Source organism: Choristoneura fumiferana, chromosome 23, assembly GCF_025370935.1.
Source record: "Choristoneura fumiferana chromosome 23, NRCan_CFum_1, whole genome shotgun sequence".
Taxonomy (NCBI): domain Eukaryota; kingdom Metazoa; phylum Arthropoda; class Insecta; order Lepidoptera; family Tortricidae; genus Choristoneura; species Choristoneura fumiferana.
In genome coordinates this window covers 8,500,350-8,572,438 of record NC_133494.1, presented here as the reverse complement: position 1 = coordinate 8,572,438, position 72,089 = coordinate 8,500,350, and the positions used below count along the sequence as shown (strand labels likewise).

Here is a 72,089-nt window from a genome sequence, read left to right as displayed (position 1 = left end):
GTGTGAAAAACTACCATTGCTGAAAAAAACAATTGTTGTGTTATTTAACTAAAGAACCTTTCACAGTAGGTAGGTAAATATGTCATTACATATTTCAATGCCTCACAAAGAAAATCAGTTTGGCGTTTTGAGAACGTTCTACGGTGAACAACGTTCAAATGGTTTGAGTGTACATTTTTACAATAACAATTTTGAGGCTTAACACGGCGCTTACGGGACAATTTAGGCGGCCGACAGTGCAAACAGAGACCAAGGCCAAATAAATGTATCATGGTAGTCTCTCGTATACGAGACCTGATTTTTCCATGTTCCGATAAGTCACTTTTCAAACGTACGAGTTTTTTGGCAAACATTAAGTTTCTCGAATAATATAATTTGTGTTTTTGTTAAAGAGGTTCTGATAATGGCATTATTACCGGAGCTCTTGGCACACATCCATTAGAAAATTGAAAGTGGATAAAATTCGAGTCGCTAGATTAGTTGCTTTGTATGTTACCTACCTATACTTACAAAAAAGGTGTGATAAAGAAAAGTTCTTACGTGACCCGATGATTGATTAAAAAAGTTTATTTGGACATGTGTTACGGGCGGAGCGCGTAAATTCCGCAATATATTGGAGGGCGTTGAGAAGCGCATGGTTATTTGTAGAAATTGGTACAGATAACGTAGTAAGCGAGTCCGGATTTGAAAATATTTGTATTCGCGAAAAAATTGACGCACACACGGTTGGAAAGTGATTTGTTGATGTGCGTTGCCTACGGTACGCTCGTGATATTTTCGTAATATGATGAATGACGCGGCGAATGGCGTCGTCATACATAACTACTATTAAATTGCCTATGTCGCGACGACGATGTACATACCTCTCGGCTAATCTCACTAGGATTCAGCTTTACAAGTTCATGATATTTAAATTGTCTAGCGGCCTGACCACGATTGCCCGCGAAAGGTGGCCCCCGCCCAGTGGCTTACATGCAATAGACGACAGCGGCCAGGCTGCTACGCCACAAGTTTGACGCTTGCTTGGATGGGGTGCAGAAAGGTCCCTGTAAATTATTCCTCCAATCATTCTCCTGCCAGCGCTAAGATCCAACACTTTAATACGAACACTTTAGTACAGTCACTAGCACCAATATCGGACACAGCAAAGTGTGCATAAATATCTGATACTACTCTATTTCTAGGGCCAGTAGGACGTTTCAGATATTTTTGCACGCTCCACTGTGGCAGATATTAAGGCAGGTACTGTAATTTAGGTATGTATTATTTTTAACTGACTGACGAAAAGTGACCCATTTCTTTGCGTCCTAGTTTTTGATCTTTGCTACTAAAACTAGAACGTCTAGTCGGTAAAAATAACTGAAGCGCTGTTTTAATTTAACAGCTATATAATAGAGGGGCTGAATCATTTTGATTACCAATCGTTAATTCAATGATAGGCGAAATACACGGAGAAGTCGATCAAATCTCAATTTATTTCATATCCATCGAGGATTTACTTTTCAGAACTTTTTTATGATGCTTGTGATTAATTGTTTTCAGATTAGGTATACTTAATATATTATTCAGAAATCATTTTATTCACGATATTAAATATAAATGGTTCGAATGATGATTTATTATTTAGCTTTGTTGGATGGTCGACCAAGAAAGTGCTTCACCAATTTAATGACAGTTCCTAGTTCAGAAATAAAAAACAATAAAGCTGATTGTCATATTGACTGCTGAGTGAAAATAGGCTTTGACGTTTTAAGCGCTACAAACGACATTAAACTGTATGGTGGTAAACCAATTTCTTAATCGACTTTACATTTGGATCTAGAGGATAATCAATCACTTTTATCCTACTAGATAAACTTTCCACAAGGGACTTCATGTTTTTAGCTGGTTCTTGACAATTTGATTTATATCAATCAAGCTATTGTCTAAGTACCTATTTAAATTTTAGACTGCTAGTCAAAACTGCATGATAATAAATTTCGTCTGCTTATAAGTTTCGTCGAAGTACCTTTAATTATCTGACTGAATTTAAGTTACTCTGGCATACTTAGTAGGTACGACGAGCATTAACAAAAAAATTTCCCGAAACTTCTGACGACGAACGGGAAAAAAAGGGATTTTTCGTGCTTATAGGTAGAGTCATTCACGATTTACGTCGTAGGTTTCTTGGGGAGTGTAGGGGAGCTTTAAGAGAGCATTTTCTGAAAATAATTACGGGAACGGGAAAAACAGAATTTTTCTTTTCTCTTTCTTGTTTATTTTAAAAATTCTTTTTTATTCGAAAGTGTATACTCCCGAGGTGGCCCTATTGTCAGGATCTGATGTCGGGATCACGGGGAAATCGAGGGCAACCCTCGAATTTTGTAGTCACGCATTACGTTCTTCATATATTTTCTCAAGCTATTTAAGTATTTGCGTCTGATAGACATCATCTCATGTTGATGAGCTGATGCTGAAAGGTCCTCCTCCTTAACGGGCTCCTTAACGGTTACGACACATTAAGTACCTACGCCAAACCAATCAACTCATTACGTAACAAAATTTATCCAGACCTATAAAACAGTATACCGTGCTACAAAATACCGTGACTGGCTGACTGACTGACAGACAACGCGTACCTAGCTTAAACTACAGATTTTACAGACCTGAATTTGTCACACATGTGTAAGTGGTCCTTTACCATAGAAGTGCACTAAGTAAGGATTTTTTGTCTTTTTAAACTTTGTCTGTTTCTTTGTTTATTGGGGGTAATCTCTGAAACAACTGAGCTGATTTAAAAAAAACTATTAGTGAAAGGTTTAAAAAATATATACCCTAAATAATAGAAGCCTGTTTCAATTTAATCGCGGACAGTGTGGTTTTCTATTGAATTCACTTATTCCTATCTCACGGGAATCCTATGTCGTGTACGAAGTCGCGGGCAAAAAAAAACAAGTAGGTTTTCTATAATTACACCCCTGACCGAAAATATGAAACAGGGCTTCAAAGTTAGTTTTTAAATTCGAAAATTTGCAAATATAATCCTCTGAAATATCAATTAAAACACGAAAATAAAGATCGTGTAAAGTAAATCTCTGTTAACGCGAGCGAAGCCGCGGGCAAAAGCTAGTTAATATTATAAATGCGAAACTAACTTTGTCTGTCTGTTTGTCTGTTACCTCTTTATGCTTACCTAAACTGCGCTAAGCTGATTTAGACGAAATTTATGGTGTAGAGACAGTTTGAGCCTCGGAAAAGGATTAGTATGAGATTGTTTGTATCCCGAAAAAATGGATAGATAATTCCCGCAGTACCTACCTAATAAAGGATTTTTTCACACGGAGTTGCAGGTAGTATCTAGTTTAATATGAAATTCAAAGCTTAATCAAAAGCTCCGAGACAACGAATTTTAGAGATACAATTATGGTAACGATTAACTAATTTCGTTTTGGAGTTTAGCATTTAGAAGCGGCCTGATAAATTCTATTTAAATACAATTTAGGGGCTGTTTCACCATCCATTGATTAGTGTTAACTGACGGTTAAATGTGATGCCGTCTCTATTTGTTTTGTTCGAATAGACGGAGACGGCATCACATTTAACCGTCAGTTAACACTAATCAATGGATGGTGAGGAAACCTGCACAACAAACCTGCGAAGCAATTCAACGGTGTGTGTGAAGTTCCCAATCCGCACTGGGTCCGCGTGGGAACTACTGCCCAAGCCCTCTCATTCCGAGAGGAGCCTGTGCCCTGCAGCGGGACGTGCGGCGTGGGTGTGCATGACGGAGGCTGGGATGATGATGATGAATGGATGGTGAAACAGCCCCTTAATGTTCACTCCGCAAGTATGAGTATTTTATAAATTATTTTACATTTCATTTTGTGGCATGCATGATAATTTTTAGTAAGATCTTTTATTTAACAGATACCTAAAGTTGAATGGTGAAGTTCTGAAAATAGTTTTAAATTATTTGGTTTATTCCCAATTTGCAGTAATTTTATTTGACAAGCGGTGTGTGATATACCATATATCATTTACGTACATACTTACATACGCCTAGATTATTTTGTTTGCAGAATTAACATTTATTGGTTATTTGTAAATAAGTCTACTATGGTGTATTTTAGTTTGGAGCGAGTCCAAAGATGCCAAGGAATTTTGATGCACATGGCACATTTTTATAGACGTTTTTATTAAATATCATATTATTTTCGCACATGCGATGAAATCCTATAACACATAAATCTCTTAGATCCACTTTATTACGCGACGATAGCAATTTCAGGAGCAATTCCGCTTCGTATAAGATTTGATGAGCGGGCGTGGGTGCCATAGAGGAGGTGAATTAATCAATTATGTAGATTAGAATTAAACGATTAACACTGATTATTAAACATTACCTGTTACCCCGTTACTTCGTCATTTCTCTTGGAAATTCTGCTCTTTCTCGGTATAAAAAGTAGCCTATTTTTAATAGAAATAGTGTTTAATTCAGGGAATGTGTCGACGAATGTGTTAACGACCATATGCGTCGGGCACTCAGCACTACTGCCATACCGGCGACGCTTTGAGCCCTCAGGCATGTCCGTCTCGGACGGAGAGGCCCGATGGTTGTACATTGGTGGTTTGGAGCTTGGGCAAGCCTTTGCCGTGAGACCTTACTTGCTCAGACTCCTGTCTGGCTCCGTCCTACGACAGAGGTTCTGCCAATAAGCCAGGGACTGCTGCCGACCACACCCAGACAACCAAGTGCCACAAATAGGTACGCGTTTTTAACGAATGATTGCATATTTGCGGCACTTGCGTTAGAAACTTTAGGACCGCGGTCATCTGACACCAAAATAGTACATTACTGTAGAGGCCGGGCAGTAGGGGGTTGCCGGCCAAGAAGATATAGACGGATAGGGATGCGAGGCCGGCAACCCCACGTTCCGGCCGAGGCTTGTATAGTGCTTTTCTCAAACATGACATGAAATAAAATAAAAAAACAAGAAATCATTCTGGCGGGACGGTAGTCTGGTCGCCCTGTAGCCCCCTGGTCGCCAAAGTTCGCAAACTCTTTGCTAGTCATACCGTAATTTTGGTGCGAATCATCGTTTGTTAGATTTTTATTCGCACTGAAATCTTAAATTTTAAATGCTCACCCTATAGAAAACTATAGGTTAGGTTAGGTTTATTTTATAAGAATTCTAATCAATCATTGGATTCAGAGAAAAAAGAGTTATGACAAACGATCATTCTGACAAACATTACATTCGGACTTTCAATAAGTATGCGAGCCGATATCGACCCCAGGGCCGGGTCTTTTTTCGCCCAGAGGTCAGCATTATATGCTCAGGCATAGCCGTGCAGCGAGGGAATGCCGCAAGCATGTTAGGCACGATGCCCCAGATAGGAGAAATACAGGGTTTAGATATTTTAAATCTACATAATTGTTATCAATTCAGGAAAACTGCTCATTTTTAGAATCAGATTAGCAGTTCCAGAAATTATCCCTAAATACAAACAAACAGCCTACCTGTAAAAATATAGAATCGATGTCACCAGTCCAAGAGATTATAGATTTTGGATATTTTTAAAAAAGGTTTTTAGAAATGCCTTCACGATTCTCTGAGAGGAAAATAATGTTGTACAGACTTTTTATGGCTTTTCCTTAGGATGAGACAAGATCAAAGTATACAAGGTAGGTGTTTTGGACGGTACAAATTATGATTATTTTGGTCTAGTAACTTGACCTTAACTTTATTTTCAATTTATCTTTCCATCGAGATTAAAAATTCAAAACTTATTAAAAATATTATACCACTCCTTTGTTGTTCAATGCATTAGACTCTGATGAAAAATTCTGTTGCAGGCATATAACCACTTCATGGCGTTTTTTAGAAAACATAAAGCTCATTTTAGGATATAAACCTGATTTAAATTTAAGAGTTCTATAAATTTTGGCACAACTAAATCGAGACTTATTTTTCCAGCAAAAGGAAAAACGCAAAATATTGTTATAATTATCTCAACGTTTTGCCGATATTGCATCACGGATAACTTTGTTTTTATTTTTTGTGGGGAGAGGCTACAATCGAGATCTCTCTGCAGGCGTAACCGTGCGAGTTTTTCGATCAACCTGCACCTTGATCTTGATTATTCGGACTTTAGAACGAAAATTTCTGGTAAAAATGGTTGCAAGAATGGACGGTTGGACTTGTGATACCTTGTTACGTTTAGGTTTTGTGCAGAAAATTTACGATTTTTGTATGAAATGTATGAGCATTAAGCAAACTGTGAAAGTAAGATGAAATCCCACCACAAATAATTTGATATGGTATCTGAAAATAGTGCCAAATTTAGTAATTACTCTTAGAAATAATATCAATTCCACTATAAATAATATCTCGTAATTTGCCGAGGCTAAAAATGTAAGCATTCAGCCTGTATACGATGAAGATGGCTTCCAATCCGTACTTACCAAAGCTGCGAGACGCGCCACTCGTCAACTTAGCTGCCACACTCGTCAACTGTTGCATAACAATTACCCAAATACGACATCCAAAATGCCTGAATACGCCCGTTTCCTTTCTAGGTAGATGCATCGGAATGGGAGTCATGACTGTGACTCCAAACCCTCCCCTCCCCTAACCGACAATTACTGTCACAATTTCCGCCGGCATTTCATTTCGCCTCACCACCACCCTAAGGGTAGTGTAGTGTATCAACAAACGTCTCTCATTGCTGCCAATGTGGGAAAATACTTATACTACGTAATTAATAACAGTACTGAAACTATGACCTACTCGTACCATGCGACAAAAACGCAGGACGTAGACCACGGCACGTCACAATAAATGTCTTCAACTATAATGTCAGCGTTTATGTGCTTGGAGTAAGTACTATAAGCATAAATACTATGACATAACCCGACGGTTGGTTTGTTGTTATAATTAATATTATATAGAAAGAACAAACACGCTCTTAATACACCTTCATAATTTAATTACCACAGGAACCTTTACTCTTCGATAGCTAGAACAATTTGCTACCTAAGTGAAATCGTTTAGTGTCCCGGAATATGTTCGCTCTGAATGTTTGCTCTTAGCCTTTGACATCGAACATCAAACGATAGTGTCGTGCTCGTAAATTAGTAAGCTATTAGCTTTCAACACTGTTCCTATATAACTACACCTCTGCTAATTAACGAGGACTCTACCTAGATGTTGGAAGATTTGAAATAATCAGACCTACCGTTTCTCTATTAAGTTAATATTTCTAAATAGGTATGGGTAGAGTCATTCACGATGACGCGTGCCGTGGTTCTTATTAAAATGTCATTAATGTCTAATTTTGACAAAATCACGCGTCTTCGCGTCACGCGTATTTATTTATGTTTCTCAGACTTAAATTAAGTTAGATATTTGCTTTGATTTAACATAAATAAAATTATTACTGATTTGGAATAGTAAATAGTATAGCAGATTATCAATCAATGTTTACGAGAATAAACCTGCACAATTTAATGGCAATGTTGTATAATTTACAAAATGTCGATAAATTTGACACGAAGTTGCCACATAACAATGATTAATCTAATAAACCTTTCGTGCTAAATTCCATTTTGGGGAGGCAAATATTTTAGCAATTTTGTCGTCACCCGAGGGATGGCCAATTATGTGGCGTCCACTGTGCACTACATATTTAATATGCGCCAAAAAAAAACAATTAGGTGCGAGGTAAACAGAACACTTATTTATAAACACAAAATAAATAAGATAAGTTCGTCTTTGTACTTCTTTTTTTTTGTTAGTTAATTTCATGTGTTTTTATGTACAATAAAGAGTTTACAATACACTACAATATAAAAATACGACTTAATAGTTTTGACTAGTAAATAAATCAATAACTAAATTAAATATCATGGGACACTTTAACACCAATGCCAATTTGGCATTGATAACTTTTTTACAAGGTCTATTCCAAAACTATTTCGAGGAATAGGTTTATTAAATCGTTTTATTTATTTATTTATTTATCGTATGGCTTCTGGTTCTCTACTTAAACTAAATATTTAATAGGTTAGATTTAAGGTATGCTAGTGCATCTGTCGAGAGGGTTTTAATGTCTGTCGATTGCCCGCTAAATTTGGTGATTGGGCACTCAAAGTCAAGGACTGTTTGCCGGATCGTTTTATAAAATTTTAGTAATAAAATACCTGCTTGCACTGTTGTGTTTCGGCATGGAGAGTAAGACAGCCGGTGAAATTACTGGCACTTGAGGTACCTATCCCATCTTAGGCCTCTAGGTTGGCAACGCATCTGCAATCCCCCTGGTGTTGCAGGTGTCTATGGGCGGTGGTGATCTCTTATCATCAGGAGACCCACTTGCTCGTTTGCCATCCAGTTTAATAAAAAAAAAAAAAAAAAACCTTATGATCGTGTGTATATTTGCAAAATAACGTATGACCTTTGTTTGACTTTCATTATAAATAAACGTTATGTAACTAAACCGCCTAATCCTAACACTGCCAGGTGACAGAAGACACTACGTTTTAACTACTACTGAACTGAACTAAAACTAACATCCTTCAAATAGGTGTCTTAAAATCGCCTATTTGATGAAAAAATAAAATAAAAATAAACATTATTTTTTGCGACCAATTCTAATTAGTTGCAAACTAAGCAAAGCTTCTTATACGACAGCAGTTGCGACAGAGGAAGAACAAACTTATTTTGTAAATGATCGAAAAGCATAGAGGGCCGAAAGTTTTCAGAAAACACTTGAAGCGGGGTAGCCAGCAAATTCATAAGTTGTGTACAGAGGGCAACTTGGTTACAACTAACCGTGAAGATGTAATGAAGGTTGTGGAAAGGTACTACTCCAATTTATACAGTTCCCGCACACCAGGGCCAGATTCGCGGCGGAGGGATCCCAGGGCGCCATTGGTTAGGCACAGAACTGAGGACTTGCCTGTCAAGCATGCAATCAAGCATGCCCTCAAGCTCATGAAATCAGCAAAATCGCGAGGCAAGGACAGGATAACGTATGAATACCTGAAGTACGGAGGAAAGCCTGTGTTTAAGCAACTCAAATTACTTTTCAATAAGGTGTTGTTTGAGGGTGTAGTACCAGATACATGGAAGAATGTGGTTGTGATACTTCTACATAAAAAAGGGGATATAACCAAACTTGAAAACTACCGACTAATTTCTCTACTAAGCCATTTATATAAGCTTTTCACCAAAGTTATCACCCTACGCTTGACTAATAGACTAGATTCTGCCCAGCCAGTGGAACAAGCAGGCTTTCGATGTGGCTTTTCGACTATTGATCATATTCACACTGTCAGGCAAGTTGTGGAGAAGTGTACTGAATATAATCGACCCTTGGTAGTAGCCTTTATAGACTACGAAAAGGTGGAACACTGGGCCGTTATACAATATCTGCACAGATGCCAGGTCGACACGAGATATTATGTGGAAGCGATCAAAGCAGTCTACCAAAGTGCAACGCTTCAAGTGAAACTCCACGAGCTCACTGAGCCGGTTCCGGTCGAGAGAGGAGTTAGGCAAGGGGACTCTATTTCGCCAAAACTATTTACCTCATGTTTGTTACCTAAAATATATTCTAAGATTATAAGGCTAAATTGTCGTTTTCATTTAATTTCTCTGTCACTAAAGTACCTTTTTTTTCAAACTTTTAACCTAAAATTGCTAAGAGTGGCTCCGAAGCGGTAACGGTTCGTGTGCACTGCCTACCCCATTTGGGAATACAGGCGTGATGTTTGTATGTGTGTGTGTTTTCTGTAATTCTAATTCTCGTGGATGACCATTTTGATTCCCATTTTTATAATCTTATAATACTTATAATTAAGTATAATTAACATTTTTGGCCACATTATCGCATCAGGCAAGGCCTGTAAAGATAATTGTTTAAATGTTTGAAATAAATGAAGGCAGAAAAAGGCAGATATATAAACATCTTACCTTTCGCGGTTAATTATGTTTCATTTTGTTATCTATTTAAGATAAGATTACTCGCCTCAAAACAAGAAGCTCTTTACCCATCCTCACGAGCAAATTAGCTCGTAATCCAACTTTATGTTTTCCAACTTTACCTTGTAACAGGCTTCACCGGCGTTCAGAATAATTAGCACAGTGCCTATTATGGATACACCGGATTATTTCCTAGTAATGGAATTTCCTTAGAGCAATCGTTGTAGGGACTTGAACATTACTTGTTGAATGCCAAATAGGTACATGAAATGGGTGTAAACGTAGACTACGACATAAAAAAGGCTGAAATAGCGACTAATATTTTGCACACAAAACTTTTACCATTTTACGTAAAAAAAGTTTGAAATAAAATAAATAGGCACATTTATTTAGGTAAGTACGTTTTCAGTTTATTTTACTTCTATAATATAAAATTCTCGTATCACAGTGTTTGTAACCAAACTCCTCCGAAACGGCTTGACCGATTTTTTGAAATTTATCGTGTATATTCGGTAGGTAAGACATAAGACGTAAACTATTTTTCATACTTCTACCCGGACGGAGTCGCGGGGAACAGCTAATTTTATTATAAATTGAAGACACCGATCCATATCTACAGAAATTTTATTAAAAGACATAAATAAAATGTTGCTTACCTACTTTATTTTCATTAAAATAAACGAGTTTTGTTGCGTTTGATGTTGAAAGAGTAATTAGCACGGGTTTTCATATAATGTAATTTAACAGGGTTTTTCTGTTGAAACGCACTGACTTTGTTATGTTTTAATTCCCTCGCTACGACTGCTCCTTCTTGGATATTTCATTCGGATTTCCCTCAATTCCTTATCAAGGCGTCCCAAGACGACTATTCTTTTTTTTCTCCTTTTCAATCTTGACTAAGACAATAGCAATTACCGCGGCTGTCTCCGGCTAAATACTTTCTAGCTTTGGCTTAAACCGAAAAGGTTTTTCTACTGTCTCTTTGGAAGTACAAAATGAATAATCCAATAATAATCTTTAAGATAAAGTGAATTAGTACATAGTTTATCTACCTATTTGGGATACTTGAATTGATTTAATTATATTATATTCCATAGTAAATTACGTCCCAAATCTGCTTGAAAAGTAGGTAGCGGAAAAAATAGGGGTAATCAAATTAATAATGGCCTTACAAGTTAATAGTCTCTTAAAATAAGAGATTTTATAACTTTCTGAAGCGACTCCCAAATATCCAATTGAGCGCAGGCATGTTGTCCAATTCGCAAAATTAAAACTTCTTCAAGCCTATCGGACAAGGGATTTGATCCAGAAATAAAACTTTGTTTTATTAGTTGGGCCAAGCTTTCACAACTTATTGGTAAGGGCTATTAACTTTTTTAAAGAGACATTGAAGGGATGTACCTAATTAGGATTAGTAATAAAACAACAGTAGGTACTGTAACAAGCGAAAATGGTGTATTATCACCTTATTATCACCTTTGAGTATTCAACTAGAACAGAGCAGCCTTGAAGCACATTTCCCCTCTGTCTGTCAAAGGTATGAGCCCGCCGGCTATACTCGTTTAATAAAACTGGCCCTATACCACGAATTGCAAAACTCGAACTTCGTATATTGCCGTCCCTCTGACGCTTATGTCATTTAATACGCAAGTAAAAGGGACGGTGCGATACGAACTTCGATTTGCGAGTTTCGTAGTAGCCCCTCTGTTTCGCTGGCCTCTCATGACATTTCGGAACCGTATTTGTGGCTGAACAGAGCTCCGACAAAAATGACTAGATGCAGTGTTTTTGAGTTTAAAAAAAGCTCTGACACGTCGATTCTACAAAAATAAAACGTAACTTTTCATCGGAAAGTATTTCCTACGTAATTATTGATGTATTAATAGTAAAAATACGATAAGTTTATAATAATAATACTGTGGTCAATGTGGCTAACTATTTATAAACGTGGCCAATTTGGCAATTTTAAGATTTTTATGTACTTACTAGGACAAAAAAAAAAATTTTATTTAATTTATCGAACGATTTTATTTATATGTTGGAGTATAGCCAATAGTGCTTTATGTCATGACGCAAGTAACACTTAACAGCCACCACAAGTGTTGCTTCGCCAATGTCAATGTAGAACAGTATCACTGGAGCGAGCTTGAGACAGACGCATACCAAGAAACTATATTACATTTAGCAGTATCGCTCGCTCCAGTGTTTCACTGATCTACACCGAGATTCTGCCGAAGCAATACTTGTGGCTGTTATGGTATTACGCGTTATGTAGCATCATGGTCAATGGCTCTATATGGGTCTATGGATACCTACTCCGACATATATATTTTGTGTAATTACAGTACTCGTACTTATGCTATTATTTGCACATGTGTCTCATGGCCAGGATGTAAATAATGCAGCTGTTCTTTCGATAAATAATAAATAATTTTATTACGTATTAAGTTTTTTTTTCTTGAGCCACATTTAGATAACCAATATAAATTACTATGGGGAACGTGATAATGTAAGAAACATGCAGTCTATACATAGATGTCGATGGTGTCACGTCAACATCACTCGTCAATCTTATGAATTGTATAACTTGACCTTGATAATATGACTGTGATCGTAATCTAAGAAAAAATATTATTTTATTTATTTTTGTTTTATCCAAAATTTTATTAGGTGGGTAATTCCTATATCAATGAACTTGATCTATGGAAGTTAATGGAGATCAAGAAAAACACGTTGTATAAAAAAATATTAACATCCTCATCATCATCATCATCCCAGCCTATATACGTCCCATTGCTGGGCACAGGCCTCCTCTCAGAATTGATTTAACATAACAATTATTAAAATATATATGAAGCAGTGCTATAAGAAGACCAGCCGTCATTTGTGCCGTGTCGTTCACTGGTACTGTAACTAACCCCCCCAATAAAAACTTTTTGCCCTCTCGAGCAATCTAACTCTACTCTCAGCTCAAAAGCTAAACCTACCTAAAGTTCGACCTAAGGCTAGCTGTTAATTAAATCAAAGCTCCTAAGCTCAAAGCTATGACCTACCTATGTGCAGCCTACCTATATAACTAGAGCTTATGAGTCCTACTGAGATGTCTGAAACCTACTATATGATAGCGTGATGAAGTGAATTGGCCATGTGATCGTCTAGTGGTTGTCTAGTGCCTAAATAAGATGATTGACCCTTCGTTGTGTCCGTCCTAGGTAACCCATACGGTACTTTTAGTGAAGAAGTAAAGATTGGTTGGTCTGAATTTAAGCTACAACTAATTATCTACCTACCTATAACGCAGCTAAGAACACATTACTAGAAAATAACTAATTTGACTAGGAATATAGAATGCTGTAGTATGTTATGGAATGCTGTTAGGGGAACAGGGGCAAGTTGTATCCATGATTACTTGAGAGGAACAAGTATAGCTATAAAGTATGACCTTCTGAAATAAAGCGCATTAATAAATGCTTATGGTAGAACATAGTAAAATATCTAAGGCTTAAGAAGATTAACCTAGTGATTATATAGGTCTGTGAAGTTTATTAAAATCATGACTTTTAAAACACCTAGCTATAATAACAAACCAAGATTTCTAAAATGCTAAGAAGGGAAGAACACAGGATTAGTAAAAACACAGTGTAAAATAAAAACAGTAAAATAAGCCAAATGAAAACAGTTTGATAAAACACAAACAAAATGAGAATAAGATAATGTTTCCTTTTGCTATAGTATAATGGGGATATACAGAATACTACCCACACTATAAGGATATTGTGTGAGCGATAGGTAGAACAGGAATATGGTATTATAAGTTTTCCATTTTACTTCAGCAATTGGAAATAAGCACACAGAATTAAATGGATTAGTTAAGTAAATAAAAGCATTCTAGGGCTCAAATACAGGATAATAAGGTTGTATATAGATAATATACTTATGTGTCCACCAGGTGATAATATTCATAAAGTCGGTATATACAAGTCAATTAGAAATAGCATTTGGGTTTTCCTTCCTATAATATAATGGTATGGCAAAAGTACTCTTGCTATAAATAGTTTATTTAATTGATAAATTAACCATAAGAATTTATATGATTTCTATTTAATAATAAAAGCTCACAACAACATTCCAGTGATTAGTTAGTCAATAGTACACAGCAAATTCTCATCCGCCTACCAGTTCTAATTTTTAGCTTTGTTAGTTCCACAATGGTGGAATTCTGGACTCAAGTGCAAACTAAAATGTTGTACCTAGGTAAAGTATATAATCACAATCGATAATGCTTGTGTTGTTTGTAGATGAAATATATTTTTCTTTGCTATAATATATTAATGTACTAGGTGTTAGGTTTACTCTTACTATAGCTTGTATTTGAATTGATTGAATACTCATGAAGAATTATAGGATTTATTTGGAAATAATCTACATCACCAATTTCAACGATTAATTATAAGCTTGAGGTTAATGTAGAAAGGGTTAATATATATATTATATGTATAAATTATTGTCCCCCCCTAATTACCTCCCACCGTTTATAGACCGGGTTGGTAGATAATAAATCGGGTATTCTTATCTTACCAAGTAAAGGCAGATTGTTAGTTTTGCAGGTAAGTAGTATTCATTCACTACCTATAGAATACCAACCAACTTAATATCTATTGGATGGAGGTAATGGTCTCCCCGTCTGTACAGTTAAACACAATATAAGTTACCCACTTTAAGAATACTGCAATTAATTATATTATTGTTTTGTAAGAATCTGTCGATAGCAGATAGTTTATACATTTACGATTTATTCAGTCTGGCTCTCAGTACATGAATAGCGTTCCCCTGTCAAGAATAGAACTTTGCTACATGCCTAGCTTTGACCAAATATAACACATAAATGTCGAGAATTTTCTTTGGATGGAATTATTAGTAGGTATCCCATAATTGTGTCAACCTCAGACATAGAAACTTTAATAGATTATTTTTCCATTATTTTTCTATTAAGTCCCTAAGCACACATATAATATATGTATATATATATCGCACACAACAGTAAATGAGTAAAGTTAACAAGGGCGTACTTACATGACTCGTTGCACAAGATAAAGAAATACATATCTGACCTCACAGTTCCTGGTTCCTGGGTAATGGTGACCGCGGAGATCCTAGCGGGGGTTTTCGTTAGCACCGCAAGGTATCCAACCCCGAGGCTCAAATCAGACCTCACAGAATAAAGAACTAAGCTGGAAGGCTAGCAGCGAAAGAACCGAAGCAAAAACGCGAGATCATTGCCCAGCGCCATCAGACTCCCCGCCGGCCTGCCAGCCTATTTACGATCAAAGATTCAAGAGCCGGGAGGACTAATAGCGAAAGAACAAACAAAAACGCATGGGTACTCCCCAGCGACATCGGCCTCCCAATACCAATCCGCAAGCTCCATCATAAAACAAATCAAAATTAACAAAAACGCGCAAATCACCCAGCAGCGCAACGACCCTCCCTTTCCCAAGTTCCAGAACCGAATGCCCCCAAAAACCTCCATTTTTCTTTTTTTCCCCGATCGATAATTGAAGAACCTTCCAGTTTGAATCGAGCCGCGAAAGTCCCAAAGCAATAGAGTTTGTAAGAGTAAGAGCGAGACAGGTATACGACTCTGAATAATGAACGACGAACGAAACTGAAGGTTGATTTTAAACAACATGTAAAAGAGATAAACGATGAGATGAGATAGTCATATTAATTTAAAACACCGAACGATGAATGGAAGCGAAGGTTAGTTCTAAGTTTGAATAATGTATAGAGCTGTGAAAAACGAAGAGCTTTATTGTTTTATCATCAAGTATATTATATTTCATTTGAATCCATGTATTCACTTGTGGTTAAATATAGTCATCCTTTCTTTTCATGTGATTATTTAGGTAAATAAATAAGCGATTCTCCAAATAATAGAGACCAGACGTGGTAAACAGCAGAGGCTTATTTAATACATTGTGAACTTTGCAGTAGTTATTTAATTTTATGTTTATTTATTTATTTATTCATATATTTGTGAACGAAGCGGTACAAGGTGTCTCTTGTTCCGTTTCAGTACCACCGGTAATTAACTATTCAAAACCCACGCAAGTCCTTCCCATGTATCAATTTATAAATCATTGAATTGCTTCGCAGGTTTGTGTGTGTAATTTCGCATATGAATTTCGAAAACCTCAGAGTTGCGTCCTTGGATTTGAACGCACGATGCTTTTGAGAGGCCATAGTTCAAACCACGAAGCCACCACGGCATCTCTACACTATTACTACTACATATATGTAGGATCGTAAAAATTGAAGAAAAGCCACTTTTAACAGTAAAATAAAATATAATTAGAAATTTCCAAAATGACCAAATCAAATCACGTCTTTCGTCTTCCGTCGCTTAGCAATCTCTGTTCTACATTTAAAATAAAATACACCTGCTGCTTATTCATTCTTCCTCTGTCACTTTCATACACACAACTCATGCTATCTCTTACACTCTTCATACGTCATGATTACACTCCTTTCCACTCATCCTACATATAATACCTACTACCTTAACTCACTGCCAATAAGAGCTTTGTTTGCATAGAGCTCGATACAGACAATGGTGAATTCGACCGTACGTGTTATTATAGCTCTGAGATTGTCACGTTCTGTAATCATACCATTACCTGAAATACATTTTCACTCCATCATTACGACTATCTAAACGTAGAGCCCCACCCCCTCACGTGCGACTCCCACACGAGGAAGAAGTAACACTTGATGTGTAACTAGGGTTACCAGATGGAAAAAAACCTGACAAAGACCCTATTTATATATGTCGAAAGGTATTGCCATTCGGTCGCAAATAGGGCTACATAACAAATAGGATTTTATTTAAAAAATGTTTCGTTTGCATTGGTAGCCGTGATAGTACTCTCTCATCTATACAACTTTTTTTTAATCGTTTATTCTGCAAGTAGGCCGCAAAGGGCTCTTTTACGTGTCATTTTTTTAAAACTATTACCGGCGTTTTCGGATAGATCATCATTGCCAAGAAGATTGCGCCGCAAGAAACTTGCCAGAAGGTCATTTTTTGAAAATAAAGTAAAATAAATAATTACAAATAAAATACATGTAACCTACTCGTACAGTATAAAATTAAAGATAAAAAATACATTTAAAAAGTGATGTAGGTATGGGGTTAGGTTTGTTACAAAACTAAACATCTAACTATTATATCTACGTTCAGTGGAAATGTAAATTGATTCCACCGTCATAATCATCTAGATTCTAATCCATACGTCCCCGAATAGACAAATTATTTGAATTTTGTTATGCGTTGGAGAGACATTTCGCAGTTTTCGTATCCTCCCGTGCACGTACAAGTATACGCGGCAAGAAACGTTTGTAATCGAAATAATTTGACAATGTACTCGTATAAATCTAAATAGATTCGAAATTGAAAATCCTGACATGGTAACCCTAATTGTGTAAACCAAACGCGGCGCATTGCAAAACGAGCCAGTGTATATTTAGGCGAACATGAGCCGGGCTTGTAACGGCCTTTTAATTAAGAAAGGGCAATCTGCTTTAGGATATAGGTTTACCCTAATAAAATATGACGTGAGGTTTTCGCAAGCATTGTAGCTGTCAAATGCCTATCAGACTTCTGTTTTGATAAGGCACTCAACCTACCGTGTTTATTAGATTTACTTTAAAACATGAGGGCTAATCCTACTTAATATACTTAAAAATTTGGCCCACTCTAAATACAAAATTACTGCATACATTGTGGGGCCACATTTTTTGCCGCTCAGTAAATTATAAATGCGGGAGTTTACGAGTGTCTGTGTGTATTTTTGTTACTCCTTCACAGCGGGACCATTTTCAATGAAATTTGGGATGTAGATAGCTGAACATCTGGAATAACACATAATAATATGTGTTGTTAAATATAATGCAGGTTACTTTTGTTCCGATTGTGATAAAATCTTCAAATCTCAACCGCTGGGTTATAAAAATAAGTCATAAAATTTGAGATGGTGATGCGATGAAAACCACAATGTAACTTTCGGGAATTTCTTCGGTTATTTTGTAAAATCCGGGAATTTCGATTCAACTGCTGGATCTAATGAATTACGCGTGCGAAGCAAAAATCGGCAATTGTTTGAAAAATGTCGCGGACATGATTAGTGTAGGTAAAGAAGATGATTGGCCCTAGAGTGTCTACACAGGTTGCATCCCACATTAGTACCTTTCCCATATTCCACGGGATCAACGACATACCGTCTGGTTTCTTGCCGTCGTCTCTTGAAATACCCGACGGCTCCACCGCCGCCGCCGGCACGTTAGCTGACGCAAGAGACCTACGAATAATGTCGTTAAGGGCAGCATGTCTCGCTAAGCGACCCGCGCTCTTCTGGCAGGAGAGTCCGTGGTGCCCAAGACAGTCTACATCGCTTTCGCAGGGGCAACGACGTGGAGCGCAGACCGGGACCCCAATACCTAGAAACTACTATTATTGTGAATACTCACTCTAGAAAGAGAGTATTAAATATTATTTTAAGGCCAGGTAGATCTAGCAATTCAATAAATTAAAATGCTTAACTTACAACGTTTTGAAAATAAAGTCGTGGTAGAAAAATGTACAAAAGATTAGAATCAAACTAAATAGATCACTTTCAATAAAGTTTTAATAAAAACTTCCTACACAACTAGTTTAATCAATGTGTAGTTACTACTTGTGTTCCAAAAAGAAGTTACACTTCGCCCAATATAATTTATTATAGCTTTTACGCGACGCCTAATTTAATATAAAGTTCCCAATGCATACCTAAAGATCATGGTGAGGTGAGTCTTTTGCGCCGTCCTGTTCGTACTGAAAAAAGGTCTGTGCCTTTGTCCTTCTCAAGTGTGCTTTAAACATTACGTTGCTCAAAATTCGAGTAAGTTCCGTTCCGTACAACTGTGTGCCCGAGGAAACCCTGAAGTGCACAATCACTGTAGGTTGTTTTTTAAATAATTAAAGCTTATGCAGATATAGTGAATAATGTTTTGCCATCGTATTTTGTCAGAAAAGTTCGTATTTAGGCTGCTTTATCAACTAGCTTTAAATACGAACTTATAAGACAAAACACGATAACAAAACATTATTCAATAGATCTGTACCTACTTGGCTTATGCTGCCCACTTAAACTACTTGCACTATAGTGAAAAAATCTGCTGTGTTCAATTCTAATGCGAAGTCCCCTAAATGATAATTATGGAAAGTTATTCAATAGGTGTCAATAGGAACCACTACATCAAATACACATAGGCAAAATTATTGTACTTTTTCTCAATTTTATATTTAAGTAACTTAGATTTGTGGCATAGTAATACAATCTACTTACAGGCTAATGCGTAAAGTAAAGATACCGATTATTTAGGTTAAGTTTCAACCAAGAGAGGGCATAACAATAAAACTTCTAACCGAACGAGCACAAATAAAACTAATGTATATTTACTGACTCGCCGAGTAGAAAGGATGGCGAATAAATACCTTTTTCACTCTGCAAAACGATTTCTCTGGGAAAAAAAGTTCTGTGGTTGTTTATTTTTCACCTTTATTTGTGTAAGGAACTGACTGAGTGCACGTTTAAAGTTAATCAACGAAATTTTAACAACTTTAATGGTCATAACATAATTATTGCATTATTTACAAAACCAACTGTTCCTTACATTAATAAAAGTTTTTATCACAAAAAAATGTAGGATTTTCTTCTCTTCTTTAAATAATAACCCGTGCAAATATTTGAAAAAGATATTAGACTGCATAGTATCCCAAAAATACTCGTATGATCCATTATTTTTGACTGTTTGTACCCGAACAACGCAAGGTTTAAATAAAATTTATAACAATTTCGCAGAGAAAATAATATTGCTATTGCAACTTTATTTGCTTTTTTTTGTGGAGTCGACAAAATGTGAAAGTAGACACCTATCTTTAATTCATTTTCTTTCGTAGAAAAATATTAGAGTCCTTCGTAGCAAAATATTCCGACCTAATTCCTACGAAAAAGCCGTCTTTTCTTAAAAATTACGGACATTTATTTTCATTAAGCGGGGCTACCTTGAAAAATTATAGTGTTTCACTTTTCAGCTTGCCACTTTTCTTTTATATTTATGAACTTCATTTACTTAGACGTAAAACAAGAAATTGTTAGCAGAAAACAAGAGTAAATAGGGAAAGCATGTTGTTTATATAAAAATAATTATATTATTTTTAATGAAAATTCTCGGTTATGTGTTCAACAAAAGCCACGCGTTAGTAGGTACTTAATATTAGTTTCTCCCTTGCTTAAATAAAATAACAATGATATCATAATTATGTAAGATGGTTAGGGCGTTCGCGTTTGATATCAAAGCGAGCAAAAGGAATATTTTATTTTATGTGCAGTGCTTTCAAGTGCAGAAACTATTATAATATTCTAATTTGTTTAAATTTAAACTGATAGTTCTTGTATGGATCTGACAGGACTTAAGACCACTTAAACCTAGATTAAAAAGCCTGCAAGTGCCCCTTATGTATACACAATACTTACAAACCTTATTTTAGCGGTACTTTTGAAGGTAGACCGGTATGTTTGCCGATGCTGAGGCGAAAATAAATTAGCAATCTTCTCATTTTGTTGGCAGGTATCATCAGATGATAAGAGATGATAAGCCGGCCACCGACGGGCTACCGGAATGTTGATGAAGGGGCGAGAGCAGTGAGCACGAAGAAGGTGTATTCTAGGAGGCCGTGGTATGCGCCTCCAATTGATCCCGCAGAAGTGCTGAGGGAGGAGCACTATAATATAGGTAATTACATTAAGTATCACATACAATAACAACGTAAAGAAAAGTTTGTCATCTGTTATAGCTTGAATCCGTGTCTCAGTAATCCATACCGCGCTTTACCATCTGAGTTATTTCAATTTCAGTGCATCAAATCTATGGTTATTAGTGTTATTACTTTGTTTTATACATATTTACCCGACTGCCCAAAGGAGGGTTATATTTTTCGAGCGTGCGTATGTATGTATGTATGTATGACCATTTCTTTGGTCCTCGCTGCAGCTTAAACGGCTAGACGGATTTTAACATATGAGGTATCATTGGATTCGTCATAACTGTGGGAGTGACATAGGCTATATAAAATTTCAATATGGCGTCTGCGAAAAAAAATATGGCGGAGGAATTAAAAAAAATGTATTGTAACAATATGGGTATCAAATGAAAGCTAATAATTAGCCCATTTTAAATATATTTGGGTTATAATACTTTTAATCTACCGTTTTCACATAAATATCAAAAAAGTGTGAAATAAAACATTAAATTAAAAAAATCAAAAACCCGACTGCCAAAATTAAAAGGAAGAAAATAAGCCCACTAGGCTTATTTAGACCACTGGTCTAGAACTGTTTAAGTAGCTAATTTAAAGTTCAACCAGTTGGGACCCATTTAAATCGTGACGCTCAAAAACTCTAATGGGTCCCGACTGGTTGAACTTTAAATTAGCTACTTAACAGTTCTAGACCACTAGGCTTATTTTCTTCCTTTTAGTTTTGGAAGTCGGGTTTTTTGATTTTTTTAATTTAATGTTTTTGATGTATCGCAACGGTTTACATAGGTACTAGATCGAACCTGTATCATGTGAACCAAACAAATTACCAGAGGGGCAATACCTACCTAACAAGCAAGATTTCCAATTTTACTGAACGGAGACTAATGACAAGCACAAAAATCGAGATATATGTATACGCAAGATGTTATAATTAATGTGTAATTATTAATTTACCAACGTCGCCGCCGGCAGTGGAGAAAGCTTTCGCAAACTGCGGGAAGTAAGGGGAGTAGAAATATTGAATTTTGTGCCTTATCGTACAAATTTTCGACAGTGATACGAGTAATTAGTACGTATACCTATTTAGTGTCATCCACTAAAACCCGTGATTTTGTCAAAATTAGCCATTAATAACATTGTAATAAGAACCACGGCACGCGTCATCGTGAATGACTCTACCTAAACGTATTACGCTCAAAAGAGAAATCAGTTTTGGCCATATGTGCAGTCTAGAATCAAAAGTCAGCAATATTAACAACAGACAGTAATAAAATAAAATATCTAAGAAGCAAATCTCATTCAAAATTTTTAATAAAAATTTTAGAATAAACACAAAAGTTCTAATATTACAACAAAGTGGCATGTTAATTAAAATTTATTTCATATTTTAGACTGTTTGAATGAAATTCGTCGTCGAAATTCGATTTATGTGGTGTGCATGAGTCAACAACTTATCCTGGTTAGACATAAATTATGAGAAAATAGTACATTTCAGATCTGTTTGCTTTAGCTACATAATCTTCAAGGCAAGAAAAGCTATATACTTATCACTACTAAGTATATATATTTTTATGTTTACGCAGAATTCATCTATCAAGTTGCGTTTGATGTCACAGCCAAAGGCTTTCTGCATAGCCGCAACAGGCAATCTGAGTATCACGTCACACCTGGTAGTGTCTGATAAACCTAATCCTTAGACCCTGTGGACATTCATCAAAATCGACGAATCGTCGAATTTGAAACTAAGATGTTTCTGAAACTACTAATTATATAATATTTTATTTAGTAGTTTTAGTTAGTCTGCAGGTGGTAGGACCTTGTGCATGGTCCGCCCGGATTGCTACCACCATCTTGCTTGCTAATCCTGCCTGAAGCAGCAGTGCTTGCACTGTTGTGTTTCGGCGTGGAGAGTAAGACACCCGGTGAAATTACTGGCACGTGAGGTATCCCATCTTAGGCCTCTAGGTTGGCAACGCGTCTGCAATACCCATGGTGATGGTGATCTCTTACCATCAGGAGACCTATTTGCTCGTTTGCCATCTTCTAAACCACCTTTTTTTTATTTATTTTTTTATTCGACTGGATGACAAACGAGCAAGTGGGCCTCCTGATGGTAAGAGATCACCACCGCCCATAGACAACTGCAACACCAGGCCCTGCAGCACCTTCTAATCTTTTTAGGGTTCCGTAACCAAAATGGCAAAAATGGAACCCTTATAGTTTCGCCATGGCTGTCTGTCCGTCCGTCCGCGGCTTTGCTCAAAAAATGTTGCAACTATGTCGACAAAATGTAAAAAAAATGTTTCTTGTATGCTAAATGCATCTATATTTCAGTTTGTATTTTCAATTTAGGTTTTACGGGATGACCGTAAAAGTAAAAATTTGGAATTGAAATAAAAAATACAAAAAAAAAGATTTCAAAAACCAATCTTAACCAAAATTATAGTTTAACCTTTCTATAAGTACGTTTATTTATTAAAACCTCGTTGGCATAATAGTAACACAATCAGACACGTGATCAGAAGCGACGTCACGTGATATTTGTAACAACAAAAGAGGGATGAGAAAGAAAACATTCGAAACTCTTCTCACGCCGCTATAAATGAATTTATCAAAACACAAGTCACGTGAATTGCGAGAGGCATGTCCCGCCCAAATATGTTTGTCGCGACAAATGCAATAATATACTATGTTCATTGTTCACTAAATAATTTGGAACGCTTGGCAAATTTGGCTTCCCATTGGAGCTTGATTGAATTTCTTAATTAACGCAACGTTATCTAATGCTTGGTCTTTTTAATTGCCGTACCCCGATGTCATAAAAAAATAATAAAAAATTAGAGAACTGATCGAGACATTGATATGACATTGTCATAGGCGCAAAAACGCAAATAATTTCGTAATATGGTAATTCTAACCGCCCATTCCTGATTGAAATGACAGGTGTCCTAGCCTCTCCCTATAATCCGATAATGCTGTCCGTAGCATTCCAATCCAACAGCCCACGCCATGTTGCCTCGTACCTGACAACTGTGAAGGTTTGCAATATCCCACCGTAAACCGCAGTCGCACATGTAAAGCTGACGATGTGATGGAAACAAATAAAGCCCTTTTATAAGCCTTTTCGACTCAAAATTAGGCGATAGAATTATTTGCGCGACATGATGGTTGTACGAGTACACGAATGGCTGTTGTGTTGTGACAATAATTCAGAGCCTCCTTCATTCACAACTGTAACAAAAAGCTAACTAAAAAGGTACCTAATAAATAAATAGGACTGCAGTTTTGTGAATAGGTATAATTTATGCAGCTTTTAATACAGCTATAGTAAGGACTAGATACTAGGTATATACAACCCCAGCATTCGTTCCAGCTCTGACCAGCGTTTTATATACCTACGTTTTGTGTCATATATACATATATATGTAGGTACACAGGATATCTTAGAAACAGACAGCTGATAAGGCTGCTAATTACCTCTCAAAATAACTAATTTTAGGTTTAGTTATAGTTATATAAATGGCTTAGTTTTTGAGATAATCATTTTTGGGAATTCCCATCGGAAATTGGTAAAATCCCGAAATTTAATTTCAACTGTTACATTGAATGGTTCACGCGAGTGAAACCGTGGGTAAAAACTATTTCTAAAGTTATTCATGAAAAGACAGCGTCCCGTTTTAAGAACATTTTACCGCAAAGGAAAATTAAGCGGATGCCCGCATTTCCGCAAAATATTAAACGAAGCCTTGAGAAAATCTGATTAGTATGGTCCAGTGGCTTTAAGTAATAAACGGTCAACGAAACGATATGTCTGCGCGCACTCGTAACTCAGTAAGGGTCATACCTTTGAATTTATGTATTTGCACGGAGGCAAAGGTGAGGTAATAATAAATTATGAAGATGCGCTTTGGGTTTTATTGTTTCCCTAGAAAATAATGTGGGGTCGGGATTTGATCATTTTAGGGAAATAAGACTGTACTTAATAAACAATTGAAATTAACTACTTAAGTACACCATACCTACGCTAGTTTCGTGGTACGACCATAAACCTAATATTACTAGCGTAAATAGACTAACAGTGGTGCGAGTGAAGAAACAGATCCTAACGGCATAAGCTATGTGTGGGAAAGAGATAAAATGAAAATGACAGCGTTACCCGTTTTGAATCAGTGAGCCTCCTTTCGCCTTCTGTCAAAATTTTCTTCGTATTTGTTTTGTGTTTTTTTCTGCAATCCTTTCGATTTTTTGCATAAAACGGTAGGATTCCAGAATGGAGTCGTGTTCTGTGTTGAGTTGTATATAACCTACTGCAATAACCCAAATTAACATACATTTCACAGGTAAATATGATTGTACAAGTACCATTTTCATAGCTCTTATATTCATTGAATGTGTACGTATTCTCAAATTTACTTCATCATCATCATCATCATCCCAGCCTATATACGTCCCACTGCAGGGCACAGGCCTCCTCTTGGAATGAGAGGGCTAAATTACAGAGGGCAAATTTACTTATTAAATTCTAATATGAAGCGGTAAACAGTCTATTTCATAAATATGGCTTAACAATTATGTGTTAAATAAAAATATATTGTATCCGTGAACTTGAGCACTTACGGCGTAGAGTTTGAATATTTTTTATCGATACCTATATCGATATTGTTCCAATAAAGTTTTGTACTAAAATTTATAGCTGCTTTTCTTAGATTTAAAGATTTGAGAAAATAAAAGTAAAATAACTTAACATTGAGAATTTAATGACTTTAAGTAAATAAAATAATAACTATTTGTTTACAAACAAAAATTCAGTGTTTTGTATTTAGGGTTCCGTACCCAAATGGTGCCAAACCGGACCCTATACTAAGCCTCCTCTGTCTGTCTGTGCGTCTGTCGCAGAGCTGTATCGTATAATCGTGTAAAGTCAATTTAGCGATAATTTTCATACGTTTTGTTCGAGTCATTTTTAATATTGAGATTTTGACTTTTGTGCCACGCTAACTAAACATATCTTAAGTGTTCATTAAAGCTAGTAGGTACGTGGTACGTATCTTGTTTGTGTTTTATTCATAGCTTACTATTTACACTCTTGACATACGAATATAGGTACCTACCTAACTGTCTAGTGTAAAGTTACACACACATGAGTGGGAATGACAGATATTTGCTGGCAATTTTTTTAATTTAGAAATGTTTATGAAGTTTCTAGTACCTTTTTTGCAACAGCCCTTAAGATTTATTTGTACTGTGTACCTTACCTACATGACGATACCGAATATACAGGGATACCGGGGATACGGTGCCTATGGTTATCGACAACTCATATTTAGCAGTGAGGGCAACTCTAAAACTCACACAGACATTTACAAATTTACACAGACAGGCCCATCTCACTTTCGGTCACGCTGTCAAGCAAGGTCGATTCGTCTAGTAATATTAGGTATTATGGGTACGACTAACACACACGAGTCATATGTATGTGACACCTTCATAAAAATTTACCCTTTTGACTAGGCTGCCCACCTGGAGATGTGCAATAATGCTTTGGGAGGAATGTGCTATCATGAACCAATAGAAACGCTTCATTTACCATCCTCGCTCCGCCGAGCGATTAAAGATGTCCGTAGCCTACAGCAGCCAACTGCTGGACATGGATAGGCCTCTTCCATGGCGTGCCACAACACTCTGTCTTCAGCCCCTGGCATCCATACGCCACCAGCGACCCTCTTAAGGTCGTCCATCCACCGTAGGACGCCTTACACTACGTTTTCTCGTCCGTGGTCTCCATTTGAGGACTCGTCTACTCCACCGTTCATCGGTCCTACATGGCCAGCTAACTAATTCTTTGAGCAACGTCGGTGACTTTCGTTCTTGTTGTTTTAGTTTTATTTGACTGGATGGCAAACGAGCAAGTGGGTCTCCTGATGGTAAGAGGTCACCACCGCGTAAAGCGTTTCTATTGGTTCATGACAAAAACATTCCTCGCAACACAACCTCGCACATCTCTGGTAGGAACGCAGCCTAACTCGATGTGAAAGTAATTTCTCATTCAATTTCACCTTAGATTACGAGTCGGATACGACGGGCGAGCGCGCAGAACCACCGGACTACTATGACCCTCGTCCGCGTGAATACGACGACCCAGTGACATCGAGACACTCCGAGGTCCAAGAATTCGACTCGTCTCCAGTAAACTCTATCTTCGACGAGTCGCCGACCGTCAGCTCTGTCACTGGCTTTTCTATTGCTAATGCTGTCAATTTGAGAGGTAAGATATTTTTTGTCTTATGTAAGGAAAAATATAGTTATGTATTTTTAAATTACGATGGTAAGACATAAGCGGGTCTTTCAAAAGAGTGCAGTAATTATTTTTGAAAGGGTACATATTAACTCTATTTACGCGGATAGTGGTACTCGTAGGTAATTTTTGTTACAATAACGTTTGTAAGGTATTTTTTTCTCGTCCAAACCCGTGGGATATCATCGGATAGGTATTAAAAAAAATGTAAGTTTGCTAGGGCAATTTTGTAATACGGATCCGTTTGCGAAACATTAATCTTTAAAGTACAATTTAAGCTAACATTTTCATAGGAACATTATAATACTGCCTTTAAAAGTTGGAAAGGCAGAATGGCATGCCACAAAAGTGAACTGTTTTTAGGTAGAAAATTTTCTTCGGAAGATTTTTTTTAACTACCCGTTGGACTATGAACCTGGAATTTAGTGGTAATGATTATTAGAAGTATGACGTAGGTACATTTTACCAACAAATACCAATACATTGATAAAACAGATATTTTTGTTTGAAATTTCCTCATTTAAAAGGATTTTTACGCCGAAAATTTATTAAAGCGAAATATTCAGGTTTATGATAAGAGCGTTCACCTATTTACGTGCTTGAACCGAATAAAACCTAACTAAATTGCTTGTTTAGGTGTAAATTTGCGATCTGCCTGTTAAATTATTACACACCTATAAAAACCTCCGTATTTAATGGTGTCCATAAAAATATTCATGGCGCTATATCATATTTCTAACGTCATAACGGTCTGCGATAAATGTTGACTTGAAATGCTTTTGGTCACACTATCTATTATTGTTGATGATGTCGATATACATAGGTAAGCATTATTTACGTCAGCTTTTATTTTTAGGCTCATAAAACAACAAAATAGGCTGATTTTACAAGCAACAAAATTGCGTAGGTCAGCCTTTTTCATAAAAAAATCTCACACCTTTTTGACCCTCATCGTAATTCCACCCTTCTCGAGACAGGAATTTCCCCTCAATAAGGAGCAATCATTGCTACAACTTCTTCGGTCCCTTTCATACGAAACTTGCGGCCACGGGCCCCTTGAGCTCCATTGACATTTGGGTTGTATCTTAAGCCGGGTCCTTGAAAAGTGTGAGATAAAACGCGGAAGTTAAAGGACAGCTGAGGGATAAAGGAGGATAATGTCAGTTCTGGGAGTGGAAAGTGTCAGAAACAACTTGTTCCGCAGATATGCTTTTAGGTTGCAAAACAATCGACAAGCGGCTTACACGCGTCGAAGTGCTTTTACGAGACGTGTGATGGCTTCATTAAATTTAAGGGCACTTGTTTGAGCTGTTTGCCCCATTAAATGGGAGAAATTGCGTGGTGCGCATAATAAACTACTCGAGCAGGGTAGACAAAGGTATGTATATATAAATATTGACGATAAATAACGATAATGGCTGAAAACCCAACTTTTCGCCAGAGCCAAAAAATAGAAAAAAAAACATTAACTTGTAACGGCATGTCGTAGTATTAGACGTAATTTTTGGACTATAAATATAAAATACAAATGGGTATTCAATCGTCTACAGAATATGAATTTCCTATTGCCAGAAACAGAGTTATTCGAATTACGACCATTGCCTACAGAAATTGCAGACCTCTAAAGTGTCGTATCATAACAGTAAACATCATTAAAAGTTCTAGGTAGTGAGTTTATATTAACCAAGCAAGCGGGACGCTTTGTAAAACCTTTGTGGTCCATGTTAATGCAGTCTTATGTTTAGTACTTTATACTAATTTAGAACTAACGTCAGTATAAGTCTAGATACATAATTCATGTCACAGATCTCATGTGACCTAGAATAAAAATTAGTCTGCTAAGTAATAAGTTGCCTGACCCGCCTGTCTAGTCTACCCTTAAAGTTTACGTGATTAAAGCTGTATTTCCACCAATAATGTGCGAGGATGTGTTGCGAGGTACGAGTATGTGTTTTTCATTAACCAATAGAAACGCTTCATTTAGGTACCTGCCTCGCTGCGCTCAGCTGTTTCCACCAGAGATGTGCTGCGCGAGGCGAGGCAAACTAAGCGTTTCTATTGTTTAATGAAAAATATTTTTCTAGCAACACATCCTCCCACATTATTGGTGGAAACGTAGCTTTGTAGTTTGTATTTTTGTAAGAGAGTAGCTTAAGTAGGTAGGTACCTATATAGATTATTTTTTTGTAAAATCGCTGAACATTATTAAATAAAACTAATTGAATTTCTTCGTTTTAAAACTTTTTAACTTAAAACTAGGTACTTTTTTATTACATTTAAAATATTACACGACATTATTTTTAACCCCGATGCAAAAGGAGGGCTGTTATAATTATAAGATTGACACCAATGTCTGTCTGTCTTCTATATGTGGCATCGTAGCTCTCAAACGAATGGTTTTTTTACTTGAAAACGAGTTCCCTTGTGGTGGTCCTTATAGTTAGTTAATATCGGGGCGGCCGAGCTCAGCTCGGGCTAAAACTCGGTACAAAGCGTTTTCCCAGAGATAAGACCATCCCCGAAAACCCCTACATACCAAATTTCATCGAAATCGTTGGACCCGTTTATTTATTATTATTTATTATTTATTTATTTATTTGACTGGATGGCAAACGAGCAAGTGGGTCTCCCTGATGGTAAGAGATATCCGAAATATATCTACATACTAGCTTTTGCCCGCGGCTCCGCCCGCGTGGTATTCGGTTATCATGCGCTGTTCCCTCGGGAACTGAGCATTTTTCCGGGATAAAAAGTAGCCTATGTCACTTCTCTCATCACTTCTGTCACTATCTCATCTCTATGCCAAAAATGACGTTGATCTGTCGCTCCGTTACGGCGTGAAAGACGGACAAACACACAAACACATAAGCATACAAACACGTAGTATGGGAGTATGGATATACAAGAATTGCTCGTTTAAAGGTAGGTATTAGATACTTCATTAGAATCGGTTCAGTCATTTTTGAGATATTGAACTTTGAAATGATAATGTCAGGGGTTTCCAACATTCCTTAGGTTGCAGCAAACGGATTCCAAAGCCGGAGAGCCGAAAACGGTAAAAATCTGTGTATTCCTACAGAACTAGGTACTTACCTACTAGCAAAAATTAAGTTTTCGACAAATTAATAAGATGATTTTGTGCTGTCATTTGTCTACTACTCGTAAGCACGACTTTGCACCGGGAGCGCCATAGTTCGCTTACCTTTCGCTAGTCATACCGTAGTTTGTCCGAATCATCGTTTGTAAGAATAAGCATAAGAATGGTTTATGGTTTGTCATATTTTTTTTCTACTTAAACTGTAAATTTTTCTAAAAATTTTAAATGGTCTTCCTATAGAAAACCGTAGGTTAGGTGAGGTTCGTTTTATAACAATTCTGAACAATTATTGGATTCAGAGAAAAAAGAGTTATGGCAAACGATCATTCTGACAAACATTACGTTCGGACTTTCAATAACTATGCAAGCCGAATGGACCCATTTGCACCACTTTCAAGTGATATCTGATTGTTTTCAAATACTATCCCGTATTTTGTTTTTAAACAAAATGTTTCCACTTTTCCCCTATTACTTCTATATGTCCTTTCCTTATCCACAGTAGGTACTTGCAATATCTAATCTTAATTGTAATTGTGCCGTTAATTTACTATAATACCAAACCGTTCTTTTATTTCAATTGTAGAAGCGGCTTTGGTGGCATTGGGCGGCGCGAGCGCAGCGATAGTGCTTCTGATCATAATGGCGGGCGTGTTCGTGGCGCGCAGGCGTAAGAATAGCCCCTCGCCGGCGCCATCGCCTCCCATACTGGTCTATCCGCCGCATGACATCGTTGGACCTTGTTATATGTAAGAATTCTAGGTTATAAAAAAATGTTTAAAAAGGATAGATGCTTAGATAATATTTATTGGTTTCATAGCGTTCATTTCTTTCTATTCACATAAGTTAAAGCATGAAGGCAGATCAGCGCAATTATTTGAGTTGTGAGTCACGTTTATTAAAGACGCGTAATTAGGTTTTACACAAAACACCAGATTGTGGCACATGACGATCGAAAATACGCGCCGCACAACCTAAAAAATTACGCTCATCTGGCCCCCAAAGACGTCTTGCATCAATCAAAGTAAATCTACGCACACTGACTTTGAGGGAAACATTTATAGTGAATGGCAAGAAATAAACCAAATTTTCAAACCCTCATTCCGTCTTTCTTTAATGAGAAGGACAGATTCGGAGCCTCTCTCACTCACAAACCAAACACGTACTAGGCAATTCGCACATATCGATTGAGAGTCGTTAGCTCAAACATTTCTACTCTTGTGGCTACTACTTCCATTAAATTGGGTTTAGTTTCGGTTGTAGGTAACACAATTTGTGTTCGTGGCTTTATTAAATTGACATGACTATTGGTGGTAGCTACACTACTGTGTGTATAGTGTTTCAGTGAGTGTACACAAAACCAGTACGCCGAAATATGCAAATAATAGACATTGCATCGCATAAATGCATATTGATTTACTGCTTTTATCAAAATTTGACAATCTGTTTCTCGTAGGTAATGTAGTCGGTTCCATTTTTTGTTATTGTTTTATTTATTTGGAGTCGGATTTACTTGATTGTTAAAAATTTTCTTTATTTCTCACTTTTTAATGATTTGTAGCCAAAGTACATCTCACAACGATTCCATGAAACTCAAACACGGCTTAGTTACGTTGTTGTATAATCAGATCAGTTCGAAAGAATCATTAACTTAAAGCAACTTCTTAGTCGCTACGTATGACGAGCGAATTAGGCTTACATCTTTGACGAGCTCCATTGGCCATCTACGGTCTTCTTCATCAGGTCCAGTTTACTACATGATACTTTTTGAACGTAAATGCTTATCTTAATGCTAAAAATGCCAAAATCACCATAGGTGTGCCTATAAAATTTGAGGTTTGCCCTCGATTTCCCTAGGATCCCATCATCAAATCTTGACTTGGCGACAATGGGTGGCCCCTCAGAAGAGTACCCTTTCGATTAAAAAAAGAAATTTGAAAATCGGTCCACAATTGTCTGAGTAATCGGCGAACATACATAAAAAAAATACAAACATTGGAACATAAAACCTCCTCCTTTTTTGAAGTCGGTTAAAAATAACTACACTTTAACGGTACATTGAAAGTCCTTAAAATATACTAAACATTTAAATATTTTGTAATTCGTTATTATATTTATTTTGTTATCAATGTGACATAATGATATCTTTCAAACGTTTTGTGGGAAAAATGTTTTTAGAGGTAAAAATCTTAAATCTCAGGCATCAACTTTAAAATGTACTTACACCTAATGCATTTATTAAAATTTGTACAGTTACATTGTTATAATTTAAATATACGGAACCGTCACAACGATCGCAGGTTTGAATTATTTTCCTGTCCACTACGGTACAAGTGATTTTTTATCGACTTTCAGCAGATAGTTTGACATTACTTGAAATTTCGTACATAACGGCAATTGATGTGTGTATGTAGACTGCAAAGACGTTATATATACCTAGTTGTAGCAAACTATTCAAATTTTAGTTAAACTCTTTCACCTAACTAGCAAAACAGCGCTGTACTTTGTACTTACAGTTTAGTAAGTAGTTTTTAATGTAGTAAACCTTCAGACTGTCATTTACAAACTACGTTGCCTTTAGAGTATTCCTCTGTTAATCTGCGTATATTTTGATGGAACAATTGGCCAACTTTATTGTGTTGGTTGCCAGTAGCAGACCTAACTGATTTAGTCGGTGACAGTGTTGCTACTGTAGTGACGTGTGCGTGAAAATGTGGAAAAGAACGCTCTAATTGCTAGCAATAAGCTAGTATTCCTGGGTAATGCTCACTATTTGCTCTCCAGTCGCTCAGTGCAGCTCCTCGTACTTGATAATTTATAAAGGAAAGTATCTACTTGGCAACCAAGCTTGTCACAGCAACTTGAGCTAATATTATCTTTCTCACCAACACGTGTCAGTCTTTGCTCAGAATGAATAAATTACCATTGTAGAACTTTGAGGTTACCTTACCTAGTACAGTCAAGGGCAAAAATATGTGACATGGCCAGTTACAAAAATATGTATACTTACACGATTTTATGCACTGAACATTAAGGCTGTGTATACATATTTTTGCAACTTTGGCCGTGTCGATATCTTTGCCCTTGACTGTACATTCACTGAAAAAATATCTGACACGTCCTTCCGGCCCTAGAAATAGAGTTGTATTAGATATTAATGAACGCTTTGTTGTACCAGATATTGGTGCTGGTGACGTACCTACACACCTGAAATCGGAATGTTATTTTTAGATACCGACACATCAGGAGGTAAATGTACCTCAATTTTCCAGTCTACAGGACTTAAAAGATCTCAATAAAACTTTATAACGACTCAAAGTTTGAACAAAGGCGGATAATTTACTGCTACAATTTCTTAGTTATTTCGAATACTTTTAGCTCGGCTCTTACTTAGTAGGTATAGTAATGCTTAACCGAAGAATGCACGGTTGAACTAACAAATAAATATTCATGAAATTGTTCTGGCTTTGCGGAAAACCACAAAGATTTCTGGCGTCAATACTTCGTAGGTAGTGCTTTTTATTGTAACTATTAATTTGTAGAAATTAAAATGAAGAGACTGTGTGTTGATCTGATTTTTATAGTTTATTATAAGTATTATAACAATATATTATTATAATGATAACAATTAGCGAGGATTCCACACATCTATGTTGACGGAGATTATTCATTATGTATGTGCGGATTTACAAAGACTGAGGGCAAATTAAATAAATATTTTTGACATTTCTTGAATATTCGCGTTTAACTTGAGAGTAGTAGGTGTACTACTACAGCAAATCTTTCTTAAAAGCCGCACTCAGAAACACATAATTTCCAATTTAAACTTGAACGACCACGGGGAGCGAACAGCTTAAAAGACATTAGAAAATGCTGCATATTTCAAGTGCCATGTTTTCCTAAACATTGAAGTGTACGGAAAGTTTTGTCAAAATAATTGAAGGCTTTTGAAGTCAAAATATGTGGCAAATGTGGGTGTGTGCGTGTAAAACAAAAACTGTTTATTTCAAATATAACACAAAATCTTCCGCTTAGACGCTAATCTTAATATTTAAGATTTTAAGCGAATCTAATTAAAAATCTTAATTATAAGTCAAAATTTATGACTTTTTATTTCCAGAAAGATAATGAAAAATAAATTTTATTTTTGCAGCGTCGTCTACACACTTAATGTAAACAATAAGTTTTTATAAGTATTTTCAGGTAAAACTTATATAAGATAAATTATATAAACAAGGATCAGATTTTAGACACTAACTTTTTACTGTATCGTTTTCTTCGTTCTTCGTTCGTTTTGTAAAGAAAAATAATGAGAAGGAATGAGAAAATCGTAATATAATCCACTTTATTATTATTTACACTTCTATCTACACAGTAGCAAGGACGAGGCAACAGTGCAAATAGTTTTTCTCCTAGATACGTCTCGCCATCACCACTTAAGAGAACAAACATTTGATTGGACGGTATTCACGGCCATATTGTCATTGCCGCAGCAAAATGGAGAAAATAAATGAAATAAGGAACACTTTATTTGCCAGATTAATGTTTTGGAGACTTCCGAATGGACACTAGAGCAAAATTAAACGACATGAAGGAGTGTTGCACTGTTGCCTACGTTTTTTATACGTTCATGCTTTAAAACGCAGAATATTTTTGTTGAATAACATACAATAAGTAAATGTACTAAACGAATTATTTGGTTTTGGTAGCCGTAGGGCAGTAAAATTATCTTAGAGTATCATCATTTGCAATTTGTTTGATTCTTTCACACAAATTTTAAGGCTTACAGCAGTGTTTTCAACCTTTTTGATGACACGACCCCTTTAGTATGAAGAAATATTTCGCGACCCCCTTAACAGTTGTTTTTTTTTCATGCATTTTATTTTGCGACAAATATAATGAGTTAGGTAACATTTTCTTAATAAATATTTTTAAACTTTTTTTTTGACTGAAGTAGTTTTCCCAGCAACTAATAGGGGCTCGGCGATCCCGCTTAAGAGGCTTCACGACCCCCCAGGGGGTCGCGACCCACAAGTTGAAAAACACTCACATAAAACTCACACGCAGACATAAATATGTGTAAACAGGTCGTATTCATTTTTTTTTCGAATGTTTCAAGAGGTTGTTTAGGGTAAGTTTGACTGACGCGATTAACGTTCTACATCAAACAATGCATGGAAACATTTATTAACCATGATCAAAAAATACTTATAACAAATTTCAGGTCAATCAAAACACTAGAACTGGGGCATGTGCAAGATTTGACCTGAACATACATACAAATTGGTGCCGATTGTCCCATGATATTTATTTATTTTATTTAAATATCACAACCTAATAAAAAGCTTGTGACTTTTTATCCTCCCTTTTTAAGTAAAGTTTTGAATTATTGGTTTTTAAATTATGGTACGGCATTGCCTATACTTTCAGGTATAGGCAGTAATGTACCTACTATTTTCCAACAGGACCAAGGAAGTAAACTTCTCTCTGCCAGCGCTGCGGTCGTCATCCCTTGGTGAACTTCGTGACGTCGTGTCTGTAAGCAGCATCGGCAGCGAGGTCCTGTGTCCTCCGATGACCCCACAGTTACGCTCTAATTCATTTAGTGAGTTATCTATGTATATTTTTATTAATAACATATTTATAACACACTATAGATTCACAAAAAAACAACTATTCGAATAATGAACTCAATCATTCACGTCATAAACACACGTGGAAGAAACAATAGCTTCGAAGATATTTGTGTTAATAAAATGAAATGTTCAAGATAAACAAAATACCTACATTACCGGAGCAACAATTTTGTAAAACAATCAACCTGACACGTAGAACAACTTCAAAACTGTATTTTTGTTGAGTTTTCGATTTTACTCGGGTTTGTTTATTTGACAGTTAGCCTTGGGACATCAGAAAACCTTTTTTTATTACACACGATTTTCAATCAGGTACCATAATTTCTAATTCAGTAATTAATTTATTGCGGTCTTCCCTATAAGATCCCCTATCTAATCTACTTCACTACTTATACAATAGTTAATGTAGGATATCCATGTACCTATCCGATTATTGATTTGAACAATATCATTAATTGAAATTAATTAAACAAAAAGAGAAATGTATTGAATTTCCCTGTGAGACCTCTTGAATTAAATGTTGACTGTTCATTAACATTTTTCAACTCCTGATAAAACATTATTGTAGGTACTTAAGTAGGTACATAAAAGACAATCATAAAATTAATACTTAACAAGAATACAAAAAGAACTAAGTATCGTAAGAAAACTCCTCATCACCGATTAAAAACCATCGTAAATAAATAAAATAGATCTTATTTTGTTGGTTTAGAATATTTCATCATCATCATCCCAGCTCATAAAGGTCCCACTGCTGGGCACAGGACTCCTCTCAGAATGAGAACGCTTCGACCGTAGTTCCCGTTGCCGTTCTCGTGGGCCCCTATTAAGTCACGTTGTGCGATCGGCCCCACACACACACACACACACACACACACACACACACACACACACACACACACACACACACACACACACACACACACACACACACACACACACACACACACACACACACACACACACACACACACACACAGACACACACAGTTCAATTGCTTCAGCAGGTCAGGTTAGGTTAGTTTTCCTTCATCGTAAAGGTCGTAGCAAATCTCAAATGTAATTTAAAGAAAGAAAGAAAGAAAGAAAAACATTTATTCGTGACATTTTTACAAATGAAAGAAAAAGAAAAAAAGGAAATAAACTTTGTCACGAAATGGTCCCAACTCAGCATGATGTCAACCTTGCGGCCGACGCCGGTCTTCCGCTGGAACCAATTTAGGAGTTAAAATATACCTTAACTACACAAAATATAAATAAAAGAAAAAACAGAATAATATGCAAGTCTGTATGGGCCATGCGCATGATTTTCAAAAAACTTAGAGGTGCGAGCCCGGGTTTGAACCCAGGTTCCTCTGCTGGAGAGGCCATCCAACTCGGTCGGTCAGACAACTAGGCTAACATGGCTATGTCACGGCTGTTAGAAGATTTAATTAAAATTAAAAATTAGATCGTGGGACTAAAGTTGTATTACCCTTATATCATTAGTTGATTACGATCCAAAACCAACATCAGAATTAACTGAACAAACTGGTAGGTATTCTCTACCTGATGACTGGGTTGCTACTCGTATGTGTTACGCTAATTATGAGGTTAAGGATTTTCTTCTTATAAAAAAAAAACAAATTTAACATGGATCACTATTTTAATATCGAACACGTTATCAAGATACGAGGTAGCAGGTGCTTCGTTGATTGAAAAAGTAACTTAGACGCAAACATAAATTCTTACGAGTATGTCTTATCTTTCCTTAGGTCGAAACTTTGTCTCAGAAAAAATGTAATGCAGACTTTCTGAGTGGGGTTTTATGACCATAACTGCAATGCGACAACGCCCGAGAACCACCTCAGGCGGTAAACATTAAAAGTTAGATTGCACGTAGTGCTCTAGATAAAAAAAAACACGAAACTGAAGTCACGAATCCCACTCTTCGCATAAAAGTTCTCTCTTTTACTCGTAAACTACGAAAGAATTATTATTCGTAGCTCGTAAACTTTTTTTTGCAGAATTCCTTTGGAGCATATTCAAACGTAAGGGTCGAAGGGTTTAGGGCTGTCGACTACCTTCACTTGATTAGATAAGTGCTTCTGTGTCTAAAATTATTTTAGCAAGACCTAGAACGCTCACCAAGCACCCTTTTTAGTTTTGCTGAATATTGGACGTCCCTTTTTATAAAAAATAAGGTTAGAAAATGCCTATAATTTCACGGCGTCATGGTTGCGCGTATTACGTGCTTCACGGTTGCCAATTTGCGTTGATACCACGTATTTACTTATGACTTAGTTGCCCAAATTCTTCTTTTTTTCAGTTTTTTTTTTCTATTGCCGTAGCTATATTAATTTATCCACTAGACCTCAGCCACATCTTCACACGAGTAAACCATGCGAATTCCCAAGAAAAGCTTTGTGGAAGCTTTTACTCGCACGCAAATTGTCACATTTGCGAGTATATTATTAGTAGGATTGTTATATTTAATTTTCAAGGCTAAGAGTACAGGATTTAATTGTGAGGATTTCATATGACGTTACTTCAAAATAATAAATTCATTGCCTAAAGTGATGTCTATTGATTTAACTACATTGTATGTCGTTGACACACAGTTCGGTCGGACACACCCTTGCTAAAAAAGCCCAAAATATTTACACACTGCGTTTTGCCCACTAGGAAAATAACGATCAACTTATTGAGCAAATAAATGTATTCTTGCGGTAATCATAGTGTACTTTAACTTAACTTTATTTACATAAATAATGGTTTGTGTGACAACTCAATTTTTACCAAAAACACCTGTTATGTACAAACAGATATAATTAATTAAATGTATTATATTATAACAAACCTACAAATGCCACTTCAAGGAAAAAGTTCTGTAGTTTAGCTAATAAAATATAACGAAGATAAGTTACTATTTAAAAGAATATAGTTATACTCGTAAGCAAGTTGTTTTACGATGACTGTCTAATAAGTAACTTCGCATTGGTAATAAATAAAACGTGCGCCGGGCAAACAAGCTGAGGACGGTCAACAGAGCCTCGAGCGGACAACTCTCCCTAATTAGGTACGTTGCCAATCTACATAGTAAGAACTCATTACTGAACTGTTTGTACTTTAAGGTAAGTAACCAGAAAATAAAAGAAATAGGATCAGAGACGTATTCAACAGTGCGTTCCGGGAACTTGTCAGCATTGTTTGTAATATTTTTCCTGGTTCCAAGAAATTTTAGTCACACGATTTTCTTATGTTGTTTATTCTTCTGCTATGTATTTAGTGTGAGAAGAAAAACTCCACCAATAGAAAAGCAGCCCTGAGCGAGACTAGAAAAATGAAGTACCTACCTAATCCTATTGGTAGCTTTCATTTACATCTCTTTTAGATGCTCCATCCCAGCCTATATACGTCCCACTGCTGGGCAGAGGCCTCCTCTCAGAACAAGAGGGCTTGGGCCATAGTTCCCACGCGGGCCCAGTGCGGATTGGGAACTTCACACGCACCATTGAATTGCTTCGCAGGTTTGTGCAGGTTTCCTCACGATGTTTTCCTTCACCGCAAAGCTCGTGGTAAATTTCAAATGTAACTCCGCACATGAATATCGAAAAACTCAGAGGTGCGAGCCGGGGTTTGAACCCACGACCCTCTGCTTGAGAGGCGATAGGTCAAACCACCAGGCCACCACGGCTTTTAGATGCTCAACGTCACGTTATCGCAAGTTATACGTTCGTCTATCCCTTATTGTACCCATAGTTATTTTTGTTATTAAACTACAACTCATTGTAATTTATTAACGAATCATTGTTTAATAGTAGCAAATTACTAACTGTAAAATATCTTAACCAAATCGAAATTTGATATTTCAGTAGAGATTTACTAAGGGTACAATAAGATATGTTTCAAGCCGACCTATGAATTTAAATTGCGTATTTCCATATTCCGCTACAAGTTCGCGTAAATATGCTAGTTTCTCGCAGCGTTGTTCCCGCCTTGCCACAATAAAAGGCCACCACAAAATACTTTCTTGTATTTTATGCATTAAATTCGTAATAGTAACCTTTAATTTTAAAGGCCAAAGTGTTGCTCTATACCAAGATTTAAGATTTTACTTAACAAAAGGTTTCTGCAATTCTAAATGGCTCTTGGTGCGATACAAAGTAATAATTAAAATTGATATGACAAAAATATTATTTCAACAAAAACTATAATTTTACAGAATCTTCTTTCTTATAGTGCTCACCTATTCTTGTTTGTTGATACGTTAACTAAAATAAAATATTGCAAAAGATAATAGCAATACTAAGGTATCAACCTGATTTCTTTCAATGTACTTAACTTGTCAACCAACATAATTGAACATTCATGTCATTGTGATAGTCCTTCGCAACTGCGAGGAAAACGCTCAACAACTAAAGCATTTTTCCAACACTAAAAAACATTACGAGGGACAAAACAATTTTCTTTTACGTCCACTTTTCCTCAACATTACTGGGATACTTGTTGCTTTTTGTACATATAGGTAATCTTATGGTTTGTATACGTTTTTGTTCATATAAATTAAAATGCTCTGCTATCAGAACCTAAAGACCGAAAGGACTATGTAAATAGGTACTAAGCACATAAATATGGGGATAATTTAAAGAAGAAGAGAACAAAAGCAAATCAGTCTCCACAAGAATATGGCTATCGATATACGACTATTGAATTTGACTATGAAGGATAAAGACAAAAAAATTGTGATCTAATGGACTAGCGGACTATACTCTGTTCATTTGAACAAAATAATAAAATATGGCGATTAGATTACTTTCACAGTGTAATCTCTAAGTCGATCTGCTGAAAGTATATATCCAATCAGTTATTTTGATAATAGAAACGCTAAATAAAATCTGGAATTATTGTTATAATTGAAACTTCTTGAGCTGAAGTAAATAACTGAAACCTCGTTACGAGTATAAGTTCAGACTAATTTACTTTTCTTAGCGACGCTAAGATAACACGCAGGTAGAACCTTAAGAGCAAGGTAGAACAGTAACGGTATTTATGGAGATAAACATCATTGGTGTATATCAAATAGGAGAGCTTACCGTCAGCCCAACCTCAACAACGGTAAATACCTATTAATTGAATGGCAGGCTTTGTCCTAATACCGACTGTTTACGGCTGACGTTCAATAGCAATAATAATATTTTAACCTGCTTTACTCTAAACCTGATAATGTTTATACATGAATGTGACATCTACTTAAATAAACGAAGTGGTTTGTCGTCGTAATGCAAAGCTTCACCACAATCCCCTCTAGAGAATTTGTTCACTAACCACACCTCTTATGACACGCCCTTAGTTTAATTTGCCTTCATATTTGAACTCAACACTGAAATGTGAAAGTGTGAGTCATAGATGATAGGCATATGTGTGGGCAACGAAATGTATCTTGGGAAAAATCTTCAGACAGTGTTATTGTTGTGCGTCGGTCTGATAAAATATTGGAACAAAAACAATATCATATACCGGTAGTTCAAAGGCGCTGTAATGTGGCCGAAATGCCCATGTAATTTTAGCAATATAAAATTCCCGATTGTGTTAGGGTATTACAAAAGTATGAGAATGTAAACTATGTTTTACATTCACAGCTTGTTTGTTTTTTTGTTTATACTCTTTATTGTACAAAAGAAAAAACAAAAAGGTTACACAAATAAAATAAGGTGTATGAGTTATGATAGTGAATATATATACCTTCTCATACAAAAATCTCCTCAAGTCAGCAATTTATTTTTGAATTGTTATTTACATAATAATATAATCATTAATTTCGATTTTAATATAAGAAAGCCAGAGAGAAGCTACAGTATAAAATATTGTCTTAGTAATTATGTATGTAGGTAGGTAATTGCTTTGCTGATAGTACATTACCTAGCTCTTTGATTTCAATAAGGTACTTATTTAAAGGTAAATCCAATAGAACGCATGTATGTGCATGGTTACATACCACAAAACATTATAATTGCCCTCTAACCTTAATCCTTTGATTCAATTAAGTATTTCTGGTGAAATTGTGCTAGGTACTCCGGCGCTTGGAATCTAATAGAATTTGGGTCAGACAGTAAATTATTTTAGGCAGTCAGTGTTTACAAGGGACTTAGCTATTTAGGAATATTTGCAATGTTTGTATTTGTTTTAAAATATACACGTTTAGATAAATGAAAATCTAATCTCCGAATTCGTTATTTTCTGTTTTTTTTTTTTATATTGTGTCTGAGTAACGTTGCAATGAAATGAGATTGAAAAAGATTCCCGGGATGTTTTATAATCAAGTCCCATCACTGACGATTATAAAACCATTGACATGGGTTTGCGTTTTTTGTTCATTTTATGGATACCGATGAATCCATGTGAAATAATTCAGAAACATTTAACACTTTTCATGCAATATGATATGAAAATATGACCACCGAATATTGTCTGTTTAAAATAAACCAACGGGGTGAATAAAAGAGCTTCCTTACTTGTAGAGCTTTTCTTTGAGGAAATGGTGATATAAGATACCTACTTACTTGTTCGCTTCGATCGGATCCAAAACTAGGACCCAGTTACCATATTGAAAATAGTCCATTTATCTTGCAACTATTGAAAGAAATAAAACAATAGTCCTTAAGTATATAAGTTATTTAGTTATAATCTAATTTGTGAACAAAATTTAACGAGCGTTCTGATTAGTGTTCTGTTAAACTAGGCCCTCACAGGATATACATATTTTGTGTTGCTAACATTTACGTTGGTTTAATAAGTTGCTTATGTTACATTTCTAGCAATCCGAATCAAACTTTTCTAACGCACGTTACAAATCCCCTCCGACGTGACCGCTCCCTAAACTTTGGACTGTAAATGACGCACCGTCCGGCCCTCTGGGACCGGCACAAGCCTGACACAAAAGCTTGCTATCAGGGAATACTTCCAACACTTAAGGAAGGGTCATTGCGGACGTTTTTGTTGTCAATGGAAACGTGTTTACGCTAGAGTTCGTTTATTTTTCTTATCCGTCTTACAAGTCGTTGGTAGGATTTACTTATATACGAGTGCAAGCAACAACATTGTTTCAGAGCCACGAAATAAATCGGAGCATTACTTAATTTCAGTTAACTCAACCTTTTTTCGCGCATTATTTTTACTCTGTAGATCTGATTACATTTACACTTGTACGGTGTGGCATATTAAAGTGAAAATGCGTCATAGTCGCAAAGGTCATGGCGAATGTTTCATTAAAATTTAAACAATGCCTCGTAACTGCTGTGCTTTGTCGGGGTTCAGTTGTCTGGGTAGTCCTTTCATTTCATGCTGACACAGAACAGTGACAAGCTCGTGAAGATAATTGGCTTATCTGGGATGCGGAAACGCTTTGTGAGAGCTATATTTGAATAATTAAATGGTCATGCTACCGTCACAAAAGAAAAAGGGTTCCGTAGCCAAATGGCAAAAACGGAACCCTTGTGGATTCGTTATGTCTGTCTGTGTCTGTCCGTCCGTAGGTATGTCACAGCCACTTTTTTCCGAAACTATAAGAACTATACTGTTGAAACTTGGAAAGTAGATGTTATTCTGTGAACCGCATTAAGATTTTCACACAAAAATAGAAAAAAAAACCAATGAATTTTGGGGGTTCCCCATACTTAGAACTGAAACTCAATTTTTTTTTTTCATCAAACCCATACGTGTGGGGTATCTATGGATAGGTCTTAAAAATTGTTTTGAGGTTTACAATAAGTTAATTTTGCGCGAGAGACACTTCCAAAGTGGTAAAATGTGTGTTCCCCCCCCCCCTGTAACTTCTAAAATAAGAGAATGATAAAACTAAAAAAAATATATAATGTACATTACCATGCAAACATCCACCGAAAATTGGTTTGAACGAGATCTAGTAGTAGTTTTTTTTGTAATACGTCATAAATCGTAAACCGCAATTTACCTTTTATTCAATCAACTCAAATATATAAAAAAAACGTGTACGGAACCCTCGGTGCGCGAGTCCGACTCGCACTTGCCCGGTGTTTTTTATTATGTTTTTTGCCCACGACTGTGAAAACTGTTTTTTTTATTTCCCGTGGGAACTATGCAATTTTTCGGGACTAAAAATATTCTAATGTCCTTCCCAGGGTTTCAAACTACCTTCTTACCAAATTTAATTTAAATTGGTTCAGCGACTTAAGCGTGAAGAGGTAACAGACCGTCATAGATACATACTTTTACATTTACAATATTAAATAAGGATTGCTGCTTTTTTGGGTTTAATTGTGAATATTTTAATAAAAAATATTGTATAGATATAAATATTTAAACTTAAAGAAAAGTAAGGAAAAGTCTAGGTATACGAAAAAATAAACAGACATAAAATGATTTAAATTATGATAAAGATGAAAAAGTCAGAAAAGAGAAAATTAAATTAAGAAGGGACGCGCGGACGCGCAGGATACATTGTTTTATTGTATTGCGTTGCGTGTTTCGGAGGTAGTTTGGCGGCACAATAGCCACGTCTTACAATACAAATTGATTTAAATTCTTATTGTTACCTAACTACCTAATCTCATTTAAATTCGATGGTTCAATAGAAATGTTATTCGCGGAAACGTGGGCAGTAGTGAAACGATACACAGAGACGACGTCTGCAACTGACAAACTCATTAGAACAATCAAACCAAGGAACAAGCATTTAGTAATGTTTGTATGGTATTTTTGTAACGGCCCGCCGTTACAAAGCCGGTGGCCTCTAGTCAAACTCAAGCGAAATTTGACGCAACAGAACTTCTGTATGTTGTTTAAACCAATAATAAGCTTACAATATTTTGAAGAAATAATTATTCATTCAAGAGGTAGATAAAAGTTCGGGTTCCAACGAGATACATTATTCTATTTTTTCTAACATGATTCAAATGACAGATATACCAAACTGACGTAACTAAAGTCCCTCCTACTGTTACGCAAACTATCGATACTTTTGCATGTACGAGTAGGTATGTACCTAGTGCTAAAAGTGCCAATAGCATTATTTTTTACGCTATCGAACTGAAAGTCATATTTGAATTTTAAAATATAATTTATTCAACACTTGGAGTGTCACTTTCCGACTCTGCAAACTTGCAAATTAATAATAAGTTAGTTTATTTTACCGCCTTTATTTTTACCGATAACCCTCACCTCTAGCAATTGCAGCCTATTGAAACAACATTGTAAAGGCGTTCATTAAAGAATAGCCATTACCTACTGCAGAGGCCGGGAAAGAAAGGTTTGCTGGCCGAGTATGTATAGACGAGGCTGGCATGTTCTTTCACGCCGAGGCTTGTATAGTGCTTTTCTCAAACATGCACTAAAATAAATAAAAACTCCTAAAAATCGATGTTTTATTCGTAAGACAACTAATATTGTACCAGACTCAAATTATAACTACCATCTTTATAATTGTTTATTTCATTGTAATATGAATTTTTAAAACGTTAAAATAATCCCAAAAAAATCTAATTGCTATAAAACATGTACTTAGATATAACGGACTGCAAAAATAAAAAAATCACGTACTTATCACGTTTCTAAACGAAACTTTTGAAATAACAATTCCACTTACTTGCAAAATGGCTAAAGCCCCAGTCCATTCAATAAAAAAAGACAATGACACTTGTCAACTTTCCCGCCAAAACTTTTTCTTATAGTGTTTGCTGTTCGGCTTTTAGGGCCATATACATGAACTGCAGCCCATTTAATCAGCTACATTAATACTTTATTATGTAAATTAAATTGTAATTTGACGTAAAACTGTTAAAAGTAAGCAATGTAATGCTGTATGTATGAGAGTGATGACTAGTATGAAGCTGTCTCTGTCTAACTTGGTGTCATGGTGGATATGTATCGAACATAATTAAGTATAGTTGTTGAGTTATAGAATAAAGTTTATTTTGTTAACGCTTATATTTTTATTTATATTTCATCTAAAACGCGCCGGCAATACTTATATACTTACATATAGAATATTCATAGTCTTGTGAATTTATTCAGTAACTAATAAAAATAAGACCCATAGAAATTCAGATTAATAATTTCAAGTCGTGTATAATGGCCTTTATCGTGGATATTTGACGTTTTGCGTAAAAAAAAGGCCTAGGCCTGCAACAGTATACATTTTGAAGTCTGTTTAAGGAACACAACATAAACATTACATAGAATGTTTGAGAAAAGTAAGTTAATATAACACGGTGCCTACGCAGTAACTTAACAATTCGTTAGCAAATTGGAGTTCAAATATTCGAACAATCAGCAGTTTTAATGTAATTTAATTTTTTCAAGCATTATATCTCTGATGGAAAAAAATAAAAATTAGTTATCACCTTACAAAGTTACATAATCATCATCTGTCATTTGAATCATGTGTGAAAAAATAGAGTATAGCTTACAGAGCTTATTTAGCTCTTTCCTAAAGTGCTATCGTACATTTTTCGCAAAATATCTAGACCTGCTACAACATTTACGGTTTGTTGGCGTAGGTAACTTTACCCACCTGTAACGTGGTTCAGTTTTTTTTTTACTTCAGTTAACTTAGTATGGTTCTAAATTGACTAAGTACAATTTAGGTCGTTATTTTTGAATTAAAGAAAATTGTAACTGAGTGTACATAATATCGTCAACTATACTATTATACTTTTTGCGAGCGTCAAATTTAGTACGTCTATCTTAAGCTAATAGGTCGATTCACGAAAGGTGATGCGAATGAGTTTCACAGTTGGTTTGTAACAAGTACATACTATAATATCCTCAAAAGTGGGGAATTCGCATCATCAGTTGTTGTTCATGGCCTATAAAAATGCTCTCATGCTGAGTTGCCAGTGTGACTGTGCCAAAAAATGCCAACTTAATTCGGAAAACGGCAAAAATCTCCAAAAATTGCGTTGCGTATTACTTGAACGCCCGCAAAGGCGCCTCTTTATAGGTATTTTCAAAACAAGAACTTCTTACAACACGATAGTCACTTATTAAATCAACCTGTGGTTAACCATTTTGTGGCGCACCGCACACATGGAAGTTATCATTCACTCATTCAATTCATTCGTACCAGTTCTTGTGAATTGATCTTTAAGTTAGCTTCCTTGGCATTCAGAATTATATTTTCCTGTGTTGCTTACTCATTATTCCAATTGTTACAGCTAACACGACCGATCTCGGCGTCTTGGATCCGTCGCTCTATAAAGCTGATTGCCTCGACGAGGACCTGCTCTGGCCAGAGGGGCATGTGGTAATTAATTTATTCCTCCTTCATAATTAATTCAAATCCGATTATAAAGTAAATCAACGTAGGCAGGGTTTTTGATTAAATTAATTTGCTTGTTTTAAGGTTAGGTTCCGCTTTTTCAATTACCTTCTACCGCAACTATTTGTTTACAATGTCCCTACTTGATAGTATCAATATTGTAAATTACCGTTAGATATATTTACAGATTTTTCACACACACACACACACACACACACACACACACACACACACACACACACACACACACACACACTTATTCAGACATTATTACATGATGGAGTAGGAAACATCTTTTCAAACTTACTTATTTACAATATTAGTAGGATAAACTCACTTCCTAATAAATTAACAAAGAAATCAGAGTTTGTCACAAGATTTTAGCGGTAACGTACCTAGAACAAAATCGGGTGTCGAAATATTTCATGTAAACAATCCCTAAGCAAATTATTGCACGTATGTCGTTTATGAACCTCATATGTGTGACGTTTATACCTAGTACCCACATTATTGTATACGGCAACCGTAAAACAAGGCATAATAATTTCATAGCCGAGCGTTGTAAAAGTTGCGTGTGCTTGATGAATATTTATACATGCTTCCGTCATGACGGTTTTTATTGTTTCCTCACATCTTTTATTTGGGAAAAACTGAAACAACTTTTTCACTGTTTCCTCAGCGTGGGGGCGCCGAAACAAAAGAAAAACGGCTAAGCATCAAGCTGGGATTTTTTATGGACGTGAACAAAAGTCAACACTACTCGTATGATAAAATAGTCCATTTCTGTGAAAACAGTGTAATAAGATACGTGGGTGGCTGAAATTTTTGAGAAAAGGGACTGTGTAAAAAAGATTATACCTAGCTAACTGAAATATGTGTAATTTTAGGTTTTGTGCAAGATTCGAGTGAATTGCATTGTGCTCAAAACCTCTGTCATATTAACGGGGCATAAAAAAGTATCCAACTTAAATACATTAGGGCATAAAAAACTCCAAGTGACTTTCTGCGTACAAGCGGAAATTGTCACCGCTCTCAGCGCGCTCCGTTTTAGCCTTCAAACTTGATTTAGAATGTGATCATCAAAGTTCAAGATAAATCACCTAAAATGGAAAATAAAACTCAAATTGATTGAGCCAATAATAAAACTATTAACGGTAGGTACCATTATACTTTACTATTTTACAATAAAAATCCAAAAAATATTACAAATGAAACGGATACAAAATTCAGACCTATAGTCAAGAAGACATTATTATCTAAGGCGTATTATAAAGTTCATGATTATATCATGGACAGGGATATTTGGAAATAATTCCGATCCGCATTAGCGATCCCCTCAAATAGCGAAGCTACTGTGTTAAAAATAAAGTTGTGTTAAATACTTGTGATGTATAGATATCATTTAATAATATTGTAAATTTGATTAAAAAAATATACCTTGATTGATTGATTGATTGATTGATTAAAACTTTATTTTCACCATAACACAAAAAACACAATATCGAACTATACATAGGTAGGTATTAATAAAGTTAAGATTAACCTAATAAAGTTAGCTAAACTGAAAAACAAAAAAATAAAACAAACATCTTAAAATATGTGCACCTCGTTGAGTTTCTTGCCGGATTCTTCTCAACAGAGGTTTTTCCGAACCGGTGGTAGATTTTTTTTTACATTCATAAGTGCTTGTTATAACCTAAATTGAATAAAGATATTTTGACTTTGACTTTGAGTATTACAAAAAAAAACTGGTTTAAACATCAACAATATTAATGAAGATTAATATAATATATATTGTATACGTTTTTAGTGAACGTTTAAACACAGGGATCCATTCAAATCTAAATTAAAAGATGTTTTGTGGCTGTAAAGTGCATAAATTAACGGTAAAACTCATCCGTATTTGTGAAATTACTAAAAGCAACACCCGGTATAAAATTGCCACCTATCACGAAAGTCATCACATAAATGCATAGACACGTCTCACCGACCGAACAACATCAAAACGTCATGTTACAAATCTCTATGTTACGTGTCCATTGACCTTTCATTTTAATTTCCCAAGGGTCGCGTGTGGTTCACACTGAAATACGAATCCACCACCGAAAGGCTTCAAGTGCATGTCATAAAGGTGAAACATCTGCCGTCTCGTACTCCCGCATTGGCCAACGCCTGCGACCCTTATGTAAAGTAAGTAATTGAAATATCCTGATATTTAATGACGAGTTTGCATACACTGTTCACTATGCTAACATGTCGAAGAAGAATATTAGAATATTAATTTTATTAACATTTCTATTTGTATGTCGGGCTAAACTCGATTTAAGTCGTGAGTTATCCGGGTTTATTTCACTATTATAAGCGAATCTAGTTTCATGTTCAAGATTTACTATTTAGAAATGTTTTAAGTAATACTATGATATAGGTTGGAGACTAGCTTAAGAGGTGCTCCATTTGAATTTTACCTAGATATGTGTTTAGTTTATGCCTTAAATAACCCATTAGGTGTCAAAAGAGTAACTAAACTTAATACCACCAAGCAAGCATAACAACAGAGTGATTGTAGATCTACAGTTTAAAATTATTGAAGCTACCTTACCTACCTACTTTAATGTAATATTTTGATCTGGCAAGATTTTCAAATAGGTAGGTACAAGTTTTTATTTCAAAAAATTGTTTTGATGGCGTTAAAATTTTATTTATTGGTAAGCCCCTTACCGCTTAATATTTCAACGCTAGCTTATTAGCTCAACAGCATCGTATGCGGAATAATAAACAAGGTGACTGATTTAAATTATTTTTTTCCCAAATCGCTAAATGACATAACGTACCATCATCATTATAAAAAGTAGTCTTTTATATTTTTATGTAAAATAAGAAATAGGATATTTCTGGACGCTACTTTGAATCTCAAATTGATCGAGAAAATTTTGACTAATCGTGTTTTCTGACTCCTAATTTGCTAGAATATTATTAAAAATGTATTATGTTATTAAATTATAACATAATACATTTTTATTTACATATTTTATGACGTAAAGTTTACGTACTTTGCTCCTAATATCGAAAGAAAAAGTGGCAAAAATCGTGGCAATAAATATTTGCTAGATTAATGTCCCAACAATGACAAGACGCGATCTAACGAAGTAACTGTTTAAAAAAAATATACCTCGTTGAGTTTCTTGCCGGATTCTTCTCAGCAGAGGTTTTTCCAAACCGGTGGTAGATTTTTTTTGACATTCATAAGTGCTTGTTATAGCCTAAATTGAATAAAGATATTTTGACTTTGACTAACATTATTATTTCGGGAGCCCTTTGTCACTCGCTCTAATTTCGTTCGTTCGCGTCTGCCACATATATTTTTTTTCGGAATAATATTTACTATTTTGGAAAATAGTATACTATTTGTACAAAAAAGCTGAGTGAATTCACTAATAACGTCAACATTATTACATCCAACAAATTCTCGTTCATAATTTATGAATAAAGCTAGCAATTGTGAAAGAATTTCTATTTTGTATTTGACATTTTATATAGGTATAGTGTTGTTCTATTAATTAAAATAAAACTGAATAATGACTAGAATATGTTATGTACCATCAGCTAAACATGTGGTCTACCCCCTAAAGTTGATAATCGTTTGCATTTCTTAAAACAATAATGCCAATAGACGTGTCTGTCAACTTGAAATTTCGACTTTAGCGACATATAAATTTGATAGGAACTTGTTTAAGAATTGATAGAGCACTTATTTGGCTGATGGTACGTGTATGACGGTGCTCGTCCTAACTCTTCTAGTTTCAAAAATGTAGTTGACAAATGTAAAATGAGATCAAATTTTAACCTAGCTAAGTTCAAGAGAGGTGAGAACCACCGTTCAAACAGTAATTAAAAACTAGAACATAGTTTATAAATGATAATCTAAATTGTTGTACGCTAAAATAAAATGATAGTTATATTTTAATTAATATGAATACAAGTCAAAGTTACTTATAATATCAATAACATATTTCCTTTTGATAGAATTCAACTGATGCCTGATGAACGGAGAGTTCTTCAGACCAAAACAAAGAAGAAATCTTGCAACCCGGTGTTTAACGAGACTTTTGTTTACCAAGTAAGTCAATGATGTTTATATATTATAGTAGCTGATGCCCGCGACTCCGTCCGCGTAGAAGTAGGAAAAATAGTTTACATCCTATTCTCAGACCTACCAAAAATACACAAAAAAAACATAAAAATCGGTCAAACGTCAAGTCGTTTCGAAGGAGTTTGATCACAAGGACGTCTGTATACGAGATTAGTTTTCTCTACATTATATTTCATCTTCTATGCACACATTTTATGCATTTGTGTTTATACCACGTCGGTGGCAAACAGGTATGCGGCCCGCCCGATGTTAAGCAATTACCGCCGCCTAGGATCGCTTGCAACACCCGAAGTATCACTCGCACGTTGCCGACCCTGCATAAACCTTTTTTATACCCCTTCCTTCCTTCCTTTTTTTATTTTTTTGTGTTCTGTAAACTTATGTTTACTCTTCATGTACGTAATGTTTAGATGTATAGAACGGCTCAATTACATTACGCACATAAAAATACCTGTTAGTCAAAAGATAACGTGTTACATGGCTTTGTAACGTGATCTTTTAATTAGTCGTTGTAAAATAATTATTTGTGGTATTAATTTATAATTATAACACTCCCGTTAATGGTGGCCAATGTTGTTGACATCAAAAAATATCTCGTAATAACTCAGCAAATAAAATCGTATAAACAAAATCGTTAGACCACTTTTTTAACAAACGGTAAAAACTATTGAGAAAGGTAAAAATTAGTTGATATCCAAGTACCAAAGTTCTTTTGTAAGCAGTGCCTAAATCATTTTCGCTTTACACGTTATGCAGGTGAAAATATTCCCGAAAACAATTGAAAGAACATTCGCTACAAATAACTGTATATTATCAATTGCCTTGACATTAGATAACACAGCCAACATTACCTATGTTCGGTCAACTACAAAGAGATGTATCATCATCATCATCATCCCAGCCTATATACGTCCCACTGCTGGGCGCAGGCCTCCTCTTAGAACAAGAAGGCTTGGGCCATAGTTCCCACGCGGGCCCAGTGCGGATTGGGAACTTCACACACACCATTGAATTGCTTCTCAGGTTTGTTGCAGGTTTCCTCACGATGTTTTCCTTCACCGCAAAGCTCGTGGTAAATTTCAAATGTAATTCCGCACATGAATTTCAAAAACTCAGAGGTGCGAGCCGGGGTTTCAACCCATGACCCTCAGCTTGAGAGGCGATAGGTCAAACCACTATGCTACCACGGCTTTTAAAGAGATGTATCGGATGCCATAATTAAGTAGCCATAGAATGTAACAAACATGGTACCCACCGAACTTGACAGAAACTATGTATGCCTCTAATGTGCAATATTTATGTATCCCCCCTACATTTCCTCTGAAATGTACATATACTGACAACCTTAATCTAATATATATCCACAAATTGTGACAAAAAAAATATTCATTCAATGTTCCAAATGAATGTAAACATTATTGACAAGTCGTTGGCCCACTATTACAGGGTTCTATGATACATTTTTACGTTAGTCAAAGTTTGAACTTGAGTATTTAGTCAAGAAGTTCAATTTTGAATACCTTAACAGTAAAACTATAATATTGAGCCAGCGAAGTAACAGCAAAACAAAACACTGACGCTTTAAGAGAAAAGTACCCTAATGTCAATCTATCTCACGTTCTACTATGATTGGATGATAGATGAAAAAATAACAAAAATGCTTTCGCTTAATATAATTATTTTTATTCTTTAAGTTTTAAATTCACACTGAAGATGACAAAAAGAATATAAAAGAAAATAAAATGTATCACTTTTACATATGACATTGTAGGTACTTATACAATATAACTATTCCTATTTCCACTAAAACTCGCGCGGACCGCACGTTTCCCATACAAAACTGGCCCGCCGCGGATTAATTTAGTATGGAAAGCGAAGTGAGCCTTAATGGCATTTTAAAATCTGGTATAACCACCTTGAGCTTCAATAACGGAAGCTAGCCGGGTATGCATGGATAGAACGCACTTTTCTGTAGGGGAGACTCCATTTTCACGCAAAGCTACGATGCTATGCTTCGAGTGATCATCTATTCGGTATGCCATTTTATTTATATGTTGATGTTATAGATAATATGGAGTGCCTGACACTAGATCATGACGAACTCAACAAATGAGCAACGTAATGAATTTACTTTTAAATGACATTCTTTTCAGAGTAGAAACTTTTTTTGTTTTCTATTGGAAACTTCTCTTTTGTTCTCTGTTCTGAATTCAAAGATGGATACATTAATAATATTAATAATGAAGAATAATAATAATGCGACTAACACTAGTTTTGTAAGACCATTTCTACTAAAAAAATATGGACTTGTTGGTCTGAAATAAAGTTTTTTTTTATTTTATTAATTTGGAACATTGAATGAATCTTTTTTTGGCACAATTTGTGGATAAATATTAGACTAAGGTTGTCAGTATAAATTTCAGAGGAAATGTAGGGGATACATAAATATTAGAGGCATACATGTTTCTGTCAGGTTCGGTGGATATCATGTTTGTCACATTCTATGGCTACTTAATTATGGCATCCGCAGGGATACATCATTTTGTAAGATTAACTTAGATACATCTCTTTTTAGTTGACTGTACATCCAAGCAAATTGTACTACCGAAATGATGACAAATTTTCCCACCCTTTTTCAATTTCCTACACTTTTGCTTTCATATCGCCAGTGAAAGCGGGTTACGGGTAATCTGATCACGTATAACGTAAGCTTTCAGTTTATTGGCGTCTTGTTTATTTAATAAAAATTGTGAGAAAATATTCATTTTGGTTACATTTTGTATATGTATCGCTCTCTCAATTAGCAATTCATGTAGACTAGAGATTTTTGATTAAGGATAGACCTTCTCTCTTTTACATAATTAAGTATAGTTTTGTGAATGATTGAGTACTTATACGTTGAATTAATTATTTAAACCAAAGTTTCCTCATCCATCGATGTCACGTAAAAAAATAAATAGCGAGCCTAACAGAATACATATTTTTTTCTGCATGGTGTAGCATAATGGCAAAAAATAACTTTTTCACCTCAGCACCTCAAACAGGCAGGTTTTGCTATGAGAAATCAGTGAGCAAAATCGCATTTTGCTCACTCCGTGAGACAAAGTAACTTTTTAATTATTTTTTTAAATGCTGACTATACTCTACAGTGTTGGGTCTACTCACTGAATTCCAAATATTTGAACTTTACTTTGATCTGTCATTTCACTTCAACTCGAAAAAAGCAAGAGATAGGATCAAATTTGTCCATTACAAACTTAAATTAAATTTTTGGTATTAAAAATATATCGAAATATTTCCAAAATTTAAATTTTCCCGATCTTTTAATAAAGTATGCAACCTCGTTGCACGAAAGCCACTTCTCTTGTTTTTTTTTTTATAAAATAATTCCGTATACTGCCTCTACAGTATAATTATTATTTGTTAAATTGAATGTTTTTTAAACAAGTCTATTTATGTTTATGTAATAAAAATCTTAATAAAAATCATATTTAAAGGTTTAATTGTTCAACCTTTTCAATTACCCCGAGATGAGGCTTTTTGCAGTATTAAAAAATAAGTGTGACATTAGTAGGTACAAGAAGTTAAGATTGCATGTTATGAGTATGCGATTTGTATTGTAGCTACTGGACTCTTTTTATGGTTTTAAATGTAATTATTATATTTGATAATAATCGGATTCTATTTTAAAAAAATGTGTTTGTTTTGTAAACAGGTAGGCATATGTGGTTTTATTCTTATGTTACATTTAAATTATGTTCTCGCTGCTGAGGTGAAAAATTGTATGTGTCACACGAGACCAAAGTTTTTTTGCATCTCGTGTATTTCAATCCCTTGCTAATCTCAGAATTCTAACCTAGAATCACTCGCTAACGCTCGTGATTCAATTATAGAATCCTTCGCTTACTCGGGATTCAAAATCAACACTCGCAACAAAAAACAACTTTGCTCTCTTGTTGCACAAATAACTATTAATTTGTTTTGGAACCGCGTATATAAATAGTTCTACCTATATACATTAGTAAGAGTGTATTTCTGATTTCTGTGAATATCAACCCACCAGTATTAATTGTGGCAATTAATTACTCAGTTAACACGTTCGCATTAACGTCCTCCGGAGACTGTGCAGTTACGACATTATATTAAATTGGTACTACTTTGGCTTAATGACGATTGATGTATATAACACGAATAAGATGGTTTCTGAATCCCCAGGAAGTCGCATGCAATTAATTATATTTCCTTACATTAATACATTTTGTTTGTATACTAGTAGTAGATAGGTAGATACTCGTACTAACCAGTAGATCGTTACCAATATACTGGTTGCAAAAAAAGTCTTAAGATGGGTTTCCACCAATAATGTGCGAGTGTGTTTTTTATTAACCAATAGAACGCTTCATTTACACATCTTCACACAGCACATCGCTGGTGGAAATAGCTGAGCGGAGCGAGGCAAGGTAAATGAAGCGTTTCTATTGGTTAATGAAAAACACATTCCTCGCAACACGTCCTCGCACATTATTGGTGGAAACGTTGCTTAAATATATTATATTTTGTAATTCTCCTATCGTTTTCTTTTCCTCCATCAGATTCCACCTGGAAAACTGGATGGTCTTACGTTGAAACTCTCCGTACGAGACTCGGGTCGTGTGGGCAAAGGCAAGCAGTTAATCGGCCATGTTATTCTGCCTCTCACTGAGTTGGAGGGCATTGCTCCTGACGAAGAGCCTCAACTGTACAAAATGGACATTGAAAAGGTATGCCTGATGTCATTCTTCATTACAATACCTACTGCTTTCCAATTGGTGATTTTTTCTTGTGCCCACTCCGCTTCCCCATCCATACCTGATGGATGTGCAGTCAAAATCTGTCATCAATGAACTAAACTCAAAGCACGAATCACACGCAGCACACGCACTACTTCCACGGGTCTAATAAATATTAAAACGCATAAAAATTCCTAATTTGAAAACGTATAAATATTAACGTGTAATAATGTTAATGATTTTGTTGCCGTTAGGCGTTTTCATGTTAGGACAGTTACTAATATATCAATAAAAAAAGTATTTATGGACCAATCAACAGTACATGCGAGAAGACCTCGCTTCTCCAGACAAAAATGCAGCAAAAAAGACAACAATATTTATAATTATTTTAATGTTAAATATCTCTAATTTAAGTTTACGCTTTTTTGCAATCATACCTTGTATGTGGATAAACAATGTAATTCTTTACACCTAATAAATAAATCATTTCAAAAATATTTTTGTTTTATTAGGAAGTACAAGAGCCAACGTCAGACCTCGGAGAGATACTGGTATCATTGCTGTACAATGAAAACCTACATCGGCTTACCGTTACGGTAATAGAAGCAAGAGGATTAAAGGTGAGTCAAAATGCTTGGTAATAGTACTTACTTAAAACCTACTTCCATCGTCTCAAAACCCTGTCATAAATTTACCAAATCCCAAATCTTGCCAACCACTAAAAAGGTTTTAATAAAACCACTTTATAATAATCAAATTCGTTTGACCTTAAACTTTGTAGCATTATTACATTTTGAAGAGGACACTTTACCCCGAACCTCCAAGAATTTATTCAGCTTTGTTGAATCTCAGCTTACGTGTACATTGAGCGAAGGCGGAGTTTCGGTATCAAATTCAATACTTCCGAAGTAATGGAGTTAAACTCATTTGAAAGCCTTGGTGTTGAATCGTAAAGAACTGTCTGTACCAGCTGTGGAATTGCTTATAAAAGATTAAATTTTCTTTGCGTGGAGGCGTGTAATGTGGAATATGAAATAAGTTGACATGTATCATAATGCGCGTTACGTTAGATTTACTTGTTTTCATTTTTTATCGCAGGTTTTTATAACGCAACGATTTTAAAGTTCATTGCTTATAATTTATTATTTTTTAATATAATTTTGCATTGGCAAGCAGCATCATGGGCACCCTGCCCAATAGCAGCGACTTTATTTTATTTTATTTTTATTTATTGGTTTACCATCCCAACCTATATACATCCCACTGCTGGGCACAGGCCTCCTCTCAGAACAAGAGGGCTATTTATTGGTTTGGTAACAGATATTCGATATTAAAATAACAGAAAGTCGATGTGTTGGTAACATAAACAGAGTGTTAATCCAATAACAGGCAAACACAACCTGCATAACTAATACTATTCGTTACAATGTGGAGCGCTGCTCCGTTATAGATAACTAACAATTAATTAATAAATAACCAACAAAATAATTGGTTTGGGTAGTATTAAATAAGTAGTCTAGTAAATTCAGTTTAGGTACCAAATGAAATGATTACTTTAGATACCAATGTTTTGACTTGTGTTGACTTGGGTGATATTTGTGAATATAGATTTTTAGGATTAGAGTAAGTTATTTTTAGTTCTAATTTTATTTATTTTTGTTAATTATTGTATATATTGAGTGTTATTTATTAAATAAAGAAACGTCATATTTTAATTTTGTGTTTATAAAGTCTAGAGTTTATAATTAAAAAATTTCGTAAGTTTGGCCTATATTTATATTTACCTCGTCGCTTGAGGACGAATAATTTAAGTAAACATGTCGTAACATGGTACGCTGGTAATAGCTAGACGGACTTTAAAGGCTAAAGAATTAGCCAATCAGGATCGTATTAGCATCTGACGTCGCGCCACCATTACGGCAACTAATCATCGATGTGAGCGGACAATGGCACCACGGGTTATATTTGCTTTCGAGAAAAAACTGATTTTTGCCAAATAGCTAGGTAGTGATTTTCCCATATTGTATAGAACGTGTTTTTTCCGTAAATAATAACAAATCGGAAAATATTTAAATGTTATCAAATGTGACGATAACTACACTAACAGGTAAAAACTTGTTTTTTTCCGTACTGTATATTGGTTTTATTCAGTTAATTTTTAAAATTGATCCGGCATGCGTTGGTAAGACGGGGTAGGTGATAATGGGCAAGATGGGGTAGGTGTTACGGGGCAAGATGGGGTAGGAAGGAAAGCGACATAAACATGTCTAATTCTACTGTACTATAATGGTCTATTTTGTTCTAGAATGGTGAGAAAATACAGATGCCACGTTCACTTTGTGAACATTGTGAGCAGTAAACGGTCGTTTGTTGCGTGACCCATCTTGCCCCACTATTGGTACCCCTTCTTACCCACGGGGGTACCCCATCTTACCCCTAGCGTGGGGCATGATGGAGATGAGGGTGTTTTTGTACTTTTTTTTAAATTTTATTATGTTATTTAGACTGATTACCAAAAAAGATTATAACACATCTCAAAGGTCATCTCATCCACTCAAAGGTTGACTGGTAGAGATCCCTTAAGGGAATAAGTTCGCCTTTGTACATATATCTCAATGTTTGTCAATTGTGTTTGTTACTTATTTTGTACAATAAAGAGTTTACATACATACATACATAACAATAAACAAATTAATAAAACCCATCACGGTCTATTTTATTTATCATCTAACCTACCGTCATACCCCACTCTCTTCTGGTATCCGCTAAAATCCAGCTAAAATCTATGTCACTTGCGTTTTCCTCGTATTTTGTGTATGATATGCGATTTGACGTATATTAAAAGTATTTTTTTAAAATATCAGCTAGTAAAAATATTCTGAGATGTGTGACTTTGACCAACATTCTATCCACCTCTAGTTGGACCCGTCGTCAAGCAAACGCGAGATGGTGGCTCGCGTGACGCAGGAGCGTGCATGCCGCGGCGTGCGCGCGCGCCGCACGGCCGCCGTCGAGGTCGCTGACGACGGCAGCGCGCTCGTCTCCGAATGCTTCCACTTCCGGCTGAGAGCTGATGAGCTGCACACTACAAGCGTCACCGTACAAGCGCTCCAGCCGCATTCTGTGTACGCCAAAGGTGAGTGTCATTGAATGAATGTGCTATTTTTCAGCCTTGTCTGTTGTGTGTGTGTGTTGGAGTATTAAAACTTTTTATTAGGCTTTTAAAATGTGAAAGTTTAAAAACGTTAGAGAATACTTACGTGCAGTGCATTACCCAATGTGGAATCTTTTATTCAAGTCTCATTACGGACAAGTGTAGAAAACCAACATTACAACTCAAATACATAAATTAAGTTGTCACAAGCACAGCCGCGAAATGGCGCTGACTCGGCATATACAGCAACATTGCTGCCACAGCGCTGATATTCTTTCGGAACCACGTACAAGTTGACGTTCTCAGTCACATACAGTTTTCTTTCTTCTCAGTCACTTACAATATTTTGTAACGACACGTCCGATTCAATTGAAACTTTTGGTAATTCGGTAAATATGTAAATATGTCTTGAACCCTTGTATACAAATATACCTATGAGTAGATACAAATTTTAAGGTGGAATCTTTACATTATTATTGCGTCGATTAATATTCCAGTCTTATTCTCATACTTTAGATCTCTTTTGGGTAATATATCTGTTGCTAGCGCTAAAACTGGAAAACACGCATTTTTCTAGACATATTTTTATGCTAACTCGATTGTTCACTCATCACTCCCTAAAAACTGTCACATATAGCACATCGAAATCGTAAGAATCGTTTACAATGTCCCAAAATATGAAGAGGCGACTAAATATACAAAAATTGCTCGTTTAAAGATCAGGACAATATTATATACGGGCACTCGGCTGCCTTTACTGTTGACGTATTAGTCTATAGTTCTATACATCCCATGGCGACTTCTACAGTGTAAAAATGTAGGCTGTCACAATATGGCATTGATGAATGGAGTACTCAACGAACGAACGGTGTAAACGAGATGAGATGAGTTCGAAAAACATTTTTGATGAAATCAACTTTTGAAGCAGATTGAGTGCTTTTGACTTTAATCCAGTTTGATGATCTATTTATTTGACGAAATAATTCTATGACTTTGAGATTTTCGGGGCAGTATTCTAATATTTTAACGCTTGTGATGTTGTTAGCATTACTTTAAGTTAGTTGTTATAAATTAATGGATGACACTCTTCCCCGGCCGGGATAATACCAACATGGAAATACCGACCCTATTTTTCGTGTACGCGCTCATAGAAACTGACGTGCGCTTCTATGGACTAAATTAAGCCGGTAAAATTCTGTCAAATAACGTTCTTACTCTTTTAAAGGATTCTGAACAATATTTAATTGAGTTGGACACGTGTTTTAGTACAAACGAACAAATGTTTGAAACGGTGTTGTCCATTCGGATTGACCTCGCCACTGAATGTAATTTTCCAGGCATATTTTGTCATCCTTTTATGTGTAATTGAGTGTTTACTTACTCACTTACTCATTTACTGATCAATGTATACTTTTCATCAGTTGCGTGCCGCCGTAACAATTTGATTCCTGCCACATTGTTGAAAATTTTTACGTGACTTCAAAGTTTTAAGGTGAAATGTTGCATCCGAGGGCATAATACCTAACTCACGTTTCTCTCATTCTCAGGGTTGCCTAAAGTAAGTGTCGGACCACATAGACAACTTTAGGACGTTATAAAGTTTCATTGTTCACACTAGAGTCTATTTTCTATTCTACCGAACGACTCTACATTGTAAATCGTGAAGGTAAACATTTCAAAGTCTACGATATAGAAACTCCAACGCTGGCGTCGTAGCATTCGCCCGTAGGCAATCGAACCAACTTAAGTCTAGTTCCACTCGTGGCTAACGAACCGTACAAGAAACTACTTACAAATCAACTACTACAAATAATAGTCTGGAACATATGCCATACACTCTACAATTCATCTAAACTAATATTATTATTGTAAGCAAGATATTATTTATGTCCTAAATTTGTGTACACAAAAAGGTGTACACACAAAACCACAGCTGCAACATCTATTTAAAAATTATTACCACTGTATTTGTGTTAAATACTTGTGATGTATAGATATCATTTAATAGGTAATATTGTAATTATGTTTAAAAAAAAATTATACCTCTTTGAGTTTCTTGCCGGATTCTTCTCAACAGAGGTTTTCCGAACCGGTGGTAGATTTTTTTTGACATTCATAAGTGCTTGTTATAGACTAAATTGAATAAAGATATTTTTACTTTGACTTTATTTTTTGATTAATACAGCCGGATAACTTTCACACTTATTTGAAATTGAAGATCACCTTAACGTTTTCGCGTTGACTTCTCTTAAAGTTAACATAACGAGGTAATTAAAATTTTACTAGCCACTAGAAGGTTTTGATAAGGAAATTCTCTTAAAATCTATTTTCGTTGTCACAAACCATCTCTTTCCCTCCATAATTGCGCTTAATCAAGGATTAGAAGGGACTGTCTACTTTGTACTCGATTTCTTATGGTAATGGATTGAATAATTGAATTATAATCTTCTGGAACGATTGCTTTGCTACAAAATGGGTATTATTAGCTTGGGCAAGGAGTCTGGGGGAATTTAGAATATTGAGTGACGTAATTAGTTGTGTTTAAGTGCCGTGTGAAGATAATATCTCGCTCATAGAGATGTAACATAATTTTGCTTTAGGATTTAATAAACGTAAATTTTACATCGCCAACTTTATAACAACAATATTGTTAAAACAATTTGGTTTTAATATTAAAATACATTAAGGTAAACGTACGCGTGCTCGTCACTGTCCCAATAGTTGGCATTTAAAATCTTATGTCATTAGCAATAGAGATGACAGAAGGGTGTCGTCTATTGGGCATTAGCGTGTCGAGCACTCGGACGTTTACCTTACACAAGACATCTAAAACATACTGTTCAAAAGAGTTGCCTTGGGTAAGATTCTGAAGATACTGGCAACGTTTCCTGGTGGAATGACTAAGTTAATTTGGAATAGTAGGTAGCTAGATATGGAGGTTAATAATTATTTTATGGAGATAGCATCACTGACCGAGACTAAATCTATTGTCAAAGATTAATCCATCACTAAGCGATTAATCAATCGCCGTTGGACATCCAATCGGGTTTCAATTTGTGTCTGTGTAAACGTACGGCAATGCCTACGGATTTGTGAAATTTGAATTTAATTACCAAAACTACGCTATCGTAAGGGCATACCAAAGACAAGTAAGTTTACTCATAATATAATCCTACTAATATTATAAATGCGAAAGTTTGTGAGTGAGTGAGTGAGTGAGTGAGTGAGTATGTTTGTTACTCTTTCACGCTGAAACGGCTGGACGGATTTGGATGAAATTTGGTATGTAGATAGCTGAACATCTGGAATAAAACATAGGCTACTTTTTATCCCGAATTCCCACGGGATAGGGATAAAATCTCGAAATATCAACCGCTGGGCTTAGAGTCATGAAATTTGAGAAGTAGGTAGCTGGACGTTTGAAATAACACATAGGCTACTTTTATCCCACGGGATAGGGATAAAATCTTGAACTAATAACCGCTGGGCTTAGAGCCCTGAAATTTGGTATGTAGGTAACTGGACGTCTGGAATAACACGTAAGGGACTTTTTGACTCGATATTCCCACGGGATAACTAGGGATAAAATCTCGAAATAACAACCACTGGGTTAGAGCCATGAAATTTGGTATGTAGGTAGCTGAACCTCTGGAATAACACAGGATAATTTATTATCCCGATATTCCCACGGGATAGGGATAAAATCTTGAAATAATAACCGCTGGGCTTAGAGTCATGAAATTTGGTATGTAGGTAGCTAGACGTCTGGAATAACACATAAGCGACTTTTGGCCCGATATTCCCACGGGATACCTAGGGATAAAATCTCGAAATAACAACCACTGGGCTTAGAGCCATGAAATTTGGTATGTAGGTAGCTGGACCTCTGGAATAACACATAATCTATTTTTTACCCCGATATTCTCACGGGATAGGGATAAAATCTTGAAATATTAACCGCTGAGCTTAGAGTCATGAAATTTGGTATGTAGGAAGCTGGATGTCTAGAAAAACACATAGACGACTTTTTGACCCGATATTACCACGGGATACCTAGGAATAAAATGTCGAAATAACAACCGCTAGGCTTAGAGGCATGAAATTTGGATGTAGGTAGCCGTATGCCTGGAATAACACATAAGTACGCTACTTTTTATCCCGATATTCCCACGGTATAGTTTTGTAACTAAGGGACCCCATACATCCCTGTATTATTATTATTATTTTGTATTTTTTTCTTTAATTGTATACTGTAGTTTTTAAGTATTTTATTTGTAATTATTTTATTTTGAAAAAATTACTTTATGCCAAGTTTCTTGCGGCGCATTCTTCTTGGCAATGATGGTCTTTCCGAAAGCGCTGGTAGTATAAAAAATTACGTGTAAAAGTGCCCATTGCGGCCTATTTACTGAATAAATGATTTGAATTTGAATTTTGCATTTGAATTTGGATAGGGAAAATTTTTGAAACTTCAGCACTGGGTTTAGAGTCTTGAATTTTGTACAGTTATTCACATCACAACCTCAATGAAGACCACGATATAAATTTTGGAAATTTCCAGGGGAATTTTGTAAAATCCCGAAAAATTTCAATTGCAGCTACCACACCGAATAGTTTACGCGTGCGAAGCCGCGGGTAAAAGCTAGTAAAAATATAAACACAAACCGGTTTTTATCGCTTTCAACCATAGTAAACGCTTTTAGAAGAGGTGAATCGCGTACCAGAATAAAACTTTTTCTCTACAGATTTCTAGTTGATATTCCACACGTCTGCCAAATAAATTATCTTGAAATTGACTGTAACAAGATTTTACCCTGTTTTGTAATTCAGAATCCTCGTCTTTACATCTATATTGTAAAAGATCCTTGAAAGGATACATTGCGAATTTCTAAAATCCAAGCGCCAGGCGTCATGTGCGCTATTTTCTGAACAAAATATAAACTTTCGATGGTAGCAAGGGACGTAGGTACGCAAATGAAATGGCAATTTTACCTTCTCATATTTCTCGACCACATTGTTACACACGCAAACACCGATCGACATCGATCGATTGATCGATCGACGAATATTGATATTATTGATATAGCTGGTCATTAGAAAGAATAAGTTAAAAAAAGCACAACAGAAAAAATACGTTACAGATTAACAACAACTTACAAATGTTAAATGTAATAATAAATAGTATTAAAAAAGAAGCATTGTGCTGAAAAAAGTAAAAAAAAAACTCAAAAACTCAATCACAAACTATGCAATCATCATTGTGTTCTGGGAAAATGCATGATAATGTGCATCTTTTAGAAGTATACATTTTCGGAAAGTTTGATTTACTAATGTTATATGAATAATGGAGTAAAGCACTATCTTTGACTAGATGAATATAAAATATAGCATTTAACTTTTGTGAACATTTTTATAACAATCTTAGTGCACCTTCTTATTAATACTATTGTAACGTTTGGTCGTGTACCTAAGATTTATGAACTGGTATGAGGAGAATAATAGTACCTATCTCAAGGTTGTCTCTGTTTTGTTTTAATATTTTAACAAAATGGAAAAATATGACTTTCCGAGCTCGAATGCAAGTGCAGGAATATAACTAAGACAAACTGTTGTAATCCCTCAACTTTTCTCTGCGGGGTTTCCGGCACGTTTTATCACTACGCCTTGAATTCTTATTTTTCTTTTGTACCTAATATTGTTTATGAATTGAATACCATCCAACTCAGTCTGGCGTAAGTGTGATCGACGTGCAAACATTTTTAATATTGCTTTTGAACAGCGATAGAAATGCTAGGTTTTGTCAAATAATGAGATTTAGCCTAGTTTAACAAAATCGCATAATTTGCATTTGCATGACTTCTGTTTATTGCCGTTGTTATAAGCTAGCTAATACATTTTAGAAAGAATTTCAAATCTATCCCACTAATATTATAAATGCGAAAGTTTGTAAGTATTGTACCTATTGTATTGTAAACTCTTTATTGTACATAAAACACATGAAATACAAAGGCGAACTTTCTTTTTTCTTCTTTTCTCAAGGGGTTCTTTCTCTTAAAGGGGGTAAGTCTGTTACCTTTTCACGTCTATCTAAACCACTGAACCGATTAAGATGAAATTATGGTTTTTTGCATAGTTCCTGCGGGATAGCGATAAACGAATTCTACGCGGACGGAGTTGCGGGCAACACCTATATATATACATAAATTAATCCCATTGGTTACACCCTAATATACTGATTTCATCCATGTTTGTTTTTAATGTGCTAATACTTTGTAGAAGGTTCCTATACAAACAAATTGATCGCTGTTATTAGAGACATGAGACATGAAATGCAGTGCATGAAGTAATAAAGGTTTTATTCATGCAGCGATGTAATTTTTTTAAATTGCCAGGCCTAGCTTCGGGTAGATTCTAGCGAGTAATAAATATATTATGGTTAAAGTAAGTTATTAACTTGTTTCAGACCGGCTACTGGGAAAGTTCATGTTAGGCTCGTACATGTTTGCCCGGGGCCGCGCCCTGCAGCATTGGAACGCAGCACTCGCCGCGCCCATGGAACAAGTTAAGCAGTGGCACCCGCTTACCAACTAAACGACAACCTGGCCAAATTAAGGAGTTAACGATCATGCATCACAATTATACGATAACGGCTATTCTTAATTTAAAAAAAAAACGCTTTCGTGTGACAGCGCCAACAACCAAACTTTGTGCGTTATTACACCTTTTTCTCCCATATTAAGGGGCTGTTTCACCATTCATTGACTAGCGTTAACCGACGGTTAAATGTAATGCCGTCTCCGTCTATTCGAACACAACAAATAGAGACGGCATCACACCTAACCGCCAGTTAACACTAATCAAATGATGGTGAAACAGCCCCTAAGTCTCATTCATCTACATTTATTTGCGGTTGTGGCGTTGTTGCGTGATTAATATAGGTCAAAGAGTTGGAAGATAAATTATGATTAATTATAAATTTAATCCTGAATACACTGCACGTTTGTAACAAGGTTTATCGATGTGGCTAACCTTTGTTAAGTCGTGTGGTCGCAACGTGGGTGTGAACGCATCATAATATCTGAAATTTGAATATCGAACACCGATGGCGCAGTTGGCCGCTAAAATTGGTTAGGTATTGGAAAATATGGGCGCTGTGGCTCAAAGATTGTACATTCGATTCCCTTATAATAAAAGTATATTTTCTTGAAATTCAGATCAATTTTCTAGTTAAATAAGATGATTGCTTTTACTAATACTTACTACTATAACTGGATTTTAAGCACACTCGGCACTTATGTTATGGAATGTTAGTTCCAGATCAATTTTATTAAAATATTGATCGATCACGATATGCGTTATGTCAAGGAGCTCAAATAAATTATGTATACAAACTACTTCTTCTAAGAATTATGACTGGCAACAGTGACCACTTTATATTATATATAGCCTCCAAGTATATTAACACATCAAATTAAATTAAAAATATTAACGAAAATTTATATTACTCTTTTTACAATCTACTGATCAAAAATACACGATTTCTTCGTTTTGCGTCACACAAATTTAATTTGTCTCATAATTAAAAATTAAATTAAGCACTTCACACGAAAAAGATTACTTAAATTAGCTTCATTTGAAATAAGCCCTTGATTATATAGTGCTTTTAAAGTAGTATTTTGTAATGCAACGTGGTTTCTTACCCCAAAATAATTTTGGACTATAGGTCCCACCCATTACACCGTACACCGTATTATACCATGACCGTAAAAGCAACGTGTCATGCAAAAATAATATTCTTTGTGTAGAAAAGTATGAGACTATGTCCACTAGCACGTTTCGTTACAAACCGTCACCGTCGCGTGATATATATGCGCGTTTGCGTTACATTCCGTGCCTGACACGTTGTTGCTAATACGGTTATGGTATGATACGGTGTAATGGGTAGAGACCTTAAATAAGTAGGTACTTCCAGCATGGGCGTCACCAGGGCGAGCAGGAGGGGCAGCTGCCCCCCACCCTAGAGGTTCTAAAAAAGTTGCCAAATGTAAAGCAACCAAACCAGTCCTACGAGTCAGTCTTTGACTTGACTTGCTTGATCGATCATTCCTGTACGTTGAAACCGAAACTCGAATGAATTCACCAATTCCAATAAATACCTATAGGTAGAGTCATTCACGATGATGCTTGCCGTGGTTCTTATTACAATGTAATTAATGTCTAATTTTGACAAAATCACGCGTCTTCGTGGATGGCACTAGGTATACAATTCATACTTTTCTTTCTCTTTCTCCATATCAACTTGCCCTATCTGGGCCATCGGCTGGCGACGCCCTTGGCTTCCAGCAAAAAAAATAAATACAATACAAAATCGTTTTAAAAATGTGGACCGGGGCCCAATGCACCATCATAACGATATTTATCTCGAAATTTGGGCGTTTAAAAAAAAAACTGTAATAAAATGTGGATAAAATATGGTTTTTCCTGTTCAGAATCAAGAGCACAATCGATTCCGATCGTTTACAAAATTTTATGAGTCAGTTTTGTCACGCCCATACTGAGTGTACGAAAAAAACGTCGCAAAAGTGATATTTTTTTGGGTACATTTTTTTTAAACTACCGGAATCGATTGTGCTCTTGATTCTGAGTAGAAAAAATTATATTTTTTCCAAAATTAAAAAAAAACGAAAGGGTACACTTTTTTTTGAAAACGTCCGATTGCGACGTTTCATAGAACAACTTTCAGCATAAGCATAAAATGACAAAAAATATCAATAATGTCATTCAGTATTGGTTCTCAACTATAAATAGTCTTTTTACCACAAATATAGATGTTTATCTAGTAAGATGATAATTTATTAATATTAGAACTAAGTACGGCCGTTTGTTTAATTTAGAAGTGATATTAATTTATGGCGTATGGAAAAAAAATTGGGTCACTCGCAGAAAAAAATTAAACTGCATTTGACTCCTTAAGCCTGAGGCCGTATTGCCTGACGTTTCTGACGCTCGCGGTCGCAATTAAGTAATAGACAGACAAATGCGATCGCGAGCGTCAGTTTAGGCAAAACGGCATCTGGTTTCATCTTATCACTGTTAAAAACAATGCATAAATCAAAGTACATTTATCTTTTTGCTGTGAGACTACCTATTATAATGATTGTAGTTTATTTTGAGTGGAATAAACATCAATATTGAAATTTCATGTTTTGTAAATAATTGCGTAAATTAATAATTTAAATTAAACGAAATTTCTTACCTTATTATTATAAATTTATTATTTATTAGCTAAGATTTTAAAAGATTTTCGAAAACTTATAGCCACGAGAGGTGGGGGCTTAAATCCTGTCAAGTAATCTGGAAAACTTTTTTGTCTTAACAAAATCTAATTACTTAATTATTTTTTGAGATGGAAGTAAAATATTAATCTTTTAGTTGTTTTAATTGGTAAAAATATGTTCAAAACAAAAATGATCATTTATTATGAGACGATACTACTTTGTTTTGTTTGGGTAAAGTTAATTAATTGCAATGTGAACTTCAGAGCTTTATATATTATAGCAAAGAACTTAATGACACTAAATTATGCCAAAGAACTATTTTATGATAAAAAATAATGTATTTTACTCAGTGTAACTTATGTGATAATCGTATTTACTCCGATGGGTCATATACTGGTCGCAAGTTTACCGGATTAGTAAAGTTTAATAATATAACAAATAAAAATCACCTACTATCATTAATTTTAGTTAAAAGGTTTACCTTATGACATGCCTTTACAACTTAGGCTGTGTATAACTTTGCTTAAAAAAGGTTAATCGTATTATATAGTTATGAAGCCAAACAATGACATATCAAAGTAATACAAAAATGTTTATAAAAGTTGTTCATATTTGATTAGTAAATAAAAAAACCACTGAAGTTCAGATTATTATAAAAATATTTATCTACTGAATGTTTGTATTGAACTCTTAAATTAAATGTAGGGCCCATCGATAGTAATTAAGGAAATATTATATCAACTACATATATATACATAGATAGAGTTTATTATGATTTCGTGCAAATGTCAAAGAAATAAATGATGTAACGCCAAATTGGCGAAAATTTGTTGTACTTTATTTATCTCACTGATAACTATATAATTATTGCGGCCCTAATTTAGTTTTTCTCCCTAATTCTTGAGAAAGACTTATAAAACTGTTTTCCTGTCTGTAAATTAAGTTATTTAACCACGGCGTACTCATTAAAAAGCAAACTAAAAAACCCTTACTCCTTTCATAGTTTTCATCTGAACAGGCGATGATATTAGGTACTCGCAATTTATAAAACATTTATGTTGCTCAAAATCACAAATAGTCATTATTATTTATGTATTTTTTTAATTCATTTTATAGAACAAAGGTTAGTCTTGCATAATTGCTGTCTTGCATAATTAATCAATGTTTTAGGCACAGAAGATAAATGACAAGGATGGTGGTGTGAATCCGCCCTCAAGGTTAAGATTGGTCGTCATCCGAATTTTAACCGGGATTGCGGTTGGTCGGTACCACCGAGTTGGAAAACAGTATTAAATACTCGTGCTGCGTCATCGGTTGGTGTGAACGTGCCTTTACGGAGTGATGTTGTTAGTGTTGTGTGCTACCCTACATTAGACATTGATAATAAAAATGACGATAAAAATGCGGGTAGTTGTGCGCCGGTGTTAGTTTCGTCGAACAGTCGTGCGAGCAGAGCGGTGGCGCGTAGTGTGCGTGTTGCGGCAGCCGCTTCGCGTGCTCCTGAGAGGAAGGGCTACGAAATAGCCCGAAACATGTCGAGCTAAACTCGGTTTAAGACGTGAGTTATCCGTTATAATAACATTTAATATTCTTCTATCGCTTATTTAAATAGAGAACAACCCGCCTTCACACACTACTTTTGTTTGGAAGTATATAGAGCTGTTATACTGTGTCTAGTTTTCTTGGGTATGTCAAATTATTATTTTTTTGTTCTGCTTCGATAAATATCTTTTTAATGTACTTTTCGAAATCCTCGTTGCTTCTATAACTCGGTCTTGAACCTCATTAAAATATTTACAATCAACACATTTCTTGAAACTTTTAGCTTCTTTTAAAAAAATTCTATACCTGCATTATAAACAATTTCTCGTTATTGGCTATTTACGGAAATAACCTGTTTAAGTTGACTCCCCATGGAAATCAATTTACGAAAAATAAACTAAATAAATAAGTAAGTGGTGGTTTTAACTTCTCTCTATATAAATCAATGAAAACACAACGAGTGCACTCTTCGCGTGACGGATTGCTACTAAGTCAAAAAGACAATTGTCATTCCCTACTACACGAATCCTTCCGATTTCCCCGGAACCCGAAGGTTTTTCTAAAAGCTCCCGGATTGTAAGTGTATTTTGTTACAAAAAACTTATAAAAAAATCATTATTCAACAACTATAAATTATAGGCAAGTATCCAATATTTCTAAATGGCAGATAATAGAAAGTGCAAAATGAAGTTATTTGTCTTCACTTGATGCTGCGAAGCAACTTTTATAAGCATACAACGAATATCATTACCGCAAAATGGAGTGGTATCGGGACATGGCGCTTGATAGCTATTGAAAATTTCTCGTATGCTTAGACTGGATTAGTTAATCCAGTCAAAACATAAAGCATATAGCAGTATACATATTAATACTGCGACAAAGATCTTAAAGATCTCAAAGCCCTTAGTAAACATGGGTGATGCTACTCGAAGAGGCTACATTTTATTTTTATTATTAAAATTATTGTTGGCTATATATTATTTACATAGTTAAAACATAACTCGGGCAGTCGGGTAAGTATTTACCTCAAATCCGTTGTTAAAATACCGTTTCGCGTTACGCGTGCGATTAAAAAAAACACCAATTCATTTCATACCAGCTTGGCACATCGCATAGCTACTTTGCATCTCATAGCTATTTAGCTTTCGCTTTTCTGTATCTACCAGTAAATTTCTAACCGATGCCATGACTATTACTTCAGTAACAGATGGGTTAAGTAACACCCCATTTTTCGCACCAGAAATGACTTTTTTTTACTTTACTTTACTTTTTTTATGTAATTTAATGAATATATGTATAAGAAAAAACTGTATTAAAACTATTGCATGCCTTTAAGGTGAAATAATTAGTAATTAGGTAGGTCCAACTTCGAGAAGGAGGTCAATCGCCGAATCCAACTCGAATAATTTGGCCATAATATTCTATTGCTCCTCCGATACTACAGTCCCTCGTCGTTACCTAAAATTATCTAAATAAATATATACGATTTACGAAATTGTTTGCAGAAACCACGCTCTAGGGAATTAGGCTGTTATCTTTCATAATGTTAATTACTTTTGTAATTAAAACCAAAGTTATGGAATTAATTTAAGAGCACTGCGTTCCGGGTGAATGTTAGCTTTGATTTTTTAATAAGAACGATCCTTACAATCTTTGTTCTATTAATTGATTCGTTATTTATTCTATAAACCTACACAAGCATAAACGCCTATAGGTATGTAGGTATATAATGTGTCCCGGATGTTAAATTATACGAAAAAACTACGAGGAAGAAAGGAGAACAATTTCAAGATTATTGAACCTAACAATAACAGGAAAGAGTACAGTACAGTAAGCAAAAAGAGTTATATTAAACTAAGTATAAATTATTTGCAAATAAAATATTGTGTACAGTAGAAACACTATTCATAAAAGTAAACAGTTGGATCCTCCTATCAAAACATCGGTTGGCGAGGAATGATAAAGCTACTTGTCATGCTTGGACTGTGACCCTGCCCTGTAATCGCTGCCAACGGACAAGTGCAGATTAGATCTGATCACGTCTCTACAATAAAGTAAATTCGGTATTCGGTTTTC

General features: G+C 35.5%; 1 protein-coding gene across 1 annotated transcript; it reads left to right on the top strand.

The window, feature by feature from the left end:
* The first annotated feature begins 20,634 nt into the window (after positions 1-20,634).
* On the top strand, positions 20,635-69,297 carry LOC141440895 (synaptotagmin-15-like). Its single transcript, XM_074105485.1, has 11 exons — positions 20,635-20,795; positions 26,882-27,085; positions 30,796-30,958; positions 35,675-35,814; positions 47,017-47,105; positions 49,186-49,310; positions 51,144-51,237; positions 55,863-56,030; positions 56,552-56,659; positions 58,959-59,175; positions 65,657-69,297. The coding sequence occupies exons 1-11, from the start codon at positions 20,651-20,653 to the stop codon at positions 65,782-65,784; spliced, it is 1,581 nt and encodes a 526-aa protein (XP_073961586.1). The 5' UTR covers positions 20,635-20,650; the 3' UTR covers positions 65,785-69,297.
* Positions 69,298-72,089: the final 2,792 nt, after the last annotated feature.

What these genes read in the sequence shown, in the direction of transcription:
- LOC141440895 (XM_074105485.1), top strand. Translation starts at nt 20,651, where the DNA reads ATGATAAGCCGGCCACCGACGGGCTACCGGAATGTTGATGAAGGGGCG. An exon ending in TAATGCTGTCAATTTGAGAG is followed by an intron (nt 27,086 to 30,795) that starts GTAAGATATTTT and finishes TTTCAATTGTAG; the next exon opens with AAGCGGCTTTGGTGGCATTG. An exon ending in ACAAAATGGACATTGAAAAG is followed by an intron (nt 56,031 to 56,551) that starts GTATGCCTGATG and finishes TTGTTTTATTAG; the next exon opens with GAAGTACAAGAGCCAACGTC.